Genomic DNA, 72,089 nt, shown 5'->3' with positions numbered 1-72,089 from the left:
CATGAATTTAGCTTTGAAATTACCAGGGACAGAAGTTTGATCACATCCAAATTTGATTAATATTTTACATATATACATACTTAATAAGCATTTTAAAAATTATGTACATACTTACATAACATTATTTATATAAGATATTTATTATACATACGTTTGTTTTTGAAATATTGAGTGGGAAAGAGGTTGATGTTTTCCTCTCATTCATATTGCAATATCAATTCTCAGGAAGAGAAGACTTGTCAAACTTTAAAATAGCGTGCAATTAATGGCCAATCAGATGTTTTAGATTACATTCTCAACACCCTATTCATCATGCAGAAAATGACATGAAAGGGATGGGCACACTGATATATGAATAACATTGTTAAAAATAAAAAAGTTTTATGGCCTCATGTGTATGAACTGAGATGCCATCTAATTATAGACTCAAATAAATGACTCTCTCAGGATAATTTTTTGCATATTTGTATGTGTTTACTTTGGGGACAACATATTTATTTTTGATAACTTTAAAAGTTCACTCTGTATAAAATAGTTTTTAAAAAGTCCTGGGAATTAGTGTGGAAAAAAAAATCATTAATTAAAATATTTAACTTCATGCTGATATTCTATAATGGGGTTGGCACCAGAAAAACACAGCATGACTATTTTTTCCTATAAGAAGGTTTTGTATTAATTATACAGCACACTCATTGAAGGCACAAATGAAGACATTTGCACTTATGCAGCTATGTGGGCAAGTGGACATATACTACCTGTGCAACTAATTATTTTTTTTCATTCATTGATGAAGAAACCAACATTCATTACTATATGTTTAGATCTAATGAGAGATGGATCTTCTTTGACATTTTATAAGTTAAAAACAGCATTAAAATATTTTCAAAATTGCTGGGGAAATCAACATTTCTAGTTTAAGATGAGACTGAGGACTAGAGGGATGGATTAACATCAAAGTTGTGGCCTGGGTTTCCTAGAGCATGTTCTTCTGTGCTTCAACTTCTTCACTAGGAAAATTACAATACTTTCTCTTAGGTTGCAAAGATTCAGTGAGTTCATACATGTAAAGTGTTTGGAAGAGTGCCCAGCAAATAATGATGCCCAATAATAATAACTATTGTAATCATTGATCTTAGAACAGGAAGCACTCTCAAGGAAATACAAAGTCCAGGCAGCCCCCTTCTGAAGCATTATAATCTCAGGTCTAAAGATGAGGCAATGAGGGGAAGGTCTAGAACCTACCTCATAAGCCAACTTTTCTTATGAATGTCCACTAAAATGCTTCCTTAGCTCTTCTCTACTTCAAAAAATAATTTTAAAACATTTTCTGAGGCTGTCTGCCTTGGGGCCCCCTGAGTGCCCAGCCGATGTGGGACCTGGCCCCCACCCACCAGAGGGCCCAGGATCTTGGCCTATCCACCAGCACACTTGCACTAGCCCCAGGAAAAGACTCACCCATCAATGGCTAACACTACAACTATGACATTGTTCTAGTAGGCTTCACCTACCAGTAGGAGGGCCTCATCCAAAACTAGCAGAATACACATTCTTTTCAAGTGCAGATGGAGCATTTTCCAGGATAGATCACATGCTAGGTCACAAAAAAGTCTCAATAAATTTGAGAAAGTTGAAATCATAGCAAGCATCTTTTGCAACCACAATGCTATGAGACCAGAAATCAACTACAATAAAAAAAAAATACAAAAACCACAAACATGTGGAGAGTAAACAATATGCTACTAAGCAATGAATGGATCACTGAAGAAATCAAAAAGAAATAAAAAATACCTGAAGACAAATGAAAATGAAAACACAACGCTCCAAAATTTATGGAACACAGGGCTTCCCTGGTGGCGCAGTGGTTGAGCGTCCGCCTGCCGATGCAGGGGACACGGGTTTGTGCCCCGGTCCGGGAAGATCCCACATGCCGCGGAGCGGCTGGGCCCGTGAGCCATGGCCGCTGAGCCTGCGCGTCCGGGGCCTGTGCTCCGCAACGGGAGAGGCCACAACAGTGAGAGGCCTGTGTACCGCAAAAAAAAAAAAAAAAAAAAAATTTATGGAACACAGCAAAAGCAGTTCTAAGAAGGACATTCATAATAATACAAGCTTACCTCAGGAACCTAGACAAATCTCAAATAGACAATCTAATGTTACACCTCAAGGTACTGAAAAAGAAAAAAAAAAATCCAAATTAGTAAGACAGAAGTAATAAAGATCAGAGCATAAATAACTGGATTGGAGACTAAAAATACAATAGAAAAGATCAATGAATCCAGGAGCCGGTTCATTGAAACGATAAGCAAAATTGAAAAACTGTTAGCCAGACTAATCAAGAAAAAAAGAGTGTGGCCCCAAGTCAATAAAATCAGAAACTGAAAAGAAGTTACAACCAACACCACAGACATACAAAAAATCATAGGAGTTTACTATGAAATTATGCACCAATAAAATGAACAAACTAGAAGAAATGGGTAAATTCCTAGAAATGTACAATTTCCAAGACTGAGTCAGGAAGAAATAGAAAATATGAACAATTACCATAATGAAATTGAATCAGTAATTTAAGAAACTGCCCCAAAACAAAAATCCTGAACCAGTTTCACAGGTGAATTCTACTAAACATTTACAGAAGACTTAACACTTACCCTTCTCAAACTATTCCACAATTTTGCAGAGAAAGGATTGTTTCCAAACTCATTCTACAAGGCCAGCTTCACCCTGATACCAAAACCAGACAAAGATATCCCCCCAAAAGAAAATTACAGGCTAATATTATTGATGAACATAGGTACAAAAATTTTCAACAAAATATTAGCAAATCAAACTCAACAATATATTAAAAGGATTATATACCATGATCAAGTGGAATTTATTCCAAGGATGCAAGGATGGTTCAATATCTGCAGCTTGTTCTCTCCATTCTAGAGTCCTTAAACCTTTTTCCTCTTGCCCAGCCTATGCAAACTCTGTCTTAATTTGAAGGTAGCATCTATTTAACTCAACTTTGAATATCATCAGTGGGCATAGACGTTTGGAATAAAGGCCTAGGAGTCTACTAATACACTTCTACTTCCTGCCTTGCTTCAAACCTCCATCAATTAATGAACACAGAGACAGCTACTTCCTGAAAATGATGAAAAGGAAAAGAGAAGCAGACAAGGAGACATTCCCATGAATTGTTTTCAAAGAATACTATCCATACATGCTGATTTATTTTCTGTTACAGCTTTTGATTATCCTTCCCAACTTTCCAGACTATAAGTTTTATGAAAGCAAGAACTCTTATCTTTACCAATATGTATCTAGCAGCTAGTACAATGTCTAGAACAAAGGAGACACTTAAAAATTTGTGTTAAATAAATGAATAAATATAATAGGCATTAAATACATATTTATTGTATTCCCATTGCCGAATGCATTACTTCATAAAGAGAACATATTTAATAAATATTGAATGAAAAAACATAATAGAAGGTTGACAAGCAGAAAGAGAAAAACAAATACCGTATGCTAACACATATATATGGAATCTAAAAAAAAAAAGGTTCTGAAGAACCTAGGGACGGGACAGGAATAAAGACGCAGACATAGAAAATGGACTTGAGGACACGGGGAAGGGGAAGGGTAGGCTGGGACAAAGTGAGAGAGTGGCATGGACATATATGCACTACCAAATATAAAATAGATAGCTAGTGGGAAGCAGCCACATAGCACCAGGAGATCATCTTGGTGCTTTGTGTCCATCTAGAGGGGTGGGATAGGAAGGGTGGGAGAGAGATGCAAGAGGGAGGGTATATGGGGATATATGTATACGTATAGCTGATTCACTTTGTTATAAAGCAGAAACTAACACACCACTGTAGAGCAATTATACTCCAATAAAGATGTTAATAAATAAATAAATAATAAAGACATGCTCCTTTTTAAAGAAGAAAAACTATCTGTATTTGCAGTTGACATGATCTTGTATGTAGAATGTCCTAATGAATCCACTAAAAAAATATTTAATTAATAAATAAGTTCAACAAGTTTGCAGGTCATTTGTACAAAGATCATCTGTATTTTTTATACCAGCAATTAACTATGCAAAAATGACTTTAAGAAAACAGTTCATTTACAATAGCATCACAAATAATAAAATATTTAGGAGCAAATTTAACAAAAGGAGTACAAAATGTATACTCTGAAAACTACAAAACATTGTTGAAGAAATAAAATAAATAAAGGGGGAAAAAAAGCTTGACAAGGAGATGCAGCAGCAAAACCTTGGAGGTCATTTCACACAGCCTTGAGCCAGCTGAGTTGGTAAGATTTGGCTAAGGATGTTGAATGTGTGAAACTAACCTCTGATCTAATCATAGCACCAATGACAAATGAAAATCAGCAAGAAAGGATCCTACTCTTCATTGTATGTCCCTGAGTCTTCTGATTCAAGTTGATTATACTAAATCTCTATCAAGACTCTTGCCTTGACTTTGTAGCAGTGGTTCTGGGCTTATACAAAATTTCACTTTGAGATGATGATTAGAAAAGAAGTGTGTGGTATGAGACTGGTAAAAAAAAGTGAAGTGAATTGACCTAGTTAGCTGAATGCTCCAAACAGTTGTATGAACTCAAACAACATGGAGCATCTTACATATTTTATAGAGAAAAAACAGAAAGGACTGTTGTCTTGAGGAGAGTTCTTCTGGAATAAATATACAATATTAGAGTGAACATGCTTTGTTATTAAACAAATTGATGACCTCGAAAATTCATTTTTTAAATTTCTCTGTGACGTGAACAAAAGTAAAATTAATTATCTCATGGTTATCCCAGAAAAAGGGACAAGTGTGAAAACATTCCCTTTTGCTATAGAGTACTGTGAATATACTGTTATAGAAATACCATATTATTAAGCAACTGTTTATTCATATACATGTGAGATGGGATTGAATCTTAACACTCTATCCACAGTCAAACACAGTGCCCAAATCTTTACTGAAATTACATATTTTTCTTTTGAAATCAAATAGCTTATCAAACATGCTCATCTTATCAAATAACATAAACCTTCCTATTAACCTCTTCTAGTTCCTTTCATTTGCTCATGTAGATTCATGCAGTGTCATTTTCTTATTTCAATACAGCTTTGGTCTCACCCTCTTCTTGAACTTGTTATTTTCAAATACATTACATTTCCATGTTAAGCCTATTGTTATAGGCTTAACAGTACAATCATATATGTACTGTTTTTTTTAAATTTATTTTATATTGGAGTATAGTTGATTTACAATGTTAGTTTCAGATGTACAGCAAAGTTATTTAGTTATACATATATCTATTCTTTTTCAGATTCTTTTCCCATATAGGTTATTACAGAGTACTGAGTAGAGTTCCCTGTGCTATATAGTATGTCCTGATTATCTATTTTATATGCAGTAGTTTGTTTATGTTTATCCCATCCTCCTAATTTATCCCTCCCCCCCCCACACACACACATACACCTTTCCCCTTCGGTAACTGTAGGTTTGTTTTCTAAGTCTGTGAGTCTCTTTCTGTTTTGTAAATAAGTTCATTTGTAAAATTTTTTAGATTCCACATATAAGTGATATCATATGATATTTGTCTTTGTCTGACTTACTTCACTTAGTATGATAATCTCTAGGTCCATTCATGTTGCTGCAAATGGCATTATCTCATTCTCTTTTATGGCTGAGTAATATTCCTGTATGTACATATATATATCTTACATCTTCTTTATCCATTAATCTGTCAGTGGAAACGTAGGTTGCTTCCATTCTTGGCTATTGTAAATAATGTTGCTATGAACACTGGGGTGCATGTATCTTTTCAAATACAGTTAGTTTTTAAATAAGAGGAGAAAGACAAAAAGATCTTCTCTGAATGAAGGTGTGCTTTTCTAATTTAACTGTCATGAGAAGTGCGTTTGATCTCATCACTCATATTCCTTGCATTTTAGTTGTGCTGAATCAAACGTTCAGATCCGTGTTGTTCTGTTATACTATGAACTTATGGAAGGTTTGATAGTGTTCAGCAAGTAAATACACGCCTATTGAGTGTAAGATGACCATAAAATGTTTGTGCCTTTTACCTTTATATACTTTATAATACTTTCTATTAACTGGTCTCAGTAACCATGACACAACTTCCCTCACCTTAAAATGAGCTACAAGTCATATCTGAATATATGACAGGAAAAGATATATATGTAAACAGGAATGAGAAGCATGACTTCATAGCCTTATGTTTATTGTAAAGTGCTACCCCTACTCATTTATTCTCACTTTTTATTTTTACTTTTGCTCATTTCTCCCTTCCATTTTGAATCATTATACAGAACATTTATCTCAGAATCCTGCTGCTCATTGATTGCTGACAGTCAATTCTTTTTGATTGTTTGATTTTTCTTTTCCTGAGAGAAGTTAGTGCTCCAAGTGACTGGGGCTGCTAACACCTGCTATGGAGTTAGAGAGGAGCAAAGTATAAGCCATTCATTTTTTTCATGGACAACTAGTGAGAACCTGGCATACCGCCTGGGAAGAGGTAGATTAATGAGAAGGGGATGAAATATTGATTCTAATGTTACTATTTCTGGACTCAATGTAGATAACTCTTCAGGTAAGTTTTGGCATTATACATCCTCTTGAAATAATTGAGAATGTCCGATGTAAAAAGAAAAATTTAGTTACTTTTATTTTTAAGCCATATTTATTGATGTGTAATTTGTTTACAGTAAAATTTATTCTTTTTTAGGTATACAGTTTATTTTTGACAAATGTATACAATTGCATAACCACCATGGCAACAATGATACAGAACGTTTTTATCATCTCAGGAAGTCTCTAGTGCCTGTTTTTGGTGTATATCCTCCACTTCCCCCACACACCTTCTGGTAGCCATTGACTTGATTTCTGTATCTATAGTTTTGCCTTTTCCAGAATGCCATAGAAATAGATTACACGGTATGTAGCCGTTAATGTTTGACTTGTTGCACTTAGCATAATGCTCTTGAGATTAATGTTGATGCAGGTATAAGAAATTTCTTTCTATTGCTGAGTAGTATTCAGTTGTATCATATATCACAATTTCTCTATATATTCGACAATTTTTGGACATTTGGGTTGTTTCCAATTTTTGAAAATTATGAGTAGAGCTGATATAAACTCCCATGTACGGTACTTTGTGTGCACATATATTTTTATTTCTCTTGGGTAAATACTTAGGAATGGCATTGTTGGGTTGTATGGTGAGTATGTTTAATGTTATAAGAAACTGTCTGTTTTCCAAAGTAGCTATCCCTAGCCATGCCATTTTTGCTTTCCCATCAGTAATGTATCAGACTTCCAATTGTGCCACATCCTTGATAGCACTTGTTATTGACAGTTCATTTTTTTTTTAATTTAGCCATTCAGTAGGTATGTAGTGATGTCTCTGTGGTTTTAGTTTGCATTTCCCTAAAGGCAAGCTTAGTTGACCAACTTTTTATGTGCTTTTTTGCAATTTATATCTCAATTTTGTTGAAATATCTGTTCAAATTTCTTAACTCATTTTTCTAAATTGTTTTTTGTTATTATTATAAATGAGTTGTAAGAGTTTTTAAAACTACACTTTGGATACAAGTTGTTTATCAGATTTTGTAAATATTTTCTCCCAGTCAGTGGCTTGCCCTTTCATTTTCTTAACAGCATTCTTAAAAAGCAGAAAATTTTGATTTATGAAGTCCAACTTATCAAGTTTTTTTCTTTTTCTTTAATGGCACATGCTTTTTTGGTCCAAATAAGTTTTTTCCTAAACCAATGTCATAAAGATTTTCTCTTATATTTTCTTCTAAAAGATGTATAGTTTCAGGTTTTACATTTAGGTCTGTAATCCATTTTGAGTTGATTTATGCTTAAGGTGTCAGGTATGGGTCAAACTTAATTTTTGTATGTGGAAGTGCATATATTTTTGGAAAGACTATCCTTTGGCCATTGATTTACTGTGATACATTTGTTGAAAATCAGTTGACCATATGTATGTGTGGAGGTTCATTTCTAAACTTCATTTGTTCCTGTTTTACACTAATACTGTCTTTATCATTACAGCTTTATAGTTAATCTGAAATCATGGAGTCTAAGTACTCCAACTTTTTTCTTCTTTTCAAAATTGTTTTCGTTATATATGTCACTTTACGATTTCTACAAAAAACATTTTGGAATTTTGATTGGAATTGTGTTTAATCTGCATATCAATTTATGGAAAATTAATATCTTAACAATATTATGGTTATTTCAATCTATGGGTATGATGTAACTCCCATTTGTTTAGATTTTATTAATTTTTCCATTAATTTTTGTAATTTCCAGCAGATCTTGCAATTATTTTTAAAGATTATATCCAGGAATTTCATGTATGGATATAAAATTTCATGTATGGAATTTCATGTATGGTCCTATTGTAAATGACACTATTTTGAAAAATTTTATTTCTAATTGTGCATTGGCACTATATGGAAAACATTTGATTTTTGCATATTGACATTTATCATTCAAACTTGCTAAACTAACTTATTAGTTCTAGTTGTTGTGGGGTTTGTTTTGTAGATTATTTGGGACTTTCTATTTAGATGGTCATGTCATCTGTAACTAAAAACTTTTTATTTCTTCCCTTCCCATTTTTATGCCTTTTATATTTTTCTTGCCTTAATGCAAAGTTTAGGATCTCTAGTACAATGCTGAATAGAAATGAAGTGGTAAGAGCAGAGATACTTGCCGTATCTCCTTTTCTTAATATATTCAATTAAAAGTATAAAGATAGTAAAAATCAGAGTGGTGTCAGAAGCTAAGTTCTAGCTCCAGATCTACCATTAACTGTTAATTGAGATACTAATTTCCTCTTTATTGTAATGAATATCCCCAAGAATGAAAAGTGTTTAATACCAAATTAAAAACCTATTTACAGTATGAAATAAAATATCAGATTTCCTGATCATATTTTGTATTTATATGAATGAAACAGAAAAATGCCTGAGATTTGATTAAACTTCCTGATCCATAGGCCACAACATTTAAGGATATATCCATATAGTTATACCTATTACTCAACAGTACTTGAATCTTATTGCTTAGTCACATATTGTGTACACATTAAATATTTAGATAATTATAAATCTAAAGTTAAAAATAAGCTATGAGGCTATATTGTACAACACAGGAAATATAGCCGATATTTTATAATAACTATAAATGGAATATAACCTTTAACAATTGTGAATCACTGTATTGTCACCTCAAACTTATATAATATTGTACATCAAATATACCTCAAAAAAAATACCCAGATTTTTTTGTTAATCAATTAAAAAGTTATCTACTTGCAGTTTTAGTTTTTGTGTACCCTGCCTTCTAAGATTACAGTTGGTGATTGAAAATAAGATATGAATTGCATTATAAATTATAACATTAGTTTTATGGTTTTAAAATTCGCTTTTTGTAGGTTGAAATTGTGAAGATTAATTCTTTAGATCTGAATGTCTTTGGGTAAATACAATTAAAATTTTCTTAAGTTTCTCAAGAGTGGCTAGAAGCAGGCTTTAGATGATGGTGACCCTACCCAGAATGTGTACCTAATTCTCATTGTTTTTTAATAAAAGAATGTGAAAACAACAATTCAGTGAGGAATTTTTAAAAAATATACAAATGTGCTCTTTCCATTTATACTTGCTTGAATTTAACCTCTTTTTCCCTTTCACCCAGAGGTATCTATTACCTTAGGAAGATATGGATTGTAATAACTTGGAATGTAAAATAGCCAATTTTAGCTTTTGACTCACAAAATAGGATCTTACAGACCATAGACAGACAATAGTTCTGAAAGCCTTTGCATATCGAGTAAAACTTGGTGATCTGAACTGAGACTTTAAGCCATAGGTAGTAAGAACTCAAGATACGCCCAGGTTAAAAATGAAGTCTAAAAATTCTTTTAATTAAATTTTTTTAAGTTTAATTTTTTATTTTTGGTGAGAACATTTAAGTTCTACTCTCTTAACCAATTTTTATGAAGAGCCTTTATAACTGAAGTGTGGAGAAGGCAGAGACTCTTAGAAAATGAGACTTTCCCTCAGAGCTCTGCTTTCCCTTTTCCAACCTTTATCCTTCAGGCTTTGCCTTGGGTGTGAACCCTAAGAAGGAAGAAACTCTAGGTGGGGACTTCTGGATCTCAGAGCAATTACCACTCAAGGAGTCCCGTCTCCAGCATCCAACACAGAGCAGGTACAGATGAAGGAAACAGTGTTGTGGTATGTTTAGGAAGAAAGAGGGCCTAAGATAATATAAATGTTCCTGAGTAAAACTCAGCTCTCAAGTGGAGTTGTGTGAATTCCACAGACTCCTTGGTAGCCTGAGAGGGTTATAGAAGATCGGTGAGCAGGAAATTAAGCTGTAGCTGCAGTGTGGACCCACAAAACAGTTCTGGCTACACATAAGGTAATCTGCAGTGCTCATGAGGGGAAGACTGGACAACAGGGAGAAGTGGCTGATGTCTTTGGAGACAACTGGCATGCCTTGCCCAGGCTGAGAAAGCAATTCACAATTATATAAATTGACATATAGCCATGGACACATCAGCATTAGAGGCTGTGAGCAGGTGCGCAAAGACAAAAGGGGCAAGACATTCATTCAGGGGACAGCATTTGGACCTCTGATAATCCAATGCTATGAGAATAGTAGCTTTTCTTTTCTCTGTCCCCAGGCACTATCTTGGCAGGAGGCAAGGATGGGAGACCTCCTTGATGGGGAAGAAAGCCTGGGAGGGAGATTAAACTTTGACTCTGGCCCCATTTATATCCAAAATAGAATGACTTCCCTTTAGTTAGAAAGTGTAAATCATTCCTCTAAGCCTGTCGTCAGAGGGAAAGACACTCAGGAACAAAATGAAGTATGTCTTGAATATTAAAGGAACTTTTTGTTTTTTGCACTTTGGCAGTATCATGTGTGAATTCTCATCCTATTCCACCCTTACAGAAAAAACTAATTTTTCAGGACAGAAAATTTGTTTCATACATGTGGTATGTGGCTACTGACCCTTTCAGTGATGATATTCAGCTGAATGCTTGACTTTCTGGCAAACCCCACCTCTTACCTCTATCTTGTCAAATTTGGAGTTAGAAATTCTGAGAAAGCTTTGAAATTTGTCTCTACTTCAGTGGAAATATATTTTGTGTACCATGATGAATCAATTACAATCTAAATTTTTGAACAGTAAAACGTTCTTTACAAAAAAGTAACTCGTTACTGAAACAAAATTTTAAAAGTGAATACACAAAAGGATTTATATGGCTTTAATTTAGATGATCAGCCTGAGCTGATCCAATTGCACCTGCCAGCATCAGTTAAAAATAAAATACTAACATGTTTAGGGCTAATGTTCATGAAAGGATGTATTGTCTATCCAAAACAAAGCAGGATTGTTTCCTCTTGATTGTAAAGGGCTTCTTGCTTCCCCTGATGCTCAAAACTTATGTCATGGGGCTATTTAGAAGTGAGTAGTATCCACATCTTCTATACTTTGAAAATGAGAGTTGTCATCTGAGTTTCAAGGTTTCCTTAATACCCATGCCAATTTTAGTTTCAGTATTTCGAGAGAAATTAGACAGCATGTGTAGGCAAGAGTAATTCAAATGTATTATTTATTCTTAGATTTTTTTTTTACATCTTTATTGGAATATAATTGCTTTACAATGGTGTGTTAGTTTCTGCTTTATAACAAAGTGAATCAGTTATACATATACATATGTTCCCATACCTCTTCCCTCTTGCGTCTCCCTCTCTCCCACCCTCCCTATCCCACCCCTGCAGGCGGTCACAAAGCACCGAGCTGATCTCCCTGTGCTATGCGGCTGCTTCCCACTAGCTATCTACCTTACGTTTGGTAGTGTATATATGTCCATGCCTCTCTCTCGCTTTGTCCCAGCTTACCCTTCCCCCTCCCCATATCCTCAAGTCCATTCTCTAGTAGGTCTGTGTCTTTATTCCTGTCTTACCCCTAGGTTCTTCATGACATTTTTTTTTCTTAAATTCCATATATATGTGTTAGCATACGGTATTCGTCTTTCTCTTTCTGACTTACTTCACTCTGTATGACATTTAAGTTTGGAACATGAGTCAGATGGACTTAGGTTTAGAAGTAAGGATGAATTTCTTGCCTCCTGATAATCACTGACGATAGCAATGGTTCTTAAATTGCTGTCACTAGATCAGCCGCTTCGTGTGGGACCATTCTATGGGAACTTATTAAAATTCTCAAGCCCCGCTCTAGAACTACTGAATCAGAAACTCTGATTGTGTGGCTCGTATTTTAACAAGACTTCCACGTGATTCCAATGCATGCTAGAGATTGAAAACCACTAATCTATAGAATACCACTAAAGAAACATCACTTCTCCTGAAATCCCTTAAAAATGAGACAACTGCATATTTTGAATGCTTTGGTAAAAATCCTTCCAAGAAGTAGCTGGACCAATAATCTATTTAGCATTATTTTACTTACATGTATTAAAATGTTTAATTATAAATTTCTTAAAATGGTATACATAATGGTATGTATGGTCACTTTTGACTCTAAATATGTATGATATACAAAGATAAGAAAAGTAAATGTATAAAAGCATTTAGAAATGTGACTGGCCATTAAGTGAATGCTAACAAAAAGTGATAACACTTAAGGAGCATCTATTTCATGTAGCAACATGCTAGCCAGTTTTACATATATTATTTTGTGTAAATATCTAATATTTATAACAAATGTAAAATATCTTCCCAAATGTCACCCAATTAGGAGGTGATAAGTCAGATGCAAGTCTGTTCTTCAACTATAGCCTTACCTCCTTAAGTTAATTTACTTAAGTGATCCTACTCTAGCTAGGAGATTCATTAATGACAAGAATAAGATATTAGTTTGGAATACTAGTCTCCTAGTAATAATCATTGTGCAGGTAATATCATGTATTTTATTAATATGGTGATACACTGGAATAAAGCCATTGAGGGAGAGGCTCATCAGTAGCAGCCTTTATATTTATGATGTGCTTAAATATCTCTTCTATCACTTCTCTTTGATGTTAAATCCTCTTTATAATCTGAGTACTTTGGTGACTCAGACTAAAGTCATGACTTTCCCATGACTCTGTTTTATATATCACTACTTAAAGAATAGTCTTGGGCTTCTCTGGTGGCGCAGTGATTGAGAGTCCACCTGCCAATGCAGGGAACGCGGGTTCGTGCCCCGGTCTGGGAAGATCCCACATGCCGCGGAGCATTTGGGCCGGTGAGCCATGGCCGCTGAGCCTGCACATCCAGAGCCTGTGCTCCGCAACGGGAGAGGCCACAGCAGTGAGAGGCCCGCGTACCGCAAAAAAAAAAAAAAAAAAAAAAAAAGAATAGTCTTCATAACTAGACTACGAGAAGAGCATGCAACAAGAATGGAATTTAAGTCAGTAGTTGGCTATATCAACATTTTATTGCATTATTTTTAAAGTATCTTTTCTCTGAAAACTTGGACTCTATGCTACATTATTGCTATCTCAAACATTTTTTTTGGAAAAAGTAGTGAGAAACTAAGTTTGAAAAATACCTTATCACTCTGCTATGTTGTTATTCCACTCTGTATAAGTACATATTCAACGTCAATGAAATAAAATCCAATTACCCACAACAGTTAGGTGAAACTAGCAACATCTGGAGGGCTGATATTATAGGTGGAAGTAGGGAGAAGACATTCAGGAGACTGCGATTCAATAAAAAGCTATACATTTTTAGTTTATGGGCTCAGAGTTCAAGAGAACACTGCTATTATTCAGTCAAACTATCAAGAGGTCATAAGACTCTTGGGTCAGATAAGACTTTTGCTTTCCTCTGAAGCTGCACTAAACCTAGAGTAAAGAATGTTTTTGGAAAGCACGAACAGATTAGGGTAACCATTATGGATTGAATTGTGTCCTCCAAAAAAAGACGTTGAAGTCCTACCCCCCAGTAGCTTATCATATGACCTCATTTGGAAATAGGGTCATTGCAAATGTAATTAGTTAACATGAGGTCATACTGGGGTAAGGTGGGCCCTTCATCCAATATGACTGGTATTCTTATAGGAAGTCAGAAACATGGAGGGAAGAGGGCCATGTGAAGACACTCACATAGAGACTGAGATTGGAGTAATACACTATAAACCAAGGAATGCCTGGGACTACCAGAAGCTGAAAGAGGCAAGGAAAGACCCTCCCCTAGAGGCTTCCGTGGGAGAATGCCCCTGTCAACACCTTGATCTGGGAAGTGTGACAGAATACTTTTCGGGTGTTTTAAGCCACCCCGTTTGTGGTACTCTGTTACGACAGCCCTCGAAAACTAACACAGTGAAGTAATGGGAGAGGAGAGAAAGAACAGAAAAGGGAAACTGAAAATTCTCTAAAAAGCATTAGTTAATTCAGCAGAACCAAGAAAGCTGACTCCCAGTCTTACTATGGAAAGGTCAAGAAACAACCTGATTTACCTTGTCTGATCCCCCAAAACTCAGGAATTGATAATCCAAGTATGTATGTTAACTAAGTTCCTGGACCCAATTCCAACATGTGTGTGTGGAGCCTTCCCCACACTAACCAGCAATTCTTAGATACCTGCAGCATATCCAAGAATTCAATTCAATTCTGACATTATCTACCTGGAGATAGAATCAGATTCTATAGGTAAAGGGTCCAGTCCTGCAAGACCACCCTTTACTTCATCCACCAATTGCAAGCCCAGGTTACCTGTGCTTCTGACTAACTGACTACAGATTGGAGATTCTAACAACCCCCTCCAACTCAAGATACCAATCCTAAATCCAGACTGTTACCTGTATGTCTAACTGACAGGCTTAGATCAGAAGTTTTCACAACTCCCTCATTGGGTTCAATTACTTTGCTAGAATAGCTCATAGAACTCAGGAAACCTATTTACTCACTAGATTACCAGTTTATTACAGAGGATATGAATCAACAGCCAGATGAAGAGATGCTTTTGGTGAGGTCCCGAACATAGGAGCCTCCGTCCTCATGCAGCTTAGGGCTTGGCAAGGTGGCTTGTAGAAGTGTTCAGCTTCCTGGACCTGGAAGCTCTCCAAATCCCCTCCTTTTGGGTTTTTTATGGAGACTTCATACTTAGGCATGATTAACTCATTGACCACTGGTGACCGATTCAAGCTTTAGCCAGCCTCTCTCCTCTCCCAGGAAATCAGGGGGGGTGACTGAAAGTTTCAATCCACTATTCAGTTGGTTCCCCTGGCAACCAGCCCCCATCCTTAGGTACTTTGTAAAAGTCACCTTCATTAACATAAAGCCAGTTGTGATGGAAAGGGCTTGTTATGAATAATAAGATACCCATTTCACCTTTATGGCTCTGAGGCATTTCCAGGAGTTGTAGACAAAAGACCAAATATTACAGCAAAAGAGGCTCCCATTGACTTTATTGCTTAGGAAATTCCAAGGGTTTTGGGAACTGTGAGTCAGGAACTGTGGAGGAAGACCAAATATAAGTGAGAAATATATTTTGGTCATCTGAGTGACCAAATATATATATTTATTATAAATCATAATATCACAGCATGGAAGCTGAGATGAGGGAGAGTGGGAGCTGAAGCATAAGTGGGTAGAGACAGAATCAAGCAGGAGGCAATAGTATAGAGACAAGGATCATCAGACCAGCCCCATGGGTTTCTGAATAGAAAGAGATGAAGATCTTGGAGAATCTTCCTGAGATCCTGGAATGTAGCAGCAGGTACTTTTTATATTAAGAGCCCAAGAAATCTAAAGAGTAGGAGGGAGTTTCAAAAAGTGCTGAGCTAGCATGGACAGATCTCTTGATATTTTAAATTTTTAATGGTGTGACAATACAATTTAAAGATGGGACAAGGTGGGAAGAAAGGCCAGCTTGTAAACAATGATATTACAAAAACAGCTGCATCTTGGCAACAGTGTGATTCGACAGGACTTAAAGAAGGTGAAGTCAAATTGGAAGAAGTTGGGTTCCATGTAAATGTTTTCTAGTTTAGAATAAATTTTTAGAGAAAGAACACCCAATTAACCCTGGCTATTGAGGAATAGAGATGTTAAGGACAACCAAGGAATTGCCAGTTACTTCTCTTTAAGGCTATTGGAAAAAGAACCATCATATTCTACCCAAATGCAAAGCCTTTGAAACCTAATTTTAAGTATGAAAATCTATGAGCAGTTTATTAAAGATACAATTTTTCTTCTTTGTCATAAATCTTTAAATGACTTGGTGTTTCGCTTTTAAATGTATATGGTGTCTTTGTAAAAATCTACTTAAATTCTTTTTTTATGCTATATTAATTTAATGAATCACTTTTCATTTGAAAAATAATTGGTTGTCCTGCTGTTTTTCTACCTCAAGTTTGAAAAACAATGACCCTAATAGTAGCCAGAAAATGAATGAACGCAAATTCTTTGGTGTTGTCAGGAAGGGGAAAATTTCCTCCTTTACCCCTCTTAAGTTCTTGTGGCTGCACTAATAATAAAATCAATGCAAGACAGATTCACAGGAGAAAAAGAAACAAATTTTAATTCATGCACATGGAGGTGGCATAGAAACGGGTCCTAAGAAGTGGCCAAAGCAGGCAGCTTTTATACTTTTTAGACAAAGAAAATAATAAATTTGGGAGGAATTGACAGGACAAAGAAACTTAGTTTTGGGGTGCTCCGTTAGTGAAGAATCTAAACAGAATGTGGGTTTGGGGTAGTAAATTAAAGAAGTAACAAGATTTGTTTATAGAGGCTTCTCAGGCTGAACTCCTTATCTGCAGAGTGAACCTTTCATATGGCGGGTTTATTTCCTGCTTTCAGGGAAAAATATGTTTGTGTATATATATATATATATATATATATATGTCTTTAATGGCGCAAATAGATAATGCTTGTATAATTTAAGTTTGACATTACATTTACCAAAACCGATGGAGTTCATTTTAACTGGTAAATGTAGTAGAAAATAAAGGACTATGAACAAGGAAAAACAGAGCATGGCTCACCACCCAGTTCTGCAAGAGTTAAAGTTGTAACCCGCTGAGGTTGCCCGTGGACAGTGCATACTGAAAGGAATTCGGGATGAAAAACAGGATGAGGTACTCTGTACTTCACATAAACAGATCCTTAGATAGTTAAATGTATATGTCAGGAAGAACTTCAATGATCCCAGATTCTTGCACAGAATAGCACTAAAACCATTAACTTGAGATCTCTGTTCTTTGTGATTAGCAGCAATCTTTTACCACGATGTATGATTGACTGCATGTATTTCCTAGCCGAAAAAGTCCTACATAAACTGGCTTCTCCCCTGTCTCTCTCTTTGGAGCAGTTTCCTCAGAGCCACTGAGTGGCTTTCTCCCAGGCTATAGTCCTCAGTAAGTCCTTGAATAAAACTTAAACTCACAACTCTTATGTTGTATGTTTTTCTTTAAGTCAATGCATCTTAAATTTTGAAGAATTGGCACATGTGGGAAAAAAATCAATGTTTTGGGGGTTTAATTTTCCTTTAGAAAATAGTTCTAATGCTAACTCTTTTTGTTCACAATGTCCCATTTTCAAATTGTGTAGTTTAAAAAAGTGGATTTAGGTCAAGGGCTATTTCAAAAATCAAATAGGGTCACTAATTCCCTCAGAGAATTATAAGTAGTTGTGAAGTGAACCAGTTTCCCTAAATGCTGACTGGATGATATGTATTACTTTAATTCAGGTATTATAACATTAAAGCTTCTTTCAGTTGTGGATTATGTATATTTCAAAAAGACAGCATTACTTCACCTCCTAATTTGATGTCACTCTTTTTATGAATTTCTTTTTATGACTTTCTCAAGAGGCTAGGCTACATAAATCAGAAATTCAGACTATAATTTCTTCAAAAACTATTCAAATTAAAAATTCAAACTGAAGACAATTTAGTTTCAAAAATATGATGAATACTTATTCTATTGAAAAAATGATGAGTATTGTGACATACACAAAGATGATGCAAATATGTGATAATTTGTATAGATACAAAAACATGGTGTGTCCTCAAAAAGGAGAAAATATCAACTTTTCTATCACCAGATTTAAAAGTTAGAATTGTTTACAAAAAATTTTCCCATGAAGATAAATGTTTCAAAGAGTTTGTTTTGATTCCCACTTGTCAAATTCTGTCTTCATCAAATATAAATACAGATGTGGAACTTTTGTAAATAATGGTAATGCACTATTACTAAATAGGGTGTTTTTTTTTTTTAGAAGTGGGGGTGCATTTATCTTGATCAATTTTCACATTCTCACTGAGTGTGATCAACTGTTCCCTATGTTCAGTGTTTCCTGGTGAAATGGCTATAATTAAGTGGGCAGTGTATAGGCGCAGAAAAATAATAGCTAGCACTTATGTAGTGCTTACTGTGTGCCAGGCTATTTGAAGCTCTTTATACATATTAATACAGTTAATTCTCAGAACAACCCAACAACATGTAACTAATATTCTCTCCATTTAACGCGGAGAGATTAAGTAACTTGTCCAAGGTTACACAGCTGTTAAGTGACAGGCAGAATTCAGATACAGGTAGTTTGATCCTGGAGATTATGCCTTAGACCATAATTCTATAGCCCAAGATTTTACAGTAATAACTCTGTAGAGTTATTCACTCACAGACTCACCATTAAAAATATTGATTATGCTAAATTGGGATAAGGATGGAAGAGGGAAGCAGAAGCTACTCTGATGAACTATGCAGCTGAGGAAATTTATCAAATTCATGGTTTTGTATTTGTAGAACTCACCCAATGGCCTGCTCTATCACAGAGACATTTGTAATAAACCATTCAGGTTATATCTGACAGTTGCAACAATTCAACTGCTTTCAGATCCCTCAAATCAATTTAAAAATGAACATTATGGACGAAGGTTAATAAATATGTGTATCTAGTGGTCAGCCACAACCAAGTGTCTGAAGAAATGAAACAACTGGCGCTCTCCTTCTGGACACACACACAGTGAGGCAGGGATAAGAAGTAGTTATCAGTAAGCCAGCTCCCGGGGCTGGCTAGGGCTGCCTATGTGCCCAGGTAGCTGCATCCTGGAGAATTCTGAGGCTACATGCAGATACCAAAGGGAAAGAGGCTGCCCTGAGTTACCAGCAGTTACGAGGGTACATGTCATCTTAGGTAAGAGGATAAAATGTCTAATTCCAGTAATTATGAAGGGTCCTTCAATTCAGTGCGTAGCACTAATCAAATTCTCCCTTTACCCCAGTTTGCCTTTCACAGTCAGTAATCATTTACTTTTGCCACTCTGCCTCTGTAGTTTGTCAGGACACAATATGTTTCTAATTTAAGGTCTTTTAAATGAAGGTATTATGGAAGTATAAAACATTTTAATTCAGTCGTTTAAGGTAGCATTGTAAACCCAGTTAGAAAAATAAACAAATAAGGAAATATACCTCAAAAACTTTATTGCTTTTTACTTGCTGTTCTGAAGAAGTTGTAGTTCTGGAGAAATTATTATTTCTCCCAAGAAGCAAAACATCACTTATAATATGAGTGCTTCTGGCACATATACTTGAGAAAGAATCACCTGTTTGCAAAAAAAAAGCACTGAATAAGAATCTATTGTGTATATGGTGTATACACAATAGTCAGGGTGATCACAACTCTTCCTGCACGAAGTTATTTCTTCTGCAACTATTTGAACTTAGTAAGACAGTAACTATCCCTTGAGCAGATTTCATGGTCACAGATTGCTTCAAAAGCATTGGTAGGAGAATATCATTAGTAATGAGTTAACTGTTAAAAACTGTTCAGCATCTGGGCCCTGGGGTTGCCAAGAACCGTGGTGTGTTCTTGATTGTTGGCTGAAATTCTGGAGCAGATGAAGGAGGACGAGGAAGAAGAGCAGAATCCTGTGTTGGTATCGGATGAGGCAGGGGCTAATATGACTAATGGGATGCAGTCACATACAGTGCCTTTAACTCAGCAAAAGTTCCTGTTCCATAGCGATAACTAAAGAAGGGGGGAAAAAGTTTTGAAGCCTAATCTTTAAAGGCGCAACTGTAGACACTTTAGCCTACAAATTCGGAAGGTTCCTTATCTCAATATTGATATGTGCTTTTATAAGCATTCAGGTTATTGTACATTTATTAATAGGCAAGAGGAAGTTGCCTGGTTTGAACGTAAGGGGAAGTCTTGAATTTTGCTGGTTCTCACAGGAAAGCACAACAGCTTGGCTCAAATTATGTTAATTCTTCAGCTGGCACTATTTGCACTAAGGTTTACTAATCACTCTGTTTTGGTACAAATTTATAATCATTTCTCCCAGAGCACCCCGGAGCTGGGGGGTGCTGGGTATTAAACAGGGTGATTCCTGGGCACCTTTCCACCAAACGGGGACTCTGATATTACCATCCTCATTCGGCTCCTTGAGTTCAACCTACCCTGTCATATTTCTGTGCCTTTGTATGGAATTTCCTTCCCTAAAACACCCATCTTCCTTTCTTTTCAATAAAAATCTCGTTAATCGTTCAAAATAAAGACTAATATTTCAAGGACAACTGAAATAGAGACGTTTCTTCTAAGCCTGACAATTAGCCTTAGCATTCAAATTTCTCCAGAGTGAGAGCTCTCATAACTATCATGCAAACTATATATAGATTAATTGTATGTGCTTAAATATGCCTCTGGTAATTGGAAACGAATTTGCTCCAAAGGAAAAAGGCAGAAAATAAGAAATAAATGGCAGAGTATTTATGTGGAATCTAGAAAAATGGTACAGATGAATTTATTTGCAAAGCAGAAACAGAGTCACAGATGTAGAGAACAATCATATGGACACCAAGGGGGGAAAGGTGGGGTGGGATGAATTGAGAGATTGGGATTGACATACATACACTACTATGTATAAAATAGATAACAAATGAGAACATACTGTATAGCACAGGAAACTCTACTCAATGGTCTATGGTGATCAAAATGGGAAGGAAATCTAGAAAAGAGTGGATATATGTATACGTATAACTGACTCACTTTGCTGTACAACAGAAATGCAACATTGTAAAGCAACTATACTCCAGTAAAAATTAAGTAAAAAATCATATTTACTAGATATGTAAGTCCACCATTTACATGAAAATTTTAATTATCAGCTACACACAAATTGTGGTACCTATGCTTACCTCTTCATCAGCAGGTAAACTAAGAAGAAAGCTCAATTTTAAAACAGTCTGTTTTCATATTTAATTGTTCCATCAGGTTGGAGTTTTTCTTTCCTATTGGAGAAGGGGAGAGAAGCACACTTCAGTATGTTCTTCTGCACTCTATAAGGCTATAGCTCTTTTTCTGTTAAACCATCTTGGAAATAGGGCCAAAATTTCAGCTTCACATTATAAGGCATGATACACTTTTGCTAAGTATGCCCTTGCCTTGACGTCCTTCAGGGCATTGTTTAGAAAATTATGTTTACGGGCATATTTCCTCTCTCATAGCACCTGTGGGAATATTGCTGCATGGAAATGGGAGGGTAATGACCCAAACTCTTCTTAGAACTCTTAGGAAACGATTTTTGAAGACATTTAATTACAAAGAATAGCAACTTGTACACACAAATATTTCCTCAGTAAGTGTTGTTGTCATTGGTGTTATGTTTATATCATTCCTAGACTTTTGGGAGGACTGCAAAGCAGACAGTGGTGTACTCATCTAGGAGGAGAGTCACCATCTTCCTGTTGGGCCAGAGTAGACTCCTGGGGGGTCCTTCATTTACAGACTTTTAAAAGCTGGTGATTTGCTCTCAAGTCACAAGGATTTGTAGAAAAGCAGCTTTGTTTTTTCTCAAGAAAAGCAGTCTTCTTCTCTTCTCTGAAATCTTCTTGAAAATTTAAATTTCCAAGAGTATCGTATTGGAAAAAATAGTGTTTGGGATTTTATATATCACTTTATCATTTGCACCGCACATTCTCATATTTAATTCTCAGTAGATATCATTATTAGGCACCAATTAAATTGGTACTCACACTGCTTCTTCCAGTGGCCACGTCTTTACCAACCCCATCTCTCCCTTTGGAGGACTGCTTTCTTTTTCCATCCCTAGACATCTGTTGCAAATAATCCAATATTTTTTATGCCTCTGACTCTCTGGTTTAGCAATTGTTAAGGGTTGGTCATGTGACCCAAGTCAAAGTCCTTCCTTGGAGTTTTATTTTTAATATCAAGTGTGTGCATGGTGGACAGGTCAATAAGTGGTTACCAAGTAAGTCTAGAGTTGCTGATGGCCATGGCCATGTTTCCACAGTGTGACATAGAGTGCTCTCTGATAATGAAATCAGCGTGCAGAGAGAGGCTGAGATAAACTTGGTGGGAAGAGAGGAAGACCCCACCTGCAATTTGATTACATTAGCCAATTAATTACCCTTTATATGTTGAAGCCATCAGTACAACTGAAGTGAGTTGATACAATACTTATTCCCAACTTAAACTGGAGAAATTGAAATCTTGTAAACATACGTGATTTTACTGAGACGTTAAAATGAATTCTGTTTTCTGCCCCTTTTAGAATTATTTCTATTGAACTGCTCTTTCATGTTATGCCATTAGCACAAACTGAAGTAAGTCTTAAGAATAAAATTCTCATCATTTTACAACCTGTTGTTCACTAACATCGTACAGTGTTTGCACCTGTAGCTAGGGGGAGCTTACTAGGAAGATGTTTTCATACATGATAAGAAAACAAGTCGATATAAGGAAAAAACACAGATTATCCTCAATAAGAAGTTGATTTGAATTTTGAAAACATTACAAATTTTATAACTGACTTTATTTCCCTCTTTGGCTGGCTGGTGGAACAAAGAGATAAATTTTCAGCTTACCTTTAGCAATTGTGCAGGACTGTACAGTACATATTTTCTACTGTCTACCTCACCTCTAGTTTTATTCAGTTTTTGTGCATTTATTCCTTTTGCCAAAAAACTAACTTCATTCCTTTTGTATTATATACGCTTTTGAAAATAAACAAGCAAATGAATAAATGAAACAGAGAATGAATGAGTAACTAAATGCATTTTTTATATTGCAGTAGATTAGTGTGGTATGCTTTCTTCCAAACTTCATTAAACACTGCTGAAGGCGGATGAAAGCAGAAACTGGCAATAGCACCTTATGTTAAAGGAAGATCACATGTGAGGTCTTTTTCCTTTCATGGGCCAGAAGAACTTGCATTTATAGTATATCCTTGAGAGGCATATATTGAGATTCTTAGATAATATAGCATGTATTTTGCTCTCTCAATAAGAAACACCTGAATGGTCACTACTGAGATAGGAAAGGACTTTGGCCCCTCATGGCCTGCTGCTAATTATTGGAAATGGCAATTAGGAGAAACACGGAGGTGAAAAGCAAACAGCTACCCCATAATTGCTCAATTTCAATTTTTCTGAGCCATTCAGCTCTGGGAGAACCTTTGTACCCAATCCGTCTCTACCCACATCCCAACACATAGGATCATCAACTTTTCTCTTAGCCACTGAGAGACCGTATCTACCAGGAGGTATCCTGGCAGAGGTGTATTGCATCTTGGGCTGCTCAGGTACCTGAAGAAGTTTCATCTCATTGACCCGCTCATCTCTTCACAGTAGATTTCTTCTGGTCACTGTCTGGACTAAGGATGAGTAACTCTTGGATCACAAGTTGACCCATGGGCCAATTGGCCCTATCTGGAGGGAGGGATATATAGTACAGGGTACCACCGTATACTGTGAAGGGCTTGTGAGCCAGTAGTTCACCTCACAAGGGGCCATGGGCATGGCAGGCATTCTGAAGATTGCCTAGTCCATTACAGTCTTTTGCAGTTATTCCCTTTTTCTTCCTTTAAATTATGAAATTTTCAAGCGTAAGAATTTAACTCTTTGTGAGTTTGTCTCTACCTTTTATATTTTCATGTAAAGTATTCTCATTTCCAAATATTATGTAATTATCACTTGAATTTCCTCTTTGACTCACTAGTTTTTAGGAGGGTTTTTGAATCTTCAGTTGATTTGTTTTAAATTTAAACATTTGCTATTAATTTCTAGGTATTTTTGTACTGTAGTTAGAACTTAGTCGGAAAAAAATTGTACTTTTTAGAATTTCTTACGATTCTTTTATGATTAAAAATAGGATTTTTGATAAATTATTTATAATTTTTTCCCATGATTTCTCATATACTGAGAATGCCATGCTGAAATCATTTGCCTGTATTGTGTTTTTACCCATTTCTTTTATAATTGTTATAGTTTTTCCCACAAATGCAATGTTATTTGTTGCATCCAAGTTTACAATAATTTTACTGTTATTGTGCCCTGTAAGCTTTTATTGACATAAAATTATTCTTTTTGTCCTATGTAATGTATTTCATTTTGCATCAAATTGTCTTTTGTTGTTATTACTACTAACTTTTTTTAAACATACCTTTTTTATCCCTTTTATTTTTAAACTTATGAAGCATTTTGTTTTAGGTGTTTCTTTCAAATAACATGTAGTTGAAATATTTAGAAACTTAATCCTGGTATATATCTTTCATAATAAACTTTTAAAATTTATTTTCATACCTGAAGAAAATATTAGTGAATATTTACCCAATCCTTGACTGGAGAAGTAATCACTAAAAAGAGAAATGATGAAAATAGTTTCAAAGGGAAGGAGTAATATGTTAGGTTGCCTAAACTTTAAAACACAGCTGTTGTAAAAATGTCACAGCCTCGTTGAAAATAGAGGAATCACTGACAAGTGTGACCAAAGCAGAAACAAAACTGAACAGAAATATAAAACATTATGATAAAGAAAAATTATATAACTAGCAATGTGGAGAAGAGTAAAAAGAATTAAGGATACACAGTGGATATGTGTAAAATGGATAGCTAGTGAGAACCTGCTGTATAGCATAGGGAGCTCAGCTTGGTGCTCTGTGATGACCTAGATGGGTGGGATGGGGGGGGTGGGAGGCAGGTCCGAGAGGGAGGGGGATATAGGTATACATACAGCTGATTCGCTTCATTGTACAGCAGAAACTAACACAAGAGTGTAAAGCAATTTTACGGCAATAAAAAAAAATTTTTTTAAATGGGTACACAGTGGATAACTTCATGGAAACAAATCTGAAAGTAGAGACGGAAAGCAGAGAGACAGAATGTTCCTGAGCAGTAGTGTAAAGATGTCAATACACCTTCAAAGTAATCTACTTTTAATATAATTTCTACTGTGTACAGTTGTAAATTGTTTTAAAATGTCTGATGGAAAAATACATCCATAAAAACAATCAGGAACCTTAAAATTATTTTTTCCTTTGCTCATCAGTGCATCTGCAGTGTAAAGGAAATCTAAGCAGAAAGTAAGCGCACAGTAATTCCTAGTTTCACGAATGCATGGATAAATATGACTTTCACAGTATTAAAACATAGTAAAAAAAAAAGGCACAGTAATTAAAACAATATGGTGTGGGTCTTAATGCTGTATCTAAATTCTAAATATGGAAATTCAATAGAATGTGGAATAAGCTTGTTAAACAGAATAGAATAGGATGGGATAGAATAAAGAATCGAATAGAACAGAATAGGTTTTTTTTTTTTAAAAAAAAAAACCTCTCGAAAATGTTATGGGAAGAGATCTATGAATTATTGATACGTGACAAAGAAGTTACATTTTATAGTATAATAATGACTAATATTAACACATTGCCTAATATGCATTAGGCATTTTCCTAGGTGCCTTTCTAAATTGATACTGAAAGCAACCATATGAAGTATTTTCTCAATTACAGTTAGGAAAAGAGAAGCTCAGATAGGCTAAGTTACTTAAATGTTTACGGATGAGATCTGAACCCAGGCAGTTTGTCTCTAGAGTCCATACTTTTAACCACTTGGCTATATTTTCTTGTATTTGTGTGTGTGTGTACATGAATATAAATATGCCCATTAAATAAATCAATATATAAATAAGGCAATCTTATAAAATATATGATAAACATTGGTAGTGGTGTGGTTGTCTCTTACAAGAGAGATTTTAGGGAAACATTCACTCTATAATTTTGAATTCTGTGCAAAGGACATGTGTTATTGTTACTAAAAGCAAAACGTGTATTCTTTTCAGAAAAAAAGAGAAGCGTCTCTTTTTAACAAATACGGTTGAACGACTAGGTATCCTTATGGGAGAAAGTCAACCTCGAATCTTAACCATACCATATACAAAAATACCATTTGGACAGTAAAAAATACAGCCCAAATCTCAAGCATCCAGAAAGTATTAAAAAGATTGTCAGCCTAGAGGCCAGGCAGGGAGGAGCCAGGGTTGGTGCCAAGGGCTGCTCCCAAGAGCCATGTGAAAGGTATTTGAGGGGCTCAGGAACAAACATAGAGCCTAACCATCTCCATGCCACACACCTCAGTAGATGTACTTCTTAAGTTTACAAGTCCTATGCAACATCAAGTCAGCTTGAAAACCTTAATTTTACCACCTTTGTTTGCTCAGCCTATGTCCAGAACCAATCCTGTCAATTCTATCACCTGGCTAGTGATAAGATACTAATTACTGCACTTACTCAAATTGTCTTTTTTTAAACATTGATTTGACAGATCAAAGGATACTTTCTGCTCGTTAAATTTGGGTCTCAACATTTGATTATACTTCAAAGAGAACTTTTTTCTCTACTTCCACCTTAAGTTTCTTTCCTTTCTTCATTTTCTCCAGACCTTATCAGTGTGAGAGGTCTATTTGTGGGTTTGAAAGGAATCTTCACTGGAGCAGAAGAGACATTTTTCTCCATGGGAGGAGGAGCTGTGCTTGTGGAAAGTGGACTGTCTCCACAGGATAATTTTACACTCTATGAGTAGGACATAGAGAGAAAAACATCTAGAAATCTATAAATAACCACTTATATTTGTCAACTATCTTCCCTCCAGACACTCTCCCTCTTGTTACTAGATATTTATTGGCATTTATGTAAAATTATGAATTGAACCTAATCAATTTAGCTGCTGTTTATTAAACGAGGGGGAAATCACCTCTTTTATTTGCCAGTGGTGGGAAATAGTCATAAATTGGAGCTTGAAGCAACTTGAATTGTTATCATTTTGACTCACAATCAAATACGACCCAGGATAACTGCTCCAACTCTGAAAAAGAAAATCATAAATAAGGGCTGAAGGAAAAAGCAAATGAATGAAAGTTTCGGAATAGCAACTCAAAAAAGAGCCTAGAGAGAGAGAGAAATGGACAGAGACATCATCATTGAAAATCAGACAACCACTGGAACTCATTATGTTCAGTTTCTAGAAACCAACCAGCATCCTCATAGTCAAGCATTTACTCAGCTCCTCTGTAGTAAACACCACGTATGACTCTTGAAGAAATGAAGAACATGCATACTTTTAAAAACCTTAATGTATGTGTATATTTATAATAACACCTGAAAACAAATATATTCTATAGATTGCCTTAGGCACAGTCTACACAACGCAGTTTAAAGGGGTTAAGAAATCTCCACTAGTCACCAAGGAAGTTTTCCCCCAAGTTTACCACATCTTGAAATTGATTTATGAGGCGAAGTGCTTAAATGAGAATTTCTGGGGAAATCAGTAACTTAAGGAATAGATGCCTGATACTACTGTTGTCTATCACTAGAGGGTCAAAAGGTGGAAGGAAAGACCAAAGAGCCCTAGGGATAGTAAGTTCAGAGAAGAAAGCTTCACCTCCTTCATAATTTTGTGCAGACGTGGACCGGCATATTGTTAATTTATTTCAGCTCTAGGAGAGGAAGGAATAAAGACAGATTTTTCTTTACTTTTTTCTCCTAGTCCTCTTTTGAGAATCTGGTATAAGCTATAAATTCTGCCACCAAAAAAAAATGTACATGCACACATTCATCCAAATACTGGAGCAAATTTTCAGGGATTCAAAGACTCTCTGAAATTCATCCAAGATGGAAGGTTGAGAAGCACTGATCAAAGGGTTTGTTGGCATCACAAGAAGAAGGGGGATTTGTTGGAAGTCCTGAATGTGATGAGTGCTTTCATGTCAGTTGGAAGAGGAGGCATGAGGAAAGGGCTGGAAATAAAATTACTGAGTGGCGGATAGAGTGAGTTATTTCGTCTGGAGTAAAATGTGCAAATGGATAAGACAGAAGGCAGAATTAAAAAGTTATAACCAGTACCCAGAACAAGTACAATTTGTAGGATGCAATTCACAGAGCACATTTATTTCCTTTTCTCACTGGCGTCTTGGTGCTCAGTGAGCTAGATTTCCCCCTGCCTATGAACCAAAAAAAGCAGTTACAGGACTTTGTAGAACACATGCCAAAGATTAAGATCACTTTAAGTCACAAAATTGTCTCATTTTGGTACTTAAAATGTCCAATAATGCTTCCAGCTTCTGCTGGAGTGGGTCGGGGGACATGGACTACCTCCTGCTTTGATTCTCTTCCCCAACTCACTAACCCTGATTTCTGGTCCAATGGCCCTGAGATTGGAAAGTGGGGAGTGAAGGGATGTAGGGGGATGAGAAAGTGCTTGCTCTCATAAGCCGTCTTCATGCTAGGTCTGAGTCAGTTCTAGGTTCAAACACACTTTTTGACTTAGAGATGGTATCTTTCCCTGTTGCTGGAGATCTTTTAGTGGCAATTCCCTAGATGCAGATAAGGGACACTCCTCTGGCTTCTCATTTCCTCTCCTTCCACAGTACCCAGGAAACTTGAGCTTCCCTCTGCAGAGGCCTGTTCCCCAGCGTGCCTCCATGAGACCCTTTCTTAACTGTGGCCCCTGTCCTGACCCTGGGGAGCAGTCATACTTACTTCGCTATGGTACGTTTTGTGAGAGTTACGCAAAACCCCTTTTCTCACTTCTGCCCCTGGAAGAAGTGGCCAGCCTGTCTTCTGCCTTTTGCAATTCTCAGGAAGGATTCAAACTCAAGAAGTGAGTGAAATCCCTCAACTGCTGGGAAAACAGTGGAAGCTCTCTGATTGGTCCTGAGGAAGTTGAGGTGAAGGAGGTCACTCACCCCATTTCTTCTCCTGGGTGGTGGTGAGTGGCTCACTGCATACCAATAACACTTTCTTCAAGATCATTCTCACAAATTCTCTCTGGATCTTTTTACATGCTTAGTGTGGAAGGCCGTATTTAATATGATCTTGAGCATATGAATATTTGTAAGTTCTACTGTTAGTTTATCCCACAACCCATCTTAGAATTAGCTTAGGGGAAAAATTAGATAAAACTTTCAATACACAGAAAATAATGAACATATATGTGTAGTCTTACAGAAATGAAAACAAAATTAAAACGTATATGCATATTGTAGACAAAATAGCTGTGAATCAATATATAAGGTTTTAATTTACAAATTTAACAAACTCTATTGCCACTTTCCCAAGCACTTTACAGACTGACTTCTTTAATCCTCATAACGATCAGCTTTACAACACAAGCACTACTATTGTCATCCTCATTTTCCGTTGAAGAAACTGATGCCCAGAGAGGCTCAGCAACCCATCCAAGGTCACACAGCTGGCACGTGGCAGAGCTAGGGTTTAAGCCTATGCAGTCTGGGTCCAGTATGATTGATCTTAGCCACTATGCTATCCTTCCTCTCAAGGTTATTGGAATCCCTGAGTAATTCTAAAAGGAGAAAGTATATATTTTATCAATCTGAGTTCCAGAGTGGTAATTTCAACCACTCTGCGGCTACAACTCTCAAATGCTTTGCTTCCCTGTAGCACTGTCCCTCTTATGACCTGGCAAATCAGATCACGTCAATTTCTTACTTAAAATGTTTAGTATTTTTTTATTACTCACCAAGACCACATTTCTTGGTGATGTATGAAAAGCCTTTCATGTTCTTCATGTTCTAGTTTCTTTTAACATCTGTAATCTCGTTCCCTGTCATTTCGCTAAACACTCTTCTCCATCATGCTCATCTACTTGCCTGTGCCCTGAACAAGCTAAAGCTATTTTATTTCTCTACACCATGCCATCCACGTGGAAGTATCTCTTCCATGTATACCTTTATAGTCTTCAATCCACAAATGAATTGATTTTTCTTCTAAGAAGCCATCCTTGACCCTTCCATCCATCTACGTATCCATCTATTCGTCCATGCTTTTGTCATACATTCACCAAGTGCCACAGGTCTTAGCTTTCCAGGTGCTGGAATATAATGGCGACCAAAGCAGATACAAATCTTCATTTCCTCTTTGGTGCTCTCTTAATCCCTGGGAAAATATTCATTTCATTCCGTGTTGCATCATTTTGTAGTAGTTTGTTTACACCTCTTCTCTGCACTATAATCCGAGATCCTCCAGGGCCCCCAAACAGGTCTTTTAAACAATATTATCTCCATTTCTCCAGGCACGTCACAGGGTTCTTAGCATAGACATGATAAGTGATGGATTATTAAATTAATTAATAAACGCACACATTAGTGAGATGGAAATGAATAGTTGAATCTAAGGATACACTTGCTGCTTTTGTATTATTATTATTATTTGGTGTAGTTAGAAATTAGTACATGGGGAACTAATAAGAAAAATGTTTCTGGAGTCTAGGTTCAAGGGTTTCGAGTCTGAACTAGCTTCCTAAAGCTGTGGGAAAAAATGTGGAGCCGGAAAGGATTTGGCCTCAATTGAGAGAACATGAAAGTGATCCACTCTGAAGGCAAAATGAATGCAGCTTTTCAGATTTAAGACTTGCTCTGTTATCCAGAAAACTGTTGAATTGACCAAAATGGAAATTTCTAGCAGAGAAAGGCAAAATTACAACAAGAGATGTCAAAAGTTTTCAAAAATTTATGGTTTAATTTTTTTCTATCCAAAGTTAGATTCTTTGCTTTGATTTCAAGGGATTCCAATAAAGGGTTTTAATATTTAAAGATAAGTAAAAACCCTACCAAGCCAAGTTACCCACAGTCTTCTCGTGCAAAGTGAACTGAATATTCAAAGAAATTAAAGGTAAGGTATAGTTAAGAAGTTGCTGTTCTTAGTGAATGTGGCTCTCTGTTGATCTGTGTGTTCAGTACTTGGGTTGACTTTCAGCACATTTTTTTAAATTCATCTCCCAGGCTTCCAGAGAATTATTAACAACTCAAAGAAGAAAGCTGCCTTTTTATTAGATCTTTTTATGCTTATCTAATAAAATAAATAATGCTTTCTTTGATGTCACTGTATCAAGGATTACATTTCCTCTAAGGAAATTATTCATATCCCTTCCACAATATGGTGAAAACGCTGAGTCACCTGCCATTGACCTTCACATGTTTATGTGTACTTATCTAAACCACACATCTGTTCTTTATTTTCCGATAAAGAGACCATATGCCCCTTGACTCACATATAAGAGCATAATGTTCTAAAACAAATGCACCAAAGTTAATTTAGGGGATAAAATAAACTTTCAAGAGGATTCACATTCAATGCTCTAGCTGTGTAAAGGAGCAGAATTGATTTCTAAACCCAAGAGTGGCATTTTATCTCTTCTTCCATAATGCTCTGGTGAATAAAATAGTTTAATGAAATAACTTTTTAAGAAAGCTAAAGAGTTAGCATCCATTTATCGGTGACTTTTTAGTGAAAAGTTATATAAAAATGGCTTTCACAGTTTTGGTCCAGGTTCATAGCAAATACTTCATACCTTAGAATAAATTTAAAACATTTTTTTCAAACTTTATATTTTACCTATTTATGCCACCCAAAGGCAGTCTTAGAGACATATCAGCCATAGGTCTGAAACTTACAAAGTAATAATAAAAATAATTTCATATTTGAAAAAACTCAACTTTTAAAAAGCTTTTACATTATTGACTTTCCTTTGCTCCTTACAATAATCTATTAAGGTAGGAAGGACTATTATTATTTTGGTTCTACCAATGAGGAAACTAAAGCTCAAAGAGCTTAAACAAAGAGTCTGAAGTTCTAATGACAAAAGAGAAGATAGATTTTGAACCCAGGTCCTTTGCCAAATATAATGCTAAAAATCACAGTGATGATTCAGAAAAGTGGAAGCTAATGGTTTAAGTCACATGAAGATGCTTGTTCTCAATAAACACAGGGCATAATCATTGAAGTACATACCCACTGATATTATTTATCTATCTATCTAGATATACATTTTCTTAGATTCAACCAAACCACAGCCAGAGTGGGAGATTTAATGTATCTTTTTCAGAATTTAACGGCTGAAGTTGACAAATATAAAAGGTGCAGATGAGTTTTAATATAGACACATTGACTCCAAACCCAAGAAATATACATGATTTTCAAATATTCATGGAAAATATACAAAAAACTGATCCCATACTAGAGAAACAGAAAATCCAATAAATTCATAGTTAAAAATGCTACAAGTTGTAGTGAAAAGAGAGTCCTTCAAATATTATCTCTTGGAAATAATAATAATAAACAATACACTCTTAACTCTTGAATTAAAGTGGAAATAAAGGTGAAATAAAAGACATTTTAAAATCAATGTGGATGAAAATGTTATATGTCAAAACCTATAGGGCATTACCAAATCTATAACCCAGAGGAAACTTTATGGTTTTAAGATGTATATTAATGAATAGGAAATATTGAACAAAACTGAAATTAGAAAAGATAACAAGAGACAAAAGAAGAAATTAGTAAAGTTAAAAAGGTAAAGATAAAAGCAAAATTTAATGAAGTAGGTAAGAACCACCACCACCACAAAAACAGATCTGTGCAGTGCTGGTTCTTTAGACGGAAAACAGAATTCGACAAATCTTTTAATCATGTATGACTAAGGCGAAAAGATTAAGTAAGGAGAAAAATATAAACACACAGCATCATTAATATAGATATTGACAGAAGAGATGCTTTGGCTAAGATCATCCCTTATTTAATAAAAATTTACACTGAAATTTTTTTTTTTTTTTTTTTTGCGATATGCAGGCCTCTCACTGTTGTGGCCTCTCCCGTTGCGGAGCACAGGCTCCGGACGCGCAGGCTTAGCAGCCATGGCTCATGGGCCCAGCCGCTCCGCGGCATGTGGGATGTTCCCGGACTGGGACACGAACCCCTGCATCAGCAGGCGGACTCTCAACCACTGCGTCATCAGGGAAGCCCTGTATATTCATATTTTGAACAAGAAAAAGTAATGACCATTTCTCTCTTGCTTCATGAACTCATAATCTCCCATGAGGAAAAGCCAAGTTAACGTAGTGTTTATGCTAAGAAAATCCCCAAGAAACCATATAAAGAATAAAATCAGAGCACCAGCTTTCAAAGCTAGAGAGTATATAGTTTTATCATTAACATAAAATGTATCTGTCTATGTATCTATAGATAGATAAATATCCATCCCCCCCACCCCGACCAAGACTTTTGCAGTAAGTTCTTTTTGCCTTCTTCCTTGTATTTTGGTGTTAAGTAGGAATCAGGTACAAAATAACATGGAAAGCAAAGTCCCACATAAAATCTAGAAGGACGCATACCAGATTACCAACAGTGGTTAGCTTTGGGAACTGTGGCATGAAAAATTACAGAAGGCTTTCTACCTTTATACACATCTATAATATTTAAGCTCATAAAAACCACATATTTTTATTAGACGAAGTAAAAAAAATGGTTCATATACTTTGACCCATAATTCAAAGTACAAGAGTCTCTTTCAAGGAAAAAATCATAGATAAAGAAAAAAAGCCTTAACTGTACCCTTATGATATCATAATATTGAACAATTATATATAACAAATATTCAACAATATAAAATAAGTATCTTTATTACAGCTTGTTAAAACAGTAGATTATTCTTCAAATGAAGTGGTTTCAGAAATGTTTAGTAGCTGGGGAAATGTTTATAATTATATATTTATCTTAGGTTATAACAAATGCAGAGTCTAGTTACTTTTAACCTTCACTAGACCTTAATCATCCTTTTGTGTTCTATGATGCAGGTTAAATACATAGCTGGATGATGGATGGATACAGAGGAAGGAAAGAAGGGCCCTGAACACTTCTATGTGCATTATGGTATCACATTTAATCTTCATAACATCTCCATTTTGCATATAAGAACCCTAGGCACAGAGAGCTTTAGTCACTTGCCATCTTCCTCTCTATCCATCCATCCACTTGACAAATATTTATTGAGTTCCTACTGTTTGCCTGTGACAGGTGTGGGGAACAGACGGACATGCAAGATAGACATGGTTCCTGCCCTCGAGGATCTTAGAGTCCAGCATGGAATCAAGCATGGTATAATTAAAATAATTATTGCATAACTAACTAATTAATTGTAATTATGAAAAGTACATAAAGGAAGTACTTAGGTAGGGAAAGAAAAAATTGAGGTAAGGCTCAGCAATGAAGTAATAAAGGATGTCTGAGGTTAATGTAATAAGACACATTCTTCTTCTATATTTCCTCTTCCACTTACTGTGAAATTAAAAATAAAGTACCTATTGAGCTTGTACTGGATGCCAAAGAGGGAGCTAGAGCTGTGGACTTTATAATACAGGTCAATCCCAGGAAGGAAACAGATGTTCTTAGTAAGAATAATGCAGAGATTGCTGTTTTATAAAGGGCAGAGTCAAATTCCTGGGAGAAATTTTCCTTTCCTCAGAGAAGACTTGAGTGTATGGTCTTTGTGAAAAATTCATGCTCACTTGGGTGAGGTGTACCAATTTTTTAATGAAGAAATAAACACTTTACATTTACAGTTCAGTTATAATTGAGATTATAGTTCAGTTTAAAGTGAAATCAGAGTACCCATTTTTTGTTCCAACACAGGACTGTTGTTCAATTTTCGCCTTTAGGGATGAATGAGGTCCATTAATATTCCATTGAAAGAATTTATCTCAAAGAATTCAAGCAGGGACCAGGGAGATATGTTTCCCAAATGAAGATGGGGTAATTGATTGGGGGCCTCGGATGAGGAATATCCAGAAGAAAGGAGGGGGATTAAAGAGAGAGGGTCAGCAAAGAAAGGGCACCCAAATGTTCCTGCTCATGTAAACATCAGTCTCTTATGAGTTGAATTAATATGCCAGTCTGCAGAGACGGATAAATTTGGGTTGCTTTGATTTAAGTGAAGACTCTGAACTTGCAAACATCAGGACCCTACCATGAACTCTGATAAGTGAGTCAAATTGTGACCACATAATGAGATCCTTCCCAAGTTACTACCTGTCTTTCCTAGATGACTTATTTACTTACTTACTGATTGACTGATTGATTGATTGATTGTCTATCCCAGCACACCAGTTACTATATAGAGCTAAACAGTGTTTTCTGGCTAACATTTCTCTCTATTTTTGAAGATATCTGCCTTTGTTTATAGGGGCTTGTTCCTATAAATTTCCATTTCAAGAATGCATTTTTTATTAAAACTTTTATTTGGGGATGATTGTAGATTCATGGGTCATTGCAATAGATAATACACAGAGATGTCATGTATCCTTCATCCAGTTCCCCCAATGATAGCATCTTGCAAAATTTACTGTTCAATGTCACCAAAAGGAAATTGATCTAATTTTAACCTTACTCAGATTTTCCCAGTCTTACATGCACTTGTGTCTTCGTACATTTATTTCTAAATGATTTTTATCACATTTATCAATTTGTGTAACTTGTATAATAGAGTTGTCTTAAATTTGTTTCCTCTGTATCCATTGAGAACTACATTCGACTATGTTATAATTTATGTTTCAACTGTGAAATATGGTTGAGAAAACTCAAGAGGAAAAAGAAGGTCAATTTACCCATATTTTCTCTCTCCATTTTTCTTCTGTTATTTGGTGATTCCTTCTTTTTCCATTTCTTTTCTGCTTAGAGTTCTTCCTTTAATCATTCTTTTTTTTTAAACATCTTTATTGCAGTATAATTGCTTTACAATGGTGTGTTAGTTTCTGCTTTATAACAAAGTGAATCAGTTATACATATACATATGTTCCCATATCTCTTTCCTCTTGTGTCTCCCTCCCTCCCATCCTCCCTATCCCACCCCTCTAGGTGATCACAAAGCACGGAGCTGATCTCCCTGTGCTATGCGGCTGCTTCCCACTACCTATCATTTTACGTTTGGTAGTGTATGTATGTCCATGCCACTCTCTCACTTTGTCCCAGCTTACCCTTCCCCTTCCCCATATCCTCAAGTCCATTCTCTAGTAGGTCTGTGTCTTTATTCCCGTCTTACCCCTAGGTTCTTCATGACCTTTTTTTTTTTTTTCTTCTTAGATTCCATATATATGTGTTAGCATATGGTATTTGTTTTTCTCTTTCTGACTTACTTCACTCTGTATGACAGACTCTAGGTCCATCCACCTCACTACAAATATCTCAATTTCGTTTCTTTTTATGGCTGAGTAATATTCCATTGTATATATGTGCCACATCTTCTTTATCCATTCATCTGATGGTGGACAGTTAGGTTGCTTCCATGTCCTGGCTATTGTAAATAGAGCTGCAATGAACATTTTGGTACATGACTCTTTTTGAATTATGGTTTTCTCAGGGTACATGCCCAGTAGTGGGATTGCTGGGTTGTATGGTAGTTCTATGGTATGTCTGCCAGTGACTAATTCTTTAGCATCTTCATCTGAGACTGCTTGATTTCCCCTTTCTTTTTGAGGGATACTTTTGCTGGATATAGAATTCTCTGTCAACAGTTTTTTTATTTCACCTCTTGAAATATCAAGCAACTTCTTTTGGCCTCTGTGGTTTCCAAAGAGAAATGCACTTCCATTCCAATCGTTTTTCCTCTGTGTATCACTTCCCTCTTGCTACTTTCAAGACTTTTTGTTTGCATTTTATTTTTCAGAAGTTTGACCAGGATTTGCCTTGGTGTGGATTTCTTTGTACTTTTACTTTGGGGAATTACTCAGCTTCTTGAATCTATAGGTTTATGTCTTTTGCCACATTTAGAAAGTTTGAGCACTTTTACCTCTGTCTTCTTTCTCTGCTTCTTCTGGGATTCTAATAACAAAGGTTAGATCTTTTGTTATAGTCTCACTCTTCCCTGAGGCTCTGTTCAGTTTTTGTGTTTTTTATTTTTTCAGTTTATTTTCTCTCTGCTTTGCAGATTAGGTAATTCATATTCTATCTTAAAGTTCACTGATTTACTTTTCCTCTGTCCCCTCTATTCTACTGTTGAGCTCATGTACTCATTTTAAAATTCAGGTTATTGTATTTTTCAGTTCTAAAATTCCTACTTGGTTCTTCTTTATATTTTCTGTTTCCCATCCTGATACTTTCTATTTTTCCATCTGTTTCAAGTGTGTTTATAATTCCTCATTAAAACATTTTTATGATGCCTGCTTTATAATTCTTGTCAGATAATTCTAATATCTATACCATCTTGGTGTTGGTGTCTGTTATCTTTTTTCACTCACAATGAGATTTTCATGGTTCTTGGTATGATGAATGATTTTCCACTGACACTGGGACACTTAAGGCATTAAATTATGAGGTTCTGCATCTTGTTTCAGTTCTGTGTTTTAGCAGAGTTTATCTGAAACTGCTCCAGCAGGAGTTGTAGAGTGCTGCCTCACTACTGCCAAGAAGTGGAGGAGGTACAAGTTGACTGCTCATCTGCTGTGACTCAAGTGCAGGGGCAGGAAAGAGCCTTCTCATTACTGCTAGGTGGGGCTGGGGGTCCAGGCTTTCATCCTCATCCTCACCAGTCCTCAACTGGTACCATTCTCTCTGGGAACTGGAGGAGAGCTGCTCCCCATGTGGCCTTCTCTGAAACCATAGGAGGGTGTTGCCTCATTATCACTGATAACAATCCCTCATTATCACATTATCACTGAGCAGTGATGATGAAAGTCCTGACTCTCCATTGTGCAGCCCCTGAACCATCTCAGGGTAGGGCTACCTTGTTACTACCTGGTGAGAATGTCACAGCTCCCAACTTGGCTTTTTTGCCACCACCCTGCAGGGTGTTAGGGTGCCTTGTTGCAGCTTGTTGAGGGTGGAAACCTAATTTCCCCCTGGCTTACAGTTGTTTTTCTTTTTCTTTCTTTTTATTTGTCTGTGGCATTTGCCTGAAGAAGAACAATTATCATGTAAAAGTATTCTGTCTTTCTAGGCTGCCTACTCTTGGTTCTTCAGCTAGAGAGAGCAGCCTCTTTTGGTATCTTTGTTTTGTTTTGTTTTTGTCTCTGCCTGAGGGTTTCCAGGATTCTGGCTTCTTTGGAACCCAGTCTGGGGTATGTGAGACAAAAAGAAAACTCTGGAAATTCACCACCATGTTATTCCTTGGGCTCAAAGTTTTCATTTCTCCAACCTTGAGAGCCTCCTTATGCTTGTTTTACATATATTTCCAAGGTTTTTAGTTGTACTTAGCAGGAGGAATAGGGAAAACTATGTCTACTTCCTCTTTTGAAGCAGAAGTGGAATTCATTTTTAAAATGTAAACATGACCCTGGCATGCAGGATGGTAGTGGTGATGGATTTGTGGAAGGAAGCAAATCCTGAGGGAACTCTGCTTACTCTTCCTTCAGGTGATTTCTAGGACCATTTCTGGAGGTACTTGAATAAAGAGGCTGAAAGTTTAACTTAAGAATTTTCTTTAATAGATTCGAGAAGAAATAAGATCAACAAGAAAGTATCTCTTATTCTTTTTTTTCAAAGAAGCAAGTTAGGGCTTCCCTGGTGGCGCAGTGGTTGGGAGTCCGCCTGCCGATGCAGGGGGCGCGGGTTCGTGCCCCGGTCTGGGAGGATCCCGCGTGCCGCGGAGCGGCTGGGCCCGTGGGCCGTGGCCGCTGGGCCTGCGCGTCCGGAGCCTGTCCTCCGCAACGGGAGAGGCCACGACAGTGAGAGGCCCGCGTAACGCATAAAAAAAAAAAAAAAAAAAAAAAAAAGAAGCAAGTTAGAGGTGAGAGAATAGATAGAGGGAAAACCAGATTTATCTAGAATAAATGGTTATATTAGAGAAGTAATAGGAAAGAGATGTAATAATAGTTAGAAATTAAGGTTTAGGGTATTTATATAAATGGATTTAGAGGCTTCTATTTTGAGAACCCTGAGAAGAAGGAAATCTCATTCCTGCGAGGACAATATGAGTTTCAAAGAAGAGCTGTAGAAAAGGGTAAAACTTGCATAAAAGAAGTAATAAAAAATAAGCCACAGATATGAGAAATCATATTCTCCAAAATAAAGTTTTCCCCTTCTTCCCAACTTTATGCTGTCTTGAAATTCAATCTCAGTAGTTTCCTACGACTATTGAAAGAGTATTTGTAAAACTCATTCCTCCAGCATTTCATGTTCTCTTTTGTTAATTAATTTAAATGAGGGTAGATGCATTCTGGAGGACAGAATTCTGAAATAAAGCATCATAAAAACCTGCTTTATAGCAGAGGGAGTTCAGCTCAGTGCTCTGTGGTGACCTAGATGGGGGGGTGGGGAGGTCCAAGAGGGAGGGGATGTATGTATACGTAGAGCTGATTCACTTCACTGTACAGCAGAAACTAGCACAACATTGTAAAGCAATTATACTTCAATCAAAAAAGAGATCCTTAAAACTCATTTATTAAGGAAGTAAATTATTGAAGTTATCTTCAATGTAGTTTACGTGCCAAAAATATTTGATCATATCCTTATCTTATCTATCCTAGCATGTATAAGTTGCTGTACTAGACTCCGTGATCCAAATTAAATTAACCACAAGGCCCTTTCCGTAAGGTGTTAGGCAGTAACTGAGACACCTTGAATTAGTTTCTGGAATTGGGTGGGATATTTATTATAAATAAGTACATCATGATTACACTAACCAGGGTACTCTACTATCCAAGTGTGATATTTTACAAAGGCAGTTGTACTGGAATATATACAAATTATCATGATTAATTCAATTATGAGCTAGACATTTCACTCTACCTTGTGGTGACATGACTATAACAAGAATTTCTACACAAGGGGCAACGTGGAAGTAGAAAGAGCATGATAGATCGGGTGAAAATACTGGCTCTGAAACTAATTGGATTTATACAACTTATTTAATTTCTTTAAGCCTCAATCATTAATCCAATTTTGGAATCCTTAATCCTAATTGAATTCGGATTCTTAAAATTTAGATCCATTTGAGAACCAAAACCATTTACACACATACAGCTTACTATATACCTTTAGAAAATTGTACTGTTGAGCTATTTTCACTAGTACAACTTTACCATTCCAGGAAACTTTTACTCAAAAAGATAAAAGTTGCAAATAGCTGTATATATTTTTTTAGGAAAATCTCTTCATTCTGTTGAGCTATTTTCACTAGTACAACTTTACCATTCCAGGAAACTTTTACTCAGAAAGATAAAAGTTGCAAATAGCTGAATATATTTTTTTAGGAAAATCTCTTCATTCCTCCAAAAAGACATCTACCTGAACATTAGACTGTCAACTTTTCCATAGCTACATTTTCCCCCCTAAAACTACTCTTTTCTCCTCCTTATTCTTAGAAACCCTTGCCTAAAAATCTCCACCTTGCTGTGTTCACCACATCTCCTCTGAGATGGTTAAGGGATAGAACCAGCCACTTCACAAAGCTCAGAAATTGTAGTACAGCTCTTCCTTGCTCTAATCTTGCTCTGTTCTTAACTTTATTTCAAGACCATCAAGGTGACACATGCAAGCTGTTGATACTTACGTTTTGATGCACACATACACACATGTGGAATGTTAAATAGACGTTCCCAAGATACAACTAAGTCCCAGGAAATGGTCTCTGCATCTGACAAAATCTTCTCCTTTCTAGATGATACGTTAATTGACTTGACCTTCCTTTCATGTCAGCAGATTTCTGAGCCACACAGGAAATTTTCTGATAGGAGACAGTCATACACAAGCTTTTTATTTGCTTCTTTTCAGCTGAAATATAAAATGCAATTTCTAGATTATACTACTCCAGAAACCAGTTGAAAATGGAAAAGTTTGTTTCATACATGGTTTTGTTTTTATAAACTAACTCATCCCTATGCCAAAGGTTCAACCTAATGGAAGTAATGCAACAGATTCAGAATGGCCCACATCCTCAGGACTATTTTTCCATGTATCCCAAAGAATAAAGAACCATCTTAACATTTTTAAGTCCTGCACATTCTGAAAGGAATGCATCCTGAATGCTCAGAGATGGTAGCTTTCAGCCCAGCCCTGAACCGTATAAGTTGGGTGCCCTAGGAGAGCTGCCACCTTGACCTGAGGAGGCTGAGTGTATTTATCCAGGTTCCCTCATGGGATGGGTTCTGCTCTGTAAGAGGCCAACCAGCACACAGCGTATTTAGAGGCAAAAATCAACAATCTCAATGTCCAAAACTTTCAAAAGAGGAAGGATATATTTCCCAACCTGCCAATGGACTTCTCGTCTCCCTCTGTGACATTAAACCAGCATTTCATGCCAAGGAGAGCATCTGAAGCAGATAATCCTCTTCATTGTTGCCTGGTGGAGGTGTGGTGCTTAAATATTCCAAGAACCATCCCTTTCAATTATTTCTAAGAATCCTGTAGTCTCTTGATGACCCATGGGGGTCACTGAATGAGCGTCTTTTGAATGACAAAACAGTTGATTGAAACCAGTGAATTGGTGTATGAAGAACTGAATTTGACATGTAATCACTGTTTTTAAGGCCTTTATTATGTGACAGTCATCCTATGGGCACTTTCACAGACGTGGTCTTAACTACCTTTATAAAGTGAGTACTGTTATTTTTATTTTGCATGTGAGAATGCTGAAGCTTAAAATGTTGTCTAAAGTAAAATGTTGGGACTTTGCTGGTGGCGCAGTGGTTGAGAATCCGCCTGCCAATGCAGGGGAGGCGGGTTCGAGCCCTGGTCCGGGAAGATCCCACATGCCGCAGAGCAGCTAGGCCTGTGCGCCACAACTACTGAGCCCACGTGCCACAACTACTGAAGCCCACGTGCCTACAGCCCATGCTCGGCAACAAGAGAAGCCACCGCAATGAGAAGCCCACGCACCGCAACGAAGAGTAACCCCTGCTCGCAGCAACTAGAGAAAGCCCCGCGCAGCAACAAAGACCCAACACAGCCATAAATAAATAAATAAATAAATAAAATTTATAAAATACATGAATAAAATAAAATAAGATGTTGGCATACATGTTTAGTTGGGATTTGGAGCCATGGTTATATTTCATAATGAACGTTTCTGGGCTTCCCTGGTGGCGCAGTGGTTGAGAGTCCACCTGCCGATGCAGGGGAGGCGGGTTCGTGCCCCGGTCCGGGAAGATCCCACATGCCACTGAGTGGCTGGGCCTGTGAGCCATGGCCTCTGAGCCTGCGCGTCTGGAGCCTGTGCTCCGCAGTGGGAGAGGCCACAACAGTGAGAGGCCCGCCTACCATAAAAAAAAAATGAACGTTTCTTGTATAAATCACTTTGAGGATCATAGCATCATCGAAGGAAAATATGTCTAAGAAACAGATTTTGAAGACACAGAAGAATATGATATTTTATATCAGAAATCTCTGGCCTTGTAAAGTACAGGAAAATAAGTAGAGATGTTCAGTATGAATTTTTTTTTCTGAAATGAGATGCAACTAGTTTTATGCTCAGTTAAATCTTCCTGGTATTATATGTTAATTTTTGAGCGTAAAAAGTTTTTTAAACTTCAGCATAGACAAATTTTAATGGTTAGAAACTGCTTTTAAATTTAGGACAACCTTTAAACAGCCTTCTCACATTAACATTATTGCAAGAAGTAAAGCCAAATGCAATGAAGAGGTTTTGCCCGTCACCCCAAGGGTGGTGGCTCAGAGCAGACAGAGTCCAGACTGGACTGTTACAGCAGCAGTGCAGAAAGGGCAGAAGCAAACATTACTCTTTCCGACTGGTAATTCCTCCTCTTCTTTGAATTTTTGTCTGTGTAGACTCTCCCTTTCGCTAGAGACTTTGAAATCCGATGAAGAATGGCATGAGCAGGGTGCATTTCAGGTTACAAAGTTTGATTTTTCTAGTCTGTTGAATGTAGTGCCATGTAGATTTGATAACCGCTGAAATTAACCATCAGTCAGTCGTCTCACTGGGTCCTCCGTTCTGTGTGTTCAGTGATGGGCTACCTTAGACTGGTTTCTGAACTTCTCTTACTTTTGACTGTTAGCTTTGGACATGTAAGAATATGAAAAGCTCCCATACATAAAGGAGGAATTAAGTGGTCTGTTTGCTTCCTTTTGTTTCACTCTTACTCTCAGGGTTTAGAATATGGATTTGAGGCAAGGTTATTAGAACTTGGATCCTACCTCTGCTACATTTTAGCTCTGCTCACCTGGGCAAGTTATTTAAACTTCCTATATCTCAGTCTCCCTACTTACGAAATAGAGAGAATGATACCTACTTCATACAATTATTTTAAAAATTTAGACTCAGGATAAGTAAAGCATTAAAACCATGCTGGGCACACAGTATTAGCTGTTCTTATTAAGGATGCCTGATCATCCTAATAACATGTCTGTGTGGGACTGAAGCATTTCAGTTCAAGCGTTGACGTGTTCATCATTGATGTGTTCGTGTGAAATATCAAAACGATTTCTCTTAGTCCAAAATTTTTCTTTATTAGCATTATATTCCATCAAAAGTTATAACCATAGTCTTAGAATACAATACTGAGCTCTTTCTTTTACCTTAGACACTGAGAAATCTTATATTTCAAAATATGTCTACACTTCTACGAGCGTTTCCTCCAAGTACTCTGCCAGCTTTGTGTAGAAATCAGGGAAAAATTACCATGAACTGTTAGAAATGATAATCAGGCAGGATTTTGTTGGGCAACAAAAGGTGGTATTTTTGTGGTGGTGTCAAGCTAGAATTTGAAGTCACCTTAGCTGTAAAACACACGTGGAGGAATTCTAGCAAATCTGCTGCCTTTGCTCTAACAGAAAGTGTTTGGTATCAGTAACCCACATCAGCTGGGGAGTGGTTAAAATACCAGGTAAATTCCCACAAAATGCTTTTTTTTTGAGTGAAATGTGCATCTTTTTTTTTTTAACATCTTTATTGGAGTATAATTGCTTTACAATGGTGTGTTAGTTTCTGCTTTATAACAAAGTGAATCAGTTATAAATATACATATGTTCCCATATCTCTTTCCTCTTGTGTCTCCCTCCCTCCCACCCTCCCTATCCCACCCCTCTAGGTGGTCACAAAGCACCGAGCTGATCTCCCTGTGCTATGTGGCTGCTTCCCCCAGCTATCAGTTTTACATTTGGTAGTGTATATATGTCCATGCCACTCTCTCACTTTGTCCCAGCTTCCCCTTCCCCCTCCCCGTGTCCTCAAGTCCATTCTCTAGTAGGTCTGTGTCTTTATTCCCGTCTTGCCCCTAGGTTCTTCATGACCATTATTTTTCTTTTTCTTTTTTTTTTAAAATTCTATATATATGTGTTAGCATATGGTATTTGTTTTTCTCTTTCTGACTTACTTCACTGTGTATGACAAACTCTAGGTCCATCCACCCCGCTACAAATAACTCAGTTTCGTTTCTTTTTATGGCTGAGCAATATTCCATTGTATATATGTGCCACATCTTTATCCATTCATCTGTTGATGGACACTTAGGTTGCTTCCATGTCTTGGCTATTGTAAATAGAGCTGCAATGAACATTGTGGTACATGACTCTTTTTGAATTATGGTTTTCTCAGGGTATATGCCCAGTAGTGGGATTGCTGGGTAGTATGGTAGTTCTATTTTTAGTTTTTTAAGGAAGCTCCATACTGTTCTGCATAGTGGCTGTATCAATTTACATTCTCACCAACAGTACAAGAGGGTTTCCTTTTGGTATACAGTCATTACCTTAAGACAGCACTGCAGGTTCAATTTCGGGTTAATCTCTTGCAGATGAGAAGCCCACCGTATGTTTACAAGATTGAAGATGACAACTGATCTAAACATTGTCCTAAATTTGGAACAGGTGTTAGCAAATGTATGCTGGGAAATGTCAAAATCAGCTGCAGACTCATCAGTCCAGCTTCTCAAGTGTCCCTCAACCGGAACTAAGCACTGTGGTGCCAAACGCCCTCAGAAAAAAACCCATCTCACAAGGAGAGAGCCCCCAGCACGATGTGACTCCAGGGGTGTTTAAAGCCCCCTTGCTTATTTGCTTATTCAGCTTATCAATACCGAGAGTTCCAGTCTGAGAAGATATTTTTTTTTTTTAAACATCTTTATTGGAGTATAATTGCTTTACAATGGTGTGTTAGTTTCTGCTTTATAACAAAGTGAATCAGTTATACATATACATATGTTCCCATATCCCCTCCCTCTTGCGTCTCCCTCCCTCCCACCCTCCCTATCCCACCCCTCTAGGCGGTCACAAAGCACAGAGCTGATCTCCCTGTGCTATGCGGCTGCTTCCCACTAGCTATCTACCTTACGTTTGGTAGTGTATATATGTCCATGCCTCTCTCTCGCTTTGTCCCAGCTTACCCTTCCCCCTCCCCATATCCTCAAGTCCATTCTCTAGTAGGTCTGTGTCTTTCCTCCTGTCTTACCTCTAGGTTCTTCATGACATTTTTCAGTTCCATGTGTTCTTTTAAACGTGTGTTCTGTTAAAAAAATTAAAAAAGGCTGGTCCCAATCGTGAGCATTATTAGCCTCCACAATGCCAAATCTACGGTACACATTTGGTCTTTATTTTTCCTGATCTCAGAAATATTTGACAAAACTGACCACTCCCTACTTTGATATTCCTTTCTTGTGCCTTCCGTGATACATCCCTCTCCTCTCTCTCCCTCTCTCCCTTTTTCTTTCACTGTTTCTCCCTCCTCTTTGGAGTCTCTGCTCAGTTTTCTTTATTAGCTCTATCCAATCAGTAAATATCAGATTTTGAAGACTGCTCACTCTTTTCTCTCTCTTTCTGTGATCTCATCCACTCTTGGCACTTGAATTACCACTTACCCGCTGATAACTCCTATCTTACCTAGGTTCGTCCAAAAGCAGAAGGAGGCAAACGTTTGTAGTTTATTTGAAAGTTATTCCAGGCTGTGGCAGAAACGCATGGGACGCGCAAGACAGGGAAGGAGGAAAACCAGCAGAAAGGTGCATTATCAAGCTAACCACTTCTGCAGCGGCAACTGGTGCTGGATCCTTCTGAGGTCTTCTGAGCAGCCTTATAAAATGCAGCTCAGATTTGCCCATCCAGGGGAGAAGAAAAAGAAGTATTTATGCATCAGCTTCTATTTCCCATTGATCAAGGATGGCGTCACAGGAGTTAGCTCCCTCACATTCTAGGGGGTTCATATACGAGCCTCAGGCAGCCCTCAAGAGGTACAAGGCTAAGGCTGAGGAGAGGCATTATCGAATTAGACCTGGAAGTATCTGGTTGGAACTTGGATGAGAGGGGATAGCAGTGGTGGTTGTAGCAGCTTCGGTTAGAGTAAGAGGTGGGGTTGAAAGGATGTAATAGGATGTGTGAGATGGGCCTGATACAACTCCCAAGCATATTTCTTTATGACAGACTTTACTGACCTCTGGATTCATATAACCAACTGAACTCATGTTGTCTTCCATGAAATTCCTCCAAAGTTTCCCATCTTGGGAAATGGTACCTAGTTGCTCATGGCACAAAACTTAGTCATCATTCTTGAGGTTGCCCCCTCTTCAATTCTCCATCTGAATGGGTCCCCAGTTCCTCTTCGTGATTTTCTCCCTTTCCACAGAGCCTCCTATAGTAGAAACCATCATCATCTCTTACTTTGACTACAGGAATAGCTACTCCTCATTTGCTCTCGATTCCTTCCGCTGTGAACTGAAAGGATCATTTTTACATGAAAGTCTAAGCACATAATTCTCTTGTTAATTCCCTTTACTGACTTCTCATTGCTCTTAAGAAAGTCTGAACTCCTTAAAAGTGGCCTGAGTTGAGCCCTGCCCGTCTCTGCCCATCATCCTGCTGTAGTTCCCAATGGTCCAGCTGCACAGAGCTTTCCTTCATGTGTCAGGTGACACAGGCTCCCTCCTTCCTCTGTTCCTGAACACACTCCTGCAGTAAATACATCCTTTTCTGTGAGATATTTTGGAAAAAATGCAGATTAATGGAGATGTTTGGAACTTAGAAAGATGGCATGAGTCAAACTCAGGGGACAGCCAGAGAGAGGTAAGTAGTTCAGAAAGAGGGAACTGAGGTCTGATTTAAACATTGACTACTTTACTGTTTTTAATCCAGGGCCTGTGCATCCGGGCATTCAGTATTTACTTAACAGTTATATCAGTTATACAGCACTTAGTTTGTGCAAACACTGTCCCAAGTGCTTTGAAACATTAATGAATTTACTTAATTACTGCTGTATTTCAAACAGAGCTCTGTTCCAGATTCTAGTTCTTTAATATTGTCATGCTTATTAGGCAAAATACTACGCTTCTTGGAAGTCTGTTGGTTTTATAGAATGAGTGGTTTAAACCTTGAGATTAAATTATTATACATTATGCACTTCTGGAAATACCTGACTTCAAAGCATTCATGCTTTTCCATTTATTTTTTCTTTAATTCATTCAATATTTGATGAGAATCATCTTTATGTTAGGAGCTTTGCTACCACTGGAAAGTGCTTCCAAGACCTCAAATTCTCTGTCCAAACCTGACCTTTCTTCCCCTTGCTGGCGTTCCCTGCCACCTGTCTCTCCTTGTTTTGGATAAACCTCTTCACAGCTACCTAAATCCTCTTGCAATATAGGACACATTTAATCTATTCCAATTCCTTAACTTGAAATGAAAGACCCTTGACTATGCATGTATAGCCCAGACCATGGCCCTGGGAGCTCAGTTCTAATCCCCTTCCACACATCTCTAGCTCCAGCCATCCTGCCATTCCAGCAGGAGCATCTCACTAGGAGTGGCTTCTTCTCTCATTGCCCTGTTTTTGCATTTCCCCTGCCTTCTACTTGCAAAGTCCTTTAACCTTTGATTGACTTAGAGACTCCACTCATTCTTAAGCATCTAGATCAAATGTTGCATTTTATTAGGAAACGTATTTTGCAGAGATGGACACTGTCTCCTCTGAATCCTCGCATCACTTGGTGCATGTGTTTATTTTCCCAATTTTACTTGTTTGTAAACTCCTAGTTCAACTCTGAGCTTCTCAAGTTCATAAATCATATCTTCTCCATTTTTCTTTTATCAGCATTTTGGGAAGAGACTGTCATCATCAAAACAACAGAGATAAGATATCTAAGAATAAACACAAATTAAAGATATCCAGACATTATATGAAGAGAATTTTAATATTTCACTAAAGGATATGAAGTAAGCCTTAAATAAAAGGAAAGTCATACCCTGTTTTTAGACAGAAAAACAGAATTCCTATTGGCAATTTTTCCCAAAATTAAACAATAAACTCATTTATATCTCAATTAAACTAACAACAGATTTTTTTAACTTAGCAAAAATTCATGTAAAATAATCAGCATGTGAGAACATCTTGGGATAGTCTGATAAAGAAAAGTAATTAGCAGAAAGTCATTTTTATTGGTTTAAAAGTACTATGAAGCTACACTAAAGTAATTTGGTATAAGTTCATAAATAGATGAAGAAAATTGAAAGAAATTCAGAAACAGACACATAAACATAATCAAGATATTGGTGAAGAGGATATTTTAAATTGTTGAGCATCTGATAGATTATTCGGAAGGTTCTATTGGGCCATTTGGATAGCTCTTCTCAAAAAACTAAAGCTAAATCCCCACTGGAAGTTTTAGTCTAAAATAAATACCAGATATACAAGCATTTAAACTAAAAAGAGATATTCTAAAAAGACCAGAAGAAATAACCTTACTTTTTAAAAACTTTAGAATGGAAAAAACTCTTTCTAACTTAGAAATTGAGAAGGGAATGTCATAAGTTGGACCACATAAAAAAGTATAAATTTGGTATTACAAAAAAATTTCATGTTGCAAGAAAAATGACAACTATGGAAAATGTATGCAAAGTATAAAATCTATGCCAGACAAATGCCATATTTTCTTACTACACAAAGCGTTCTCACAATAGAAAAATGAATAAAAATGAAACATTTCACAGAAAAAAATAACAAATAGTGAATAGTTAGCCATATAGTAAAATGCTAAAATTAACACATAACTATACATGCAAATTTAAATAACAAGAAGACACCATTTTCCCCTATCTTATTGGAAACACTAGAATGTTTTATAATAGCCAGTGTTGGCTAGAATAAGTAAGTACTCTCAAATCATGTTGAAAGGCAATTTTAAAATACCAAGATTTCTTGTGATCCAGAATCCTACTCACAGGAATTTATCTAACAGTTTTACTTAAATGCAAAGATGTTCACTGATTTTCAGATCCAGAAACAACAAAATGTTCATCAAAAAGAGAAGTATTAGTAATATTCATACATTGTGCTATTTTTGCAATTGTGATTAGAAATGGTAGATTTAACTATTTAAATGGAAAGTTGACCAACATATCAGTTAATTAAAAAAATTGTAAAACACAGATGTTTGTGTAAATGAAAGGATCATTTACATGCAATAGTACATATATCTTTCCGGACATGAAGTCATGAAACCTAACACAGTTAAATCTGGGGAATAACAACTGAACTGGAGGGGAGATGGCAAGGGGACAGTATAACCTTCAACACTTCTGTATTATTGGAATCATTTTATAAACCTAACAAAAATTGTTTTCCATAGGTTTCTAAGTTTTTCCAAAAATGACAACTCTTCTTACCTCTGTCACTTAAGACTGAGAGAGTTATTCTGGAATAACTTTTTTATTCTAAGACACCATGTGTCTTCCCAGTAACTGATGGATCCAGAAATTGAAATATTCATGCTCCTTGATGGTGACAAGTCCCTTTTGGGGTTAATTTTTACATTTATACTTTGCTCTAACAGGAACGCTGAAATCTGCATGTGCATGTCGTAGCTAGGATGTTTTTGGCACAAGCAGAGGCTCTTGCTGCCGCCGTGAAGAAAGAACGGATGCCTATGACAAGGAGTGGCAGCTCGCTGGCGATGAACAACCTCACTTATTTTGGCATTGCATACATCATACATTTTCTTAGTCCTCTGCTTTCTGCACAGCCTTCCAGGTTAGTAGAAAAATAGATTTTGCATTATTATTATTTTCTCTGTTGCTTCCTGATAAAATAAGAGGGATAGATATTGCCTTTCTACGTGCTCTAATTGCCAAACATGGGAGCTTGGCTCTCAATCATGTAACTACAGGTACAACTGCTTAGGTGAGTGACTCTTCTGATGACTACGTGTGGTTTTGTACCCAGTTCCAATGTGTGGTTTTTTTTTCCCAGCACCACCTAGCAATTCTCTGACACCAGCTTGGTGTCCTACAATTGAACTTAATTATGACACCATCTACCCGGGGATAGCATCAGATCCACAGGACAACCCGTTCTTCAGACACCAGTGACAAGTACAGGTTGTCAACTGTGCTTCTGACCGACCAGCTATAGATCAGAGGTTCCCACAACCCCCCTCTGATGAATATTTGATTAATTGCTAGCATGGCTCACAGAACTCAGGGAGACGGTTTACCTACTAGATCACCAGTTTGTTATAAAAGGATATAACTCAGGATCAGCCAGAGGAAGGAGATGTGTAGCACAAGGTGTGGGGAGGAATACAGAGCTTCCATGCTCTCTGCACGCTGTTCTCCCCGCATCTCTGCGCATTCACCAACCCCAAAACTCTTCAAATCCCATCCTGGGTTTTTATGGAGGCTTCATTACATAGGCATGATTGATTAAAACATTGGCCATTGGTGATTGAATTCAATCAGTGGGTGAGACTGAAAGTTTCAACCCTCTAATCACATTGTTAGCTCCATTGACAACCAGCCCCCAGCCTTAGGTGACCTAGATACTTTCCAAAAGTCACCTAATGAACATACACATGACACTTTATCTCTCTCATCACTCAGGAAATTTCGAGGGTTTTAAGAGCTGTGTGTCGGGAATGGGGTGAAGACCAAATTTGTATTTCTTATTATAAATCACAATATCACACCATGGTTGGTCAGATCTTTGGAAAGTTCGAAGGTAACAAATACAGATGAGAAAACAAAATAAAAAACATGGAGGGTTCCCTTCCTATTGTCCTTTTATTCTGTAGGAGCGCTGATATCCAGGATTTCTGCTGATGCCACTTATTTAAGTCAAAAGTGTGGAACTCAGGTTGAAGCTTCTTCAGGAAAAAGAGTAGGGTAAATACTGATCACTTCTAGCCATGTTTTCTATTCTGAGTTCAACATCATTAACTAGATAAAAATTGTTCCCAAGTGGTGGTAGTTTTTAAAAAAACATGATAATTTCTTAAAGCTGAATGTAGTGTACCTATAGCCTTGTATGTGGTGATAACTCAAAAAAAAAAAAAAAAGTTGCTGCCACACTTGTTTGTTACCTAAATCACAATAGAATGCAGAGGACAAATATTCCTCTAATCATAATATTCAGCATTTCTAATAAATTAGACATACAAAAATAGTAAAGAGCAAAAAGACACTATTTAAAAATAAAAATAGAAAAGTATTTAGCCCTCTGTTCCCTCAAACATTGAACACGGTAATTCAGTGCAGTACATAGGCACCATCAGAATTCAACTCAGCCAGTTTCATAGAGCTTACTTGCTCCTAGAAAGTGATGTACTTTTTTTTTTTCTTTTTTTGAAATTGTGGCTCATAAATCTTTCTATAAGGAAAACCACCAACTCAATGTTTCATGACTTCAGTATAAAACCATTAAAAAGTACACTAGCTACTTACCAGAAAAGGAAGGCATTTCAGTACTGGGGCATGGGGTAGCTGTTTCTCTGACTTTTCAAAATGGAATTTAGTTAATTTTATGATGTTTTAGTTTTAATTTTATTATTAAAAATCATGCTCATTGAAAATAATTCAAAGCATACAGAAAGTCATAGGGTGAAAAGTCACTCCTCCTTGCCTTACTTCCGCGAGTTAAGGGCATTTGCTATATTCTTAAATATCTTTGTGACAGATCAGCTAAGATTTTCACTGGTTTCAAGAGAATATGTAATTTCTTACTGAAACGTTTTCCTGAAGGCTGCTTGTCCCATAATTCCAGTATCTGATTCATCTTGGTGTTGGCATTGGCTGATCATCTTTTCTCAGTATGATAGGTACTTTTAATTGTATCAACCTTTCAACAATTATGTTAGGAGACTCCAGGTCCTATTTAAATCTTTTATTTTAGCAGTCACCTGCTTGGGATTAGCACACAGCTCCTGGCTTATCTTTGCAGACTGTGGTCCCAAGGACAATTCAGTTTCTTTAAGTGTGCACTTCAGTGGTTTTAATATAATTACTGATATGCAACCATCACCACAGTCAATTTTAGAATATTTTCATCACAATGAGAAACCTGTATCCTTAGAAATCCTCTCCCTGTCTCCCCATCTCCCAGTCCTTAGCAAGCATTAATCTACTTTTGTGTCTATAGATTTGCCTGTTCTAGAGATTTTACATAAATGGAATTCAAACACGTGACTTGTACTTTCACTTAGCATAATGTTTTCAACATTCAGCCATGTTGTGGCATGTATGAGTCTTTATTCTTTTTCACGACCAAATAATTTTCCATCTATGGATACACCACATTTTGTTTATCTGTTGATGGATAGCCAGTTGATGAACATTTGGATTGTTTCCACCCATTGGCTGTTGTGAACAGTGCTGCTATGAATATTTGTGTATGAGTTTTTGTTTGAACGCCTGATTTCAATTCTTTTGGGTGTATATATAGGAGTGGAATTGCTGGGTACTCCTATATTTAATGCTGTAATTCCGTATTTAACCCTTTGAGGAGCCACCAGACTGGTTTGCACAGTGTCTGCACCATTTTGCATTCCCACCAGCAATGTGTAGGGCTCTAATTTCTCTACATCCTCACTCACACTTATGTTCTTTTTTCTTTTGGACAATTTAATTTTTAGAGCCTTTAGAGTGCCATTTTGTCTGCTTGGTTCATCTGGTGTCACTGGGGCTCCCACTGGACCCTTCCAGTGCTTGAGGAGGAGAAAGGAGTCCCCCAAAGCTGGGCTGCCTGGTGCCTCTAGATGGTGAGAGTCTCCCCCTCTCCCCAAGGGACAGAACGTTCTTCTGGGACAGACTCTTAATGTAGCTGGATCCCTTTTGCCACTGGTGCCCACTCACCCAGTCTCTTGGTGGGGGAGGGGAGTCTCAGGTCTACAGGGACAAAGAGACTTCCCGACCAGGCTGCCTGCTGTGGCTTCCCCGGCAGTGTCGCCTGGCTGCCCAGGTTGTCTATGTGGAAGCAGATCCTGTCCCTTGCCTGATGATTTCCAGAGTGGGTCTTGATCTCTCACCCTTGTATACATTGCCCTGCTTGCCTGGTGGTGTTCCTAGAACTATTTAATCCAGGGGAGGAATGAGCTCATTCATTTGGGCTCCCTTCTCTTCTCTGATGGGAGATCTGGCACGAGGGGCTGAGTAGCCTTTCTCTGTTGGGTGGAGGGTTGTAAGACCCCTGCCACTATGTTTTTCCCTTAGTTGTAGGATCACAAACAAATTCGTCTTCCTCTTTCCACCATCCAGAGTTCTCCTTCCGTTGCCTCTTGCATTATTTCCAGGGTTTATAGCTATAGCTTTTTGCCTCTTGGCAAAAAGAAGCTGGGAGAAATGAATCTACAGCCTCTTTCTTGTCCAGACTGGAAATCTTTAATTTTCTCTTAATGTGCACGTCTCCCCAGCTAAACTCTGAGGGCTAGGGAAAGACACCACATCTTAAAGTTGTGTCTTCAGCGTTTAATTCAGTTTCTGACGCATGGCAGGCACTTATTAAGGAAGTGTTAATGAATTAACATGCAGAATTTGCTCTGCCTTTATTTTACTACGGTGAACAGGAGATTTTTCTGTGCTATGTTACTCAGCAGTGACAACAAACCCAGATTAGGGCTCTGCTTAATAATGTAAAAATGTGACTTTTTTCTCTGCGCTTGGATAGCTGACTTCACATTTATCTTTTAGTGTTATCTCCATTGCAGGCAACTAAAAGATGTCAGAAAAGGATATCAGTAATACATCATGTCACAAGCATCAGAGAATGTCTGAGTGGGCAAATAGTTTTCTCAATGGACTTTAGAAAATAGTCTCTATATACCTTTGCTGCTCAAGGCTTCCATTAAGACAAGATAAAAAGAAGAGTTTTACTCTTCTAATTATAGGTAAACCTGTGAAACACAGCACCCAGCATGGTTGAAGGTTTTGTTTGTTTGTTTATTGCCCTGGTTTAATGGAATCCTGGGGCAAAAACCTTAATGTAGGTTAAGATTGTTTAATAGTAGTAATAATGCCTCCCTCATTTTCAGTGTCTCCTGGTGTGAAGCTCTGAGCTAGCCACATTACTTATATTCCTAGTCAACTCCACAAATCTCCATTCTGTAGATGCCGCAGTTGTGAATTAGAGAAATTATATTATCTAAAGTCATACAGTTTGTTCAAACAATAGAGTTAAGTGTGCACACTGAGGACTGTCCACGCTTTTGTTTATAGGTTGGCTCTTATAAAATACAATATCTAAAAGAAAGCATGAAAATGTTACACATGACAAAATAAGATTTGATGAAAAAAATCTTTTTCTTCATTTATCCGAAAGTGTCATAGTAATAGCTTAGTATTACAGGATGTTTTGTTGCAGTGATAGTAACAACTGCCTTTTGACAAAATAATGCATTGTTATTAGCTCATTGAACTAGAATAGAGAACATTGTTTCCAAAGGCAATAATGTCTTACAATACAGTGACTTCTGCCCTGCCCCCTACTGTGTTATTTTCTTTCCTCCACACTGTCAAAGACATTTCACAAAATGAGAAAACAGTGGAGGGCACAGCTGAATCAAATTTTGAAACAAACAGCCAAAGATAAGTGTGTCACATGAGAACAGCTCTTAATTGTTCTGGGATAATTCACTCAAAATATAATGATGTTGTTAGAAAGAATGAACTACTTTTTGCGGATTAAGAGAAAATCATTTGTAGAAGATGAAAGGGCATCTAGCATTTGAATAGACAGAGAAAAGAACTGCAAGAACATGAAATTACTTTTTTGCCTGATAAGACATTTATCTGTGTTTCTCTATCCTCATGCTAAATGAGGTCTAGAATAGATAATGTCCTTTGAAAGCAGAAATGTTATTAGGTTGGAATTCTGTTCAAACCACTCCAAAGAAAGACATAAATAGGCATTGCAGTGAGGCAGGTTACTAACGGAGGAGACCTCTTTAGTTAAGTCATCTTAACCAGCTTTTTTTTTTCCTGAAAACTGCCCAGGGTGTCTTACCAAAAACCAAGGCTGCATTCTATATTTGCAGGGAAATAAGATGTATAAGTAACCCCCCCCCCCCCCGCCCCGCTTCACTGGGACAATTTGGTTCCTAGAATATCTTAGCTCAAATCTTTCCTTTAGTGTTAACACAGATTTCAAAGCAGATGGTCATAGTAACTTGCCTTTCAAGACAAGCCTAAAATCTTACCAATTCACTCAGACTTTTAAAACAGTCCATCCTCCTGCTAGAGGCAGCCTAGCAATATGAAATAGCTTCTGCATTGAACTTATACTTGAGCTTCCCGGACTGCCCTTTTTCTTGTACCCTTCCAATCCGGAATCGTAGCTACACTTTAATGATGAATCCTCCCACTGTAAGTTGGACAATCAATCAAGTATATTTGATGGGAGTAGGAAGAACCTGAAGTCTTTGCATGAGATAGTACAAGTGGGCTCTTGAATGTTTTCAAAGTGAAAATTCCTGGGCACTTTTTGGGAAATTCCTAAGAATTTTTTGGAATTAATTCTTTTAATGAGAATTTCCCTAGAAATATGGACCTATTTGATATAATATGGAGGGACAGAGGAATTGAGGATTGAGGACTGAGAGGGGAGGGGTTAGGGTACAAGTGATATGGCACATGACTGATTCTCAAGGACCCACCTACTTGATGCAAGCAAATCGTGCATAAATTATAATAAAGTGTTTGTATGTTTAATATACATATTTCTCGGCTTGAGGAATTTAGAATCTAGAAGAGTAAGCAGTGGGGAAAAAATACACATGAAAGTGGGACTCGCTTTTGAGTCAAATGCCCAAACAAACAATGGAATCAGGAATCAGATATTAGGAGTCGGGAGTGAAGGTTTTTCTGACATTTGTAATATAAAGTGGTATCCACAAAGGCGTCTCAAGTAGCTTTAGAGAGAAATATGTGTATTCTTTTTGGAAGAAAGCATTCTGATTACAGTTTTTTAGGAATCCGTGAAATAAGCTTAATTAAATATAAATGTAGATTTAAAAATTATGTAAAATTCAAGAAAACAATTCACCGTATGTGAGTCAACAAAAGCAGCAAAAATATTTAGATCTACATACTTCATATATTGGAATTATTAGATAAAAGATATAAAGTAACTATGTGTAAAATGTTTAAGAAGTAAAATATGTGCAAAAATGATTGAGGAAAAAGGAAATAGAACCATGAAAAATAATCCATAGCTTTGTTTCTGGTAATTCCCAGGTGATTTGGGTCCACTATCCTGGAGAGGATAAGAAGCAAAGCTGCAGGGCTGTGTGCATGTGTGTGTGTGTGTGTGTGTGTGTGTGTGTGTGTGTGTGTGTGTGTAAGTATGCATGTGTACCAGCTTATAGGAATGAGAGAACCAAAAAGGCAGCTAAGAATTCCTGGTCCAAGACCCACGTGAAGGGGGAAGCCAAGAAAAATAGAAAAAGATATGTCATGCAAATAGTAACCAAAAGAAAGGTGAAAATAGCTGTCAGAAAGCATTACTAGCAGTAAAGGAAGACACTCATAATGCTAAAATTCAGGAAGATGTAACAATAATTTGAATGAACCTCAAACATTGACAGAACTAAAATGAGAAATAGACAAATTCAAAATGATGGATGATTTTTTTTTTTTTTGCTGTATGCGGGCCTCTCACTGCTGTGGCCTCTCCCATTGCGGAACACAGGCTCCGGACGCGCAGGCTCAGCGGCCATGGCTCACGGGCCCAGCCGCTCCACTGCATGTGGGATCCTCCCAGACTGGGGCACGAACCCACGTCCCCTGCATCGGCAGGCGGACCCTCAACCACTGCGCCACCAGGGAACCCTGATGGATGATTTTTTAACACAAACCATTCAATAATTAACAGAACATGGAGAAAAATTAAGTAAAAAATAAACATTTGAAATAATTAATAGACACGCACAACTCCACCCAACAACAGTACAATACAGTCCTCCAGGACACATGGGGCAGTTAAAACATTTATCAGATGCTGCCTCATGAAGCACATCTCAACAAATTTCAAAGAACTGAAATGATACATGCCGTATTCTCTAATCACAGTATAATTAACCTAGAAATCTGGAAAAAAATCAGTTTGGAAAATCCCCATATGTTGAAAGCTGAGAAATATACTTCTAAGTTACTCATGGTCATGGAGGGAATCACAGTGGCAAAGAGAAAATATTTTTAATTAAATGTAAAATAAAATACCATTTTCAAAACTTGCAGTTTTCTGTTAAAGTGTGCTTAGAGGGAAATGTGCATCCTTAAAAATGCATAGACTAAAGAAGGTGAAAAACTGAAAATCAATCATCTAAGTCCCCATCTTAATAATTTAGAAAGAGAACAGCAAACTAAATCCAAAGAATGTAGAATACAAGAACTATTATAAGTCCATAAGTAAAGAAATATAAAAGATTAATAAAATGGATACATCTTTGGTGAGACTGACTAAGAATGAAAAAAGAGAAGACAAAAATAATCAGTATCAGATATTTAAAAGAAAACATTTAATAGGTTAGAAAAGTGTACGAAGAAGTTGGTTAAAGAAATAATCCAATGTATCCAATAAAATAGACATTTCTAGAATCATATAACTTACCAAAATGTAAATAAAGGTAGAAAATCTTTGTGATTCTATACTTGTTCAATGTGATTTAAAGTTTTCCCAAAAGAAAACTGTTGGTTAGTCCAGATGCCTCCATTAGTGACTCATACCAAACATGAAAGTAGGAAATGTCAGTTTTGCTCTTCCTGAAAACAGAACATAGGGGTAAACACCTCAAGTTAATCTTTGAAACCAAAATAACGAGCATATGTGAAATAAACCGAATAGAATTTTTTAAAGGAAATAATAGTTGAAATAAAAAACTTAATGGATGAATTCAACAACACACAGACATAAGTGAAGAAAGGATTAGTAAAACTGGAGTATAGAGGTAGGGAAATTACCCAAGTCACAACATAGAAGAACAAGAAGATGGAAGTATAATAATTAAAGGGGACGGTCTAACAATATAATACATCACTGTCCCAGAAGGAAAAATAGAATGAAGAAGGGGGCTGATATTTTGCCAGAGCTGATGAAAGGTACAGACTCAAAGACACAGAGAGCACCTCTTGCTCAAGGCAGGATAATTTAAAAAGAAATATAGACTCAGTAAATCTGTAGAAAGCCTGAGGGAAAAGGTAGCCAGAGAGAAAGAACAAATTACTTACAAAGGCTTCTTAAAAAATTGAAAACCAGATGATAGCAGAATAAAATTTTTGAAGAAAATAACAGTTAACTAGAATTGAATATTCAGCAAACTTGTCTTAAAAAAAAAAGAGGGGGTTTCCCTGGTGGCGCAGTGGTTGAGAGTCCGCCTGCCGATGCAGGGGACACAGGTTCGTGCCCCGGTCCGGGAGGATCCCGCATGCTGCGGAGTGGCTGGGCCTGTGAGCCATGGCCGCTGAGCCTGCGCGTCCGAAGCCTGTGCTCCGCAATGGGAGAGGCCACAGCAGTGAGAGGCCTGCGTACCACACACACACAAAAAAGAGGATAGGTTGAAACAAATACATTTTCAGATACTGAAAGTCTGAGTTCACTTACCACTAATCAGCTTCACTAAAGAAACATGTAAAGATTTTCTTCAAGAAGAAAGAAAATAATCTTACAAGGAAGATGCAAAAAATAATTGTGAGAAAAGAAATTGATAAGGATAATAATACATTAGATATCTAATGCTGTGTAACAAGCCCCAAACTTCGTGGCTTAAAACAATAATCCTTATTTATCTCTTACAGCTTCTGTGAATCAGGAATTTGGAAATGACTTGGATAGGTGGTTCTAGTCTGGGGTCTGTCATGAGGTTGCCATCATGTGCCAGTTGGGGTTGCAGTCATATGAAAAAATAACTGTAGCTAGAGGATACACTTCCAAGGTGACTCACTCACATGGCTTTAAAGTTGGTACTGGTACCAAACCTCTGTCATAGTTCTTGGCTGTCCTGACAGCACGGTGGCCAGATTCTCTCAGAACAAATGATTCAAGACATCAAGGTGAAAGTTAAGATGTCATTAGGACCTAGCCTTGGTGGTCACATTCCATTGCTTATGCTATATCTTATTAGTCACACTGGTCAGTTATGATTCAGAATGAGAAAGGATTACACAAACACGCACACATAGAGTTACAGGCAAACAAACGTTGTCTGCATAACATGATAATAATGATATGTCAATTTTGAAAAGAAAAGCAAAATTAGAGGATGACATTATCACCAGGAGAGACACTGTCAGAGTTAAATTCTTTTAATTTTTCAAGAAGAGAGTAAAGAAACTGATTTATAGTTTTGTGCCCATGGCAAAATTGTAATGGTAATCAGTTAAAAAATTGGAATAGGCTATGTAAATTATGAATTGTATAGAAAAATAAAAGACCAAAAGAAGCAAAAATAAGTCATAGAGAATAGAAATAAGATGCAAGAAGCATCCAAAAATGGATCAACCAGAAAGCACAGTGAAATACGCTAGAAATCAGTTCTGTTATATCAGTAATCACATTAAATGCAAGAAGAATAAATTTGTTCATTAAAAGACAGACATTGCCACTTTGGCTAAAATAAATCAAATTTAACCATATAAAACACATATAAAGCATAAGGACGTAAAAAGTTGAAAACAAACAATTGGAAAAATATATATGTAAATGTCAGGAAAATATAAAATGAACAAATTTTTCAATGTGTAGTTATATTAATATCACAATGTAGAGTAACCAAGAATAAATCTTTAAAAAATCTAAAATAAATACAACTTGTTTATTTATATATATATATTTTTGGTGCAAAAACCCCCCATAACTATTTACTCATAAAGATGATTTAACAGATAAGTATTCCATGTCCTCATAAAGGAAAATCCAATATCATGTTTCTTCTCCACAGAATCATTTTACTGGTTCAGGGAAATGGCAGTCAAAATCCCAACAGATTTTATTTTTAAATGTCGACAGGCAGATTCTAACATTTCTTTGGAATAGGAAAAGCTGAAAGACAGGAGTTTCCCGAAGAAGAATACTGTGGGAACATCCCCTGGAACATTGCAAGACTCATTACAAAGCTACTGTGTTGCCCCAGAAAGAGACGTGCTGCCAATTGACCCTAAAAGAGAGGCCAGAAACAGTCCAAGAATATACAGAAATTACATATGACACGTGCTACTGTAAACTACTGGCAAAAGAATAGACTAAACAATAATGGGGCCCGAACTTTTGTTTATCCCTCTAGGAAAAAGACAAAATTGGATTCCTACCTCGCGTCATGTACTAAAATAAATTCCAGGTGTATTAAAGACTCAACTGTGCAAGACAAAACTTTAAGGCATTAGAAGAGAAGACTTAGGGTGAATATTTTAAGATTTTGAAGCAGGGAAGAATTTTTAAATTAAGACTCCAATAACACCAGGGGAAGAAATAAAATAAAGGAAAATCCTGATAAATTTTTATGCAAAAATAACACCTACTTGTTAAGACATAGTGGAAGTGAAACATAAGCAACCAAGTTGGAAGAAGATATTAGCAGCAGATGTAGCTGATTATTTATATCAGTTTACAGAACATATAAAGAATTTGCATTGCTTGGGAAATGCTGAAAATTCTGACAATTTCAGACATTAATGAGGAGGAACAAGGGAGTATCTGACAGTTCAGCAATTGACTCTAGATCTCTAGCTAAAGGAATATTTCTCACATGCAAAAGGAGGCAAGTACGAGAACATTCAAAGTACCCCAGAATATTCTGGGCATGAACACAAATGTATATACTTCCTATTATGGACTAAACTGTGTCCCCTCTCCGCAATTCCAGTACCTCAGAATGTGACTGTATTTGGAGATACATCCTTAAAATGGTAATTAAGCTAAAATTAAGCTATTAGGGTGGGTCCTAATCCAATATCTTGTCGTTGTAAGAAGAGATTAGGACACAGGAGAGACACCCAGGGATGCGTGCACACAGAGAAGGGGCCAGATGTGGACACAGGGAGAAGGGGGCCACCTGCAAGCCAAGGGGAGAGGCCTCAGGAGAAACCAAACCTGACGACACCTCCATCTTGGACTTACAGCCTCCAGAACTATGAGAAAATAAACTTCTGTGATTTAAGCCACCCGGTCTGAGGTATTTTGTTATGGCAGCCCCAGCAAACTGATACGCTCACCCCCTTCATAAAGGCAAAAAATTAAAACTATCCAAATATCCACCTACACAGGAAAATGGATTTTCTCTCTGAGGTGTAGCCTTTAAGATAACTCAGTGCTGTTAAAAAAAAAAAAAAAAAAAGAAAGTACATATTTTTCTACTCATAGAAGAGGAATGGCCCTCTGACAAAAATTCTATGAGCTATGAGCCCGTCTCTCCCCCGGTTGCATTTTCTTCACCTGATCTTGGTTTAGGTCTCTTGAATGTCCAGAAGTGAGAAGGAAGATGAGAATGAGGGTGTGTGTAGAATAGTCAGATTTTAAAACCTGTGCTGTAGTAGAATTTATTTTACTCTACTTTATGTCCTTACTCTCTTTCATAAATGTGAGCCTCTAGGCAGACAAGCAAGAGCTGAATGTTAGATTCCAGTGCTCTGTCTTGTGGGAATTTTGGAGGATGGATATTATTACAGAATAGCCATCAGTCAAATTTTATAAGATTTGGTACTGAGGACTTTTTAATCTAATAAAGAATCAGTAGAGCAAGGCAAAACTTGCTGCAGATGAGACAGCAATGAACTAATTTATCCAAGCTGGTCTTTTCTATTAATCTTAAGTAATTAGTAAATGTCTGCACACTTACTGTAAATAAACACGTTTAAGGAGATAAGATCTGAGGATTAAGTGCAGTAAAAGCAATAGGTCAGAAACTATTAATTGTGGTTAAACATGTTACAAATTAAAAGAAAAGAAAACTTCAGCTCTATTTAATTTGCTTTGCTTTAATTTTAATTTAATTTTGCTTTATAACCAGAAGTTATATTTTGTGTATCGACCATAGATAAGGAAAATTGTTTCAGCTAGAATTTGACAATAGAGGCAAATATTTACATAAACAAAATTGTTCCCAGAATTAAACTTGTAAAAACAGACAAGAAGCATATTTTCCTATTGCAACAATGCCCAAACTTCACAGAAATAATCCTTAATTCTATGTGTAGAGGAAATTGACTCTTTCTCTATGGTATACTCTCTGTATCCATTCAACCAACATTTCTTTACCTCTGGTGGTAGGTCAGGCACAATTCCTGGAGGTGGAGATTTAAAAATTAAACAAAGTATGTGTCACCAATTGGACTAACGAACTAATTGTTCGTTAGTCCAATTGGAATGATGGAAAAGTGAACAGTTATCATCATCTAGTCAAGTGTGATCAAGTTACACAAAATTCAATCACTAACAACTGGGTTTAGATTAGGGAGCAATACACGGATGAAGTGTGCCCAAGTTGACTCTTAGAAATGACTAGGGATTTATCAAGTGGTGGCAGAAGGGGGATGAGGGGGACTGTAAGAGGGTGGAACATTCCAGGCAGAGGAGCTATAAGGTCATTCATTAAACAAAGAAAATTCAGTCTTGAAAATACATTGACGTGTGGACTCAGAAAATAAAAAATAACAGTTAATCCATTTGGTGCCGGGGGGAACTTGATCCTAACTTGTACTGACCTCAAAAATGGTCAGAAACTGAGCTGCTTTTTAAAAACTCTGTGTCAGTGCCAGTCTTATTTATTTGCTTCCAACTCTAATTAATTTATTCTTAGTGTCTTTATATGTTGTACAAGCTCTGGACATTTTAATTCTTAGCAGTCCCAGGTTTTAGATTTCTAAGAAGTATGTCAAATTCTCTAAGAATTTCTAAGAAGTATGTTAAAATTCTCCAAAACTTTTAGAACTTTTGAGAGAGGCAATAAAATAGATTGAATTTTCCAGCATTCTAGAGACATTCATGTGTCAAAAGTATCCCCTTATAGCCCAAGGTTATACATCACAACTCCTCAGATTTCGCTATAGTTTATTACAGTGAAAAAACACCCACATGGTCTTGAACGCATATTCAATTTATGAGCGTCAAAGGAAAACAGATTTAGATACATTAAAATGTGGTTTCTATGTTTATAATGATATGCAGCCACATAAAAAATAATGTACAGAACACCTTGTCCTACAAAACAGCTTTGGATAATTTTCTCTGACTAAAAATTATCCTAGTTTGAGAACATTAGATTAGACATGAACATAAATTCGAGACGTTATTAATTTATTTGAAAGAGTTGAACATTTAAGAAGGCTGTTGCTACCAGTGGAAACAAAGATGGAAAACTGTCAAATAATTGTGAGTTGCTTGGAATTCTGCCTGGCTTCCAGAAATTCAATTGGGAACAGATGTCTGACCACACAGTGAAAATGATCTTATTAGTAAATGTTTCTTTAAATGAAACACACAATGACAAAAATGATTCTTTAGCAGACTCCCAGTCAAAGGGAAAGAAATATTAGATAGGTTGGAATCTCCGCCATGGACTTCCAATTTCACAAGTAGAGGCTAGCAATTTAGAGGTATTTTTCCTGGGATGCAAATAAAACTTTGCAATTCATTTATAATGCATTTTTTTGTGAACATTTTGATGAACAACAAGAAATAGTTGATGAAAAGATTAGACAACTGAAAGAGGGCTTAGATTTCATCCTTCTTAGTTCAGTTTCAGACCCTAGTACATTTACTTTTGATTGGTTAGAAGCACCAAAACAGATTTTTACTTAAATGATTTAAGGAATTAAGTAGTATGTGATTTAAAAAGAGAGAAATACTATTAATTATTAAAAAATGAAGTGAATCATTTTACTTTAACTATGGTTATATTGATAAATATAACAGGTTGAAACAGGTTCGTTTTTCTTACTCTGCGTTTGTAATCAAATTTTTCATGGTAGTTGATAGGTTTTTGCTTAGGTATTTGGAGTCGTCTTTCAAGGAGAATAACTATTTTTCTTGAATGTTAAAATATGAATGAAGAAATATATGGCATTGTGCCAAACCCCTTACATAATACTTTTGACACAGTTAGTTCTCAGTATTTCTTGGTTTTATTGGAGAACTATGACTCTAGAGAGGAGTAAGTTTAGCAGTTACCACCAGGGGGCAGCAGAGGCTGTAGGATCTCAAGACCTGGAAGTAGCTCTACTGGCTAAAACAGGTACAATCTCGCACTCTTCCTCCATTTTTGCCGAGTTGCGGCTCTTAGCTGGGAGTGCACATCAGAATGTTCCAGAGAGTTTTGAATCATAATCTCTGCGGAAGTGTGGTTTCCAAAAGCTACTGGTTATTCTCATGCGTAAGAACAGGTGAGGAGTGAGAAAGATAAGAAGGATCTCAAGATGACTGCCTACTTTCCCATTGGGTTGACCTTAGGGAACTGGAAACATGGACCACAGCTACTGGGTTTTCAGTAACTTATCTGGGGATATTCAGTCTTGTGTTCTCTAGTCACTTGATAGGAGGAAGGGTGAAGCAGCCTGAACTGTTTTTGCCAGGTCCCCTAAGGACTCACATTTTAACTGGTAGAGAATATCCACTGAGGTGAAGTTTATTAGGCTTGACTCAGATATAAATTGGCCCACAAAACCTCTGATTATTCTCGTTTCCTCTGGCTCTCTGAAGTTGTTGCCATGCTTTTAAACTGTCAGTGCTTTTAGTATTCACTCAAATAACAAAATACTTCCTTCTTCAGTTAACTGTTTTCTAAGCTCCTAGTATTTACACTAAAATCATTAATGGTGGTTAGAACATATGTTCTGATTCTCTTAGATATAAAGGTTTTTTTGAGGTTGAGTATCTTGCAGGTTACTTCTGCTCTTACTATGCCGAACTCAGGGGTGGTAACTTTTTCTTTTAGTCTTCCAAAATCAAGTGTAAAATATGGTCTTTCCATTTATATCTTAGAGCTGAATCGACAGTGCTTAAACAAGAATTGAGTAAAGAATGTGGAATAACAATAGGGGAAATAAACATGGGCATTTTTATGATTCTAGATAATATTTCGTACCAGATAGGGTCTATTTTCCAGACTCATAAATTTCATTTTATCCAAGATAGACACCAAGAACAAAGGAGATGAGTAATATATTCTCTTCTTGTTATTAATTAGTTCTTCTTCCAACTTTAAAGTATTGCAACCTCCTCTCCCAGTTAGATTAAGAGGTTTGAATTTTATTCTGACTGTAATGAGAAACCTTTGGAACTTTTTAACCAAGAAGGAGGTTCAATTTGTGTTTAGAAGAGAGGAATCGGACTTTTCTGTGATAAACAGATGGTGAGAAGATGAGGCGAAATGCAAGAAGATCAATTAGGAAACTAAATGGTGATCTCAGAGAGAGATGATATTGTCTGGACCATGAGAGTAGTGATGGAGATGGAGAAAGTAAAAATATTTGGAACAGACTTTGGAGACCCTAGAAGAACTGAGGCGATTTTTATATGGTGGGGGTGGGGAAGGGATTTTAGAAAGGAATGGTTGGAAAATCTACCTTATTTCCTTTCAGTGCCCTTGCATGGGTCTCTGAGATGCTGCTTGTGCCCCTGTCTTGCTAAAGAAATTGGGTAGAGTAAGGCTAACCGAGTTTGTCCTCTCTCTCCTACATTTTAAAGGGATTAATGTACCCAAACAAATTCACTGAAGCAATGACATATTATGAAGCAAAACAAACAAACCTGTGTGACCTCACACTATAACGCAGAGATAGGAAGTGGCACACCGGGCAGGATAAAGCAGGCTGTGGAGTGCTTGCTAGAGGCACTGGTGTGCCCAGGAGTTGTTTAAATTAGATGCATTATTGCACGTCCCGTCCTGGGATCATTCTACCTAGACATCAAGGGGAAGGCATAGATGTACTTTGTTGGAGCTTCTGGTCATCACGACATATTTTTCAGTTTTCCTTCAGTGTTCTGTTCTTTCCAATGAGGCTTTGACTTCTTTTTTCCTTCCCCCCACCCCCACGCCCATATGTATAAGGGATTTAAAAAAAAAGAGTGTTGGAAAATATCCCCACGAAAGCACTAGCCTGGACGTCTGGATTTCCGTTTGTGAGACCTGACTCCCTTACCGATTAGCTGGGCAAGTCACCTATCCTCCCTGGAGAAGTGATTGTAATATAGGAAGCTTGACTCCATGAACCCCAAATGCCTTCCAGCTGTCATTATCTGTGACTCTTATCTTTGAAGTCTGTATGAAAATAATGTCAATTCTTGGGCTTCCCTGGTGGCGCAGTGGTTGAGAGTCCGCCTGCCGATGCAGGGGACACGGGTTCGTGCCCCGGTCCGGGAAGATCCCACATGCCGTGGAGCGGCTGGGCCCGTGAGCCATGGCCGCTGAGCCTGCGCGTCCGGCGCCTGTGCTCCGCAACGGGAGAGGCCACAACGAGAGGCCCGCATACGGCAAAAAAAAAAAAAAAAAGAAAAGAAAAGAATGTCAGTTCTTGATACCATCAGCGGGTTGCCAGTTCTTGATTTAAATGAAAGCGCCTCAGCCATTGCACAGTATATGAGCGATCTCAGAGAAAAACACATATTTGAGCTTTCAAGGCAAAGAGGAAAATAATGACTACAGGCTGTTGTTTCAACCCCACTGGATATATTCATATTTCTTTTTGGGTTCACTGAATCCACATTTTGCTTTTCCTTGCTATTGTAATCATCTTCTTTCATCCATCTTTTTTGCTGAACATCATTTATTTCTTATTACACGGGGCTAACAGTAATGTCTTCAGAGTTCTGATTTCTGCATAATCCAATAATCTAATTCAATGTCCATACAGATCAAGTATATTATATAGACAATAGGCCAGCAAGAGGAGTTTCTCCTAGCTTGGCGTGGACTAATAAAGTCAAAGTGAGCAAGGTACATTGGCTTAGTGGGCAACAAGAAGTGGCCAATGGGTGGTTTCCTTCATGAGCCCAGAATAATCAGACCATTCTGCTGTCTCCCTCTTGTTACAATGCTTCCTTGGTCATAAAATCCAACAAGAGGTTTAACATTCAGGCGCTGTGACAGCTCAGAAGAAGAACTGCCAGGTGCATTCAAGGTATTTAAAGAGGAGGATGTTGGATAAATGTTACCCCTTACCTTGTGAATTGAAAACAAACCAACTAATAGACTGCTGGTTTTATTCTTCTCCATTTGACCAAATTTGAGAGCGTCCAGAATTTTGAAGAACAGAGTTGAGATTCTCAAGTCGCCTGTCCTATGATCAAACAAGACTGGCATTTCCATGTGGATGTCTTGGTATCAACTCGAATGAAGCCTGTATAACATTTAAATTGCTCATCTGCTCCTGCCCCTTTGATCCAGCTCCTACTAAAAGTTACCATTCTCACATCAGTCTAATTCACCCAAATTGGTAGTTGCCAGTTTTTCTTATTATTTTAGAGGCTGGCTTCATACTGACCATTTAGTTGCTGATACAAAGTCTATAAAGATTTGGCATGTGGGGCTGACTCCATAGTGACCGTAAGTCATTAATGCACATGGTTTCTGGATAGGCTAAGATAATATCTATACCATACTCCTAAATTATCGTTAGGGTTTTATTTCATTTACCTTACCAATGCAAGTGCATCTTGAAATAGAGTTTAGCTTAAGTCTTAAATTGGAGCTTAGCCAAGAAGTTATCCTCTGCCTACAGAAATCAAAAGTGATTGGCATTTCCTTCTGCTCCTACCACTTCCCCCCTCAAATCTCCTCCCCTAGGACAGTGCCCTAGGACAGTCCCAGGCACCCACAAAAGGAACATTTGATAGTGTGTGCAACACCAATCTGTAAAGTAAGAGCTGTAAACTGTAAACAACAGAAAACCCTTAAGGATTACTCTTTCAGGACCAAGAAACTGCAGTGAACCTGACACTTTTCTGCAATTAGTGTGCCAGTCCTGATACAAAGAAAGAGTCATTCTATTATAAGATGGGGAAGAACAGTGTGGCGTCTGCCCTGGCCTGGAGCATGAAGGGGATGCATTGGGTGAAGCAGAGACAGACGGTGATGAAGACGATCCTGCAGGAGGAGTTTACTGACCTTACTCAGAAGATATTAAAGTTAACACGAGAATCACACACCGTCTTTAAATTTAAATAACACGCCTAGTGTGGCTTAACTCACTTTCAGGTTGTCAAATTTTTATAATATCTAGAGTCCAAAAGCACCAGTTAAAGTGCTGCTAAGATAAGTAAGTGGCTTCAACCAACAATTGAAATCAGATTTTCATGCCCAGCATGTGTTTCATCCACCCAGATTGGTCTCTTGCTGAATAAAGAATTCTGGTGTCTCCGGGCCTACCACAGCTAACTTACGCAGATTCAAAAGCCAAGTCTTGGCAGACTCTTTATTTGCCTTTTCCTTAGGAACATTTCATGAGCCAGAGCAATAATTTTGAGGTTTGGATAAAAATACTCTCTAAATATATGATTAAATTTTGCTTTTAAATACACAGGCTCAAGTCTAATTAAAGTCATGAGTACTTTCAGATGGGGAGCCACGAGGATTCGGTCAGGGTGTACTCAAAGAAAAATGGCAAAGCTCAGTCTTTTCTGTTTAGGACAGGAGGGGTAAAGGAGATCATTTGGGACAAGGCAATATATTGTCAATAAATGGAAAAACTTATCACATTTCAAGCACTTTAATTCACGACCCACGGTATGTCTTTCAAATGCTATGTTGAAATGCAAAGGCAGAGTAGTAAGAAAATTTGGGGTATGGAATAAAGCCATTTCACACAAACAGTGCCGTCTCCTGTGCATGTTCTAAAGAGAAAAAAAAGGATCTAGTGGAAATGTTAACGCTACGTGAAAGTATTTAATTCATCAATGAAATGGTTTATTAAATAATTTCTAAAGAAAATGTTTCACTAAGATGGTTCTAGAGGACATGGATTTGGGGATTATAATTTAAAAACTGTATATGTAGACATCTAACTCGGGAAATTCTTCTCTAAAAAAAACTGAAACTTAAAATTTAATGTGGCCCCAGTGGAATGCAATTAGCAAAATACAGAAGGTTGAAAAAAATCTTACAAAACAAGTTAATTCATTTTTCTCTATAAAAGACATTAGAATGAAGTTGGGGGAGAACCTATAAACTAAAAGAGATTTAAGGTAAGTAAAAGTATAATTTTAATATGTGGACCTTATTTGGAATTTGATTCAAATAAATCAAATTGTGAATAGACAAAGTTGCACAGCATTTGCAAGGAAAATTTAGAAAATGCAAACATTGACAGGATATTTGATAATATTAAAGAATTATTGTTAATGTTACTCAGGTGTGATGATATTTAAAACAAAAATTTCTATTCATGTGGAGTCACATGCTGAGATCTTTACCAATAAAATAGGTTAATGTGTTTGACTCAGATTTTTTGGTTTTGGTAAGAAAGCCAGTGGAAAACTTTTAAAACAGCAGAGTACTTGATTTCTTGGACTCTACCTCATTTAGAGTCTTTTTTAAAAACTCCTATTAGAATCAATTATTTTTTCAGTATTTTGATATTTACAGATGGTTATGTTCAGAGGGACATAATTCTTACCACTAAGAGAGTGAATGAAAGAAACACACATGCAGTTTGTAGAAGCAAATCCATTTTAGATATTCCTACTTTGATTCAAGGCAAGATAGCCCACTTTTCCATTTAAGCCTACTTCCCATCACCATCAGGGTGCATTAGACATTTTCTCTCCTCTGGAAGATGCCCAATAATGTCCTTTTCTAACTGCACGGCCACTGGGTAGGGATGACAACTGGCTGTATGTCTGGAAGACAGCAAGCTGTAGGTCATAGTTAGGGTTTTTTGGATCCATGCTGCCAGATGAGTGTCTGTAGTGATGCCTCCTGCCACGATTCTTGATTGGAGAAGAAATTCAAATCAATCTGCAAAACTCCAATGGTGAACAAATACCATTCTCTGTACCTCTATCTCTTTCACTTGATTTTCTATATTTTATCTATGGGATAATGTACTATGCATATAACATATGTATGTAGGTTTAACTTTAAAGAATTAATTACTGATGGCTTAAAAGGGGGTATCACTAGGAGAAACCAAATAAGAGAGCAACAAATCAAAGGGAAGCACAGAGATTTCACAGAGAAAAACCAGAACAAGACAACAAACAACAACAAAAACCAAAGGTGACAGTCAGTAGAGACTGGGAACCAGACAGATACAATACAGAAGAAGAATCCAGCTAGTAGTTTAACTTGTACATTACAGGTCTTGGAACAAAAAATTAAAAAAGACCTGGGAACCAGACAGAAGGATGGAGATGGGATGAAAAGTCAATTGGAATTGAGGGACTTGACAGAGCTACCCACATAAGTGGGAGGTTAGGAAGTGATGCTTCAGTAGGTGTTTATAGATGATTCCTGGATCCACTCATTTATTCCTTTAGGAAAGATTATTACTTCCTGCGTATCATGCACTCTTCTAGGCACTAAGGATGCAGTGATGAACAAACAGTATTTTCCTTACTTGTGGTTTGTATCCATCAGTTATTGCTGCATTCAAGAAGAGTAACTTGAAATTCTCTCGCAGGAATGAAGGCTTACTCTGAAGACTAGATATGAAGGAAAAAAACAAACAAAACATGTACTGCTTGAGAGCTAAAGGAAGCACCAAAATTGGACACTTATATGTGGTGACAAGCTGATAGCACCCTCTTCCCACATGCAGACGTAACTCCTGGGATAACTCAGACTAATCTCCTTCCCATCACAGAAAGTGCAAAAGAAACATTCTAAACCCAGAGGTGGGGGTTGCAGAGAGTGCATGGGAATGCTCTGCTTTCTCTCTTTTTCTTTTTTGGACCCTCTTCTCCCCTTTTCAATATGTTCTCTTGGAAAGGAGGCTTGGAGCAGCTTGAATGATCTCAGGATAAAAAAAAAAATCAGGCACAGAAGGTACAACGGAGACCAAGGGCAAAAAAGACACATACCTGAAGATGAGCTGTATGTTACCTGTGTTTTAGATCACTCAAGCATCTCCACAGATTTGGTAGGAAATGAAGATTATGGCATCTAAGTTCCACGAAGGTAGCAACTCCTTCTGTTTGTTTCTATTACTGGCTTCTAAGGGACCTAGCATATTTTCTGTTATATGTTAATATATATTTCTTGAATGAAGGAATGAATGAATGACAATGACAAAGATTTTACTGATAGTAAAGAAAATGAAGTATATGAAGATGGTGACCAGTCTTGTAGTCTTGCACTCCTTAAGTCTATTTCCTGTTCTGTTTCAGCCGTAATGTCTGCTTCTCTGGGGACTCATGCTTATTTGTGTTCTCAGCCTTCTAAGATATGTTAAACGAGATAGCACTATTTTAGTCCATGACACAATCTAAGATGGGACTAGACAAATGCATTTAACGTGCATTATATATCAGTAGTTTGTGTTCGATATACACTTGGGATATTGAATTGAAAAATGTTCCTGCCTCCATTAATAATGATTTAAAGATAAATCCAATGAACATTATGTCAACTCTCATTGATTCAAGGACTGGTTATCTATTCGGAGGATTATCAAGATTTTGTGCTGTTTTTCCTTTGACTACAGAGACTCTTCTGGGATCATGGCTGAATTAACATGGCTCATTAGCATGTAGGAATAAAATATTCTGGTGTCTATAATTTTATAAAGGGGTGTGGAATACGATGATGGGGAGGTGAGACATAAAATGCATTGGATGACTTTTTTAAAGGTCCTGTCCCTTGGTGTCTCACA

The sequence above is a fragment of the Phocoena phocoena genome, chromosome 18 (genome assembly GCF_963924675.1).
Source record: "Phocoena phocoena chromosome 18, mPhoPho1.1, whole genome shotgun sequence".
NCBI lineage: Eukaryota > Metazoa > Chordata > Mammalia > Artiodactyla > Phocoenidae > Phocoena > Phocoena phocoena.
The sequence above is the reverse complement of the archived record's forward strand: the minus strand, read 5'-3'. Positions refer to the sequence as shown.